This window comes from Nicotiana sylvestris, chromosome 8 (assembly GCF_000393655.2).
Source record: "Nicotiana sylvestris chromosome 8, ASM39365v2, whole genome shotgun sequence".
NCBI lineage: Eukaryota > Viridiplantae > Streptophyta > Magnoliopsida > Solanales > Solanaceae > Nicotiana > Nicotiana sylvestris.
The window spans coordinates 10,366,910-10,438,998 of NC_091064.1; the positions used below are offsets into that span (position 1 = coordinate 10,366,910).

General features: G+C 38.2%; 3 protein-coding genes, 1 long non-coding RNA gene and 2 other non-coding genes across 9 annotated transcripts; 2 read left to right on the top strand and 4 right to left on the bottom strand.

Moving 5' to 3' along the window:
• The first annotated feature begins 26,168 nt into the window (after positions 1 to 26,168).
• LOC138876690 (small nucleolar RNA R32/R81/Z41) lies at positions 26,169 to 26,260 on the top strand. Its single transcript, XR_011402031.1, has one exon. It is a non-coding gene; the product is annotated as a small nucleolar RNA R32/R81/Z41 (small nucleolar RNA).
• An 87-nt stretch (positions 26,261 to 26,347) lies between these two features.
• LOC138876689 (small nucleolar RNA snoR31/Z110/Z27) lies at positions 26,348 to 26,441 on the top strand. Its single transcript, XR_011402030.1, has one exon. It is a non-coding gene; the product is annotated as a small nucleolar RNA snoR31/Z110/Z27 (small nucleolar RNA).
• An 11,173-nt stretch (positions 26,442 to 37,614) lies between these two features.
• On the bottom strand, positions 37,615 to 40,375 carry LOC104247611 (transcription factor bHLH162-like). The gene is made up of 4 exons (XM_009803663.2): positions 40,164 to 40,375; positions 39,259 to 39,612; positions 38,562 to 38,698; positions 37,615 to 37,678 (listed from the first exon to the last, which is right to left on the bottom strand). The coding sequence occupies exons 1-4, from the start codon at positions 40,290 to 40,292 to the stop codon at positions 37,615 to 37,617; spliced, it is 684 nt and encodes a 227-aa protein (XP_009801965.2). The 5' UTR covers positions 40,293 to 40,375.
• Positions 40,376 to 42,301: 1,926 nt separating this feature from the next.
• On the bottom strand, positions 42,302 to 48,942 carry LOC104229467 (uncharacterized). 4 transcript variants are annotated; one of them, XM_070155682.1, is made up of 6 exons: positions 48,643 to 48,942; positions 43,967 to 44,541; positions 43,757 to 43,883; positions 43,194 to 43,472; positions 42,996 to 43,115; positions 42,302 to 42,912 (listed from the first exon to the last, which is right to left on the bottom strand). In XM_070155682.1, exons 2-5 carry the CDS (start codon positions 44,257 to 44,259, stop codon positions 43,032 to 43,034), a joined length of 783 nt encoding a protein of 260 aa, XP_070011783.1. In that variant the 5' UTR covers positions 44,260 to 44,541; positions 48,643 to 48,942; the 3' UTR covers positions 42,302 to 42,912; positions 42,996 to 43,031. The 4 variants fall into 4 exon arrangements, 3 of the variants coding, with proteins under 3 accessions (XP_070011783.1, XP_070011782.1, XP_070011781.1); XM_070155681.1 differs by having other exon boundaries at positions 43,967 to 45,480; positions 45,569 to 48,942; XR_011401903.1 differs by lacking the exons at positions 42,302 to 42,912; positions 42,996 to 43,115; positions 43,194 to 43,472; positions 43,757 to 43,883 and adding exons at positions 44,617 to 45,323; positions 45,414 to 45,480; positions 45,569 to 45,883 and having other exon boundaries at positions 44,269 to 44,541; positions 45,953 to 48,942.
• A 2,782-nt stretch (positions 48,943 to 51,724) lies between these two features.
• On the bottom strand, positions 51,725 to 54,095 carry LOC104210064 (uncharacterized). Its single transcript, XR_706776.1, has 2 exons — positions 53,877 to 54,095; positions 51,725 to 51,994 (listed from the first exon to the last, which is right to left on the bottom strand). It is a non-coding gene; the product is annotated as an uncharacterized lncRNA (long non-coding RNA).
• Positions 54,096 to 62,318: 8,223 nt separating this feature from the next.
• LOC138874676 (secreted RxLR effector protein 161-like) lies at positions 62,319 to 62,741 on the bottom strand. Its single transcript, XM_070153451.1, has one exon. The coding sequence runs from the start codon at positions 62,739 to 62,741 to the stop codon at positions 62,319 to 62,321; it is 423 nt and encodes a 140-aa protein (XP_070009552.1).
• Between the last annotated feature and the right edge of the window lie 9,348 nt (positions 62,742 to 72,089).

The window sequence follows — 72,089 nt, forward strand, 5'->3', positions numbered from 1 at the left end:
TGAGGCAAAATCCGCCTTAGTACTAACTGTCCGACTTCGAATTTCCTTGGACGCACTTTCTTGTTGTATGCTCTTGCCATTCTTCGTTGGTACAGTTGACCATGACACACTAATGCCAATCTCTTCTCGTCAATCAAATTCAACTGCTCAAGGCGACTTTTCACCCATTCGTCATCATCGATCTCAGCCTCCGCAACGATTCGCTGAGACGGAATTTCCACCTCTGCAGGTATTACTGCCTCGGTGCCATACACCAATGAATAAGGAGTCGCCCCCACCAAGGTACGAACGGTGGTGCGGTACCCTAACAATGCAAAAGGTAATTTCTCATGCCACTGTCTAGACCCTTCTACCATCTTCCGGAGTATTTTCTTTATATTCTTATTGGCTGCTTCAACCGCACCATTTGCCTTGGGGCGGTATGGAGTAGAATGCCTATGGGTAATCTTAAACTGCTCACATGTCTCCTTCATCAAATGACTATTAAGATTATCCCTATTATCCGTGATGATTACCTTCGGAATCCCAAACCGATATATGATATTTGAGTGCACAAAGTCGACCACAGCTTTCTTAGTCACAGACTTGAATGTCTTAGCTTCCACCCATTTAGTAAAATAGTCTATAGCCACCAGAATAAACTTGTGCCCATTTGACATTGCCGGATCAATTGGCCCAATAACATCCATGCCCCATGCAACAAAAGGCCATGGTGCGGACATCGTATGTAGTTCTGATAGTGGAGAGTGAATCAAATCTCTATGCACTTGGCACTGATGACACTTACGCACAAAACTGATACAATCCCGCTCCATCATGAGCCAATAATAACCTGCTCGGAGAATCTTTTTTGCTAGAACGTAACCACTCATATGCGGTCCACAAACTCCAGAATGTACCTCAGTCATGATAGATGTAGCCTGTCTCGCGTCCATGCATCTTAACAACCCGAGATCTGGAGTTCGTTTGTACAACACTCCTACACTAAAGAAAAACCCGCTTGCCAATCATCGAATCATTCTTTTCTGTTCCCTGGTGGCCTGTACCGGATATACTCCCATCCTGATGTACTCTTTGATATCATGGAACCAAGGCTCGCTGTCGATTTCCTCTTCTATCATATTACAATAAGCATGCTGATCACGGACTTGAATCTGCAACGGATCAACATAAGCCTTGTCTGGATGATGCAACATCGACGCCAAAGTAGCCAAAGCGTCGGCAACCTCATTGTGAATCCTTGGAATGTGCCTGAACTCTATAGCCTGAAATCGCTGATAAAGCTCATGCAGACATTGCCAGTACGGTATAAGTTTTAAATTCTGTGTTTCCCATTCTCCTTGAATTTGGTGTACTAGTAGGTCCGAGTCACCCATGACTAAGACTTCCCGTACACCCATATCTACAGCTAATCTCAATCCCAATATACACGCCTCATATTTTGCCATGTTGTTCGTACAGTAGAAACGAAGTCGAGCTATAACAGGGTAATGCTGACCTATTTCAGAAATAAGTACCGCTCATATTCCCACGCCTTTCATATTTGCAGCCCCATCAAAGAAAAGTTTCCATCTCGGCTTCTCAGCTTGTTCCAATTCATCAATGTGCATCACCTCTTCATCAGGGAAATAAGTTTTCAAAGGTTCATAATCTTCATCGACGAGGTTCTCAGCCAAATGATCGGCCAGTGCCTGTGCTTTCATCGCAGTCCGTGTCACATAGATAATGTCGAACTTGTAAGCAGGATCTGCCACTTTTCAAGCCTCCCTATGGGCATGGGCTTCTAAAAAATATACTTCAATGGGTCCAAGCGAGATATGAGGTAAGTGGTGTAGGATGAAAAATAATGTTTCAACTTCTGTGCCACCCAAGTTAGGGCGCAACATGTCCTCTCCAGATGAGTATACTTAATCTCGTAAGATGTGAATTTCTTGCTGAGATAGTAGATAGCCTGCTCCTTTCTACCCGTAACATCGTGCTGCCCCAGTACACAGCCGAATGAACTATCCAAAACTGTCAGATATAGAATCAAAGGCCTCTCTGGTTCTGGCGGTACCAACACGGGTGGGTTAGACAAATACCCCTTTATCTTATCAAAAGCCTCCTGACATTCATCAGTCCATTTGACCGCAGCGTCTTTCTTCAACAATTTGAAAATCGGTTCACAAGTTGCCGTGAACTGAGCAATGAACCTGCTGATATAGTTCAATCTTCCCAACAAACTCATCACCTCGATTTTGTTTCTTGGAGGTGGCAATTCCTGAATAGCTTTGATCTTCGATGGGTCTAATTCAATACCCCGCCGGCTGACTATAAACCCCAACAACTTCCCAGATGGCACCCCGAAAGCACACTTTGCAGGATTGAGCTTGAGATTGTACTTGCGAAGCCTTTGAAAGAACTTCCTCAAATCTCTGACATGGTCGGATTGCTGTCTAGATTTCACGATTACATCATCCACATACACCTCGATTTCTTTGTGTATCATATCATGGAATATGGTTGTCATGGCCCTCATATAAGTTGCCCCAGCATTTTTTAAACCAAACGGCATGACCCGATAACAATACGTTCCCCACGGCGTGATGAATGCCATTTTTTCCGCATCTTCCTCGTCCATTAGAATCTGATGATAACCCACGTAACAATCCACAAAAGAACCAATATCATGTTTGGCACAATTGTCAATCAGTATATGGATGTTGGGTAGTAGGAAATTGTCTTTTGGACTTGCCTTGTTAAGATCCCGATAATCGACACATACCCTAGTCTTGCCATCTTTCTTCGGCACAGGCACAACATTAGCTAACCAAGGGGGATACCGTGTAACCTGAATGACCTTCGCGTCAAATTGCTTGGTAATTTCCTCTTTGATCTTCACACTTATGTCCGTTTTGAATTTTCTCAGCTTCTGCTTGACATGAGGGAATGTCGGATCAGTGGGCAATTTGTGGACCACCAAATCGGTGCTTAGACCTGGAATATCATCATATGACCATGCAAAAACATCTTTGTACTCATTCAATACTCTAATTATCTCCTCCTTGAGTTGTGGCTCCAGATGAACATTTACTTTAGTTTCCCGCACATTGTCTTGATCCCCTAGATTAACTGCTTCAGTGTCATTTAGGTTAGGTTTGGGTTTTTCTTCAAAGTGACTTAATTCCTTACTAATTTCTTCATAAGCTTCATCGTTGTTGCAATCCACCCCATCATCACACTCAATTTCTTGTATTATTATTTCCGAGCTAGATTGATTTTTAAAACTGGGCCGAAGATTCCTCATGCATGTCATATCATTGATATCAGCATAAAAAGAACTGTACAAAAGAAAAGAAAAAATGGAAACAAAATTAGGAACGAAAAAAATTGCATTTCATTGAATGTAAAGATAACAGGGTTTTAACTCATCCAAACGGACGGAACATAGTAACTGAATTACAAACCCTGGAATAATCCAGGTGACAAAAGGAAAACAAAACCCACTACCACGACTCCCTCCGAATTGGAAGAGGAGTAGCTTCCCAATTGTTGATGTTAGCATGTGGTCCGATGTACTGTATATCTGCTCCGCTTGACCCTTCCCCGGCCTCAACCATGTTCACCTCAACAAATACCCTCTCGAACACCTTATCTAAATTCCCTTCTGCCCTAATCAGTGGACCTGACACCTTTGTCAATGACTGCTTCTTGCTATCCGGCCTGACGAAGGACCTGGATAAACGTGGAATCGGTTTGGGAAGAACCCAAGCTTTCTTTTTCAATTTACGAGCCCTTCTAACATCGCCGTTGTTGGTTTGAACCCCAATCTGAAGGTGTCCAGATTTTTGGGTAGAGAAACAGGTTGAACAATGCCCTGAAGTTTAGTCCCCAGACCTTTTCCTGGCACGAACCCATTACTCAGCATTTCTGACATTACCATGACGGTCGCAGCTGCCACCCTGGGACATGGAATGCTTTTACCCTCGGACACTCTGCTCACCGGGACCGTGTCGAAGACCTGATAAACCCATGGTCCCTTATCATCTTCAGTTTCTTTAAAGGGCACAATAGCATCATTCACGGCGCAGGTGGGATCTTCCCCATATAACACGATTTTTTGTATGTCCCACTCGAACTTGACCATTTGGTGCAGTGTGGAAGGCACTGCTTTGGCCGCGTGGATCCATGGTCGACCCAACAAAAGATTGTAGGACACTGCAGCATCCAACACATGAAATTCCATAGTGAACTCGACCAGGACGATAGTCAATTCGAGTACAATATCCCCCACCGTGTTTGTTCCCCCTCCGTCGAACCCTCGAACATAAATGCTGTTTTTTCGGATTCTATCCTCATCAATCTTCAACTTTTTCAATGTAGACAACGTACAAATATTAGCACTTGACCCGTTATCGATCAATGCCCGAGTAACCATTGAACCTTCACACTTGACCGTCAAGTAGAGAGATTTATTGTGCTCTGTGCCTTCCACATGCAATTCATCATCAGAAAATGCTACCATGTTTACTTCAAAGATCTTGTTGGCAATTGTCTCCAGATGGTTCACTTAAATTTTGTCGGGCACATGAGCCTCATTCAATATCTTCATCAAAGCTCGGCAATGCTCGTCAGAATGGATCAATAATGACAACAACGAGATTTGAGCCGGTGTTTTTCTCAATTGTTCAACAATGGAATAATCTTGCACTTTCATCTTTTTCAGAAATTCTTCTGCCTCTTCTTCCATCACAGCCTTTTTGACTAGCACTGGATTGTCTTTAGCACCCCTAGCCTTTCTCAACTCTTCGGGAGCGAAACAACGTCCCGACCGAGTTAGCCCTTGTGTTTCACAACTCTCTTCCTCAATTTCCTTTCCTTTGTATGTCACCACTACCTTGTCATATTTCCACGGTACAGCTTTGCTATCGACCACGGGTAATTGGACTACTAGTTTTATGACAACCGGTTCTATGTAGGCCCCTTTCACAATAACCATGGGTGCAGATGATGACCCCGATACCACTAACTTGACTGTCTCTGGCTTTTTTGCAGCAACAAATGGTCCTTTTCCCATTACCATCACTGCCTTATCTTTTATTGCTTTTAGTTGAACTACTGGCCTTGCGCTCACTGTCTTTTCTTTGACCTTAGCTTCCGTAGAACGGATCACCATGACCGTCTGCGAGGGTTTTTTAGGCTATGTCCCCTTATGTATCAGTTCGATCATATTGGCTTCATAATGCGCTGGTAACGGATTTTGATTGATGTTTGGGGCCTCTGGAGCCTGTACTTCAATACGGCGATTATCAATGAGTTCTTGTATCGTATTTTTCAACTTCCAACATTTTTCAGTATCGTGCCCCAGCATCCCTGAGCAATACTCGCAGCTAACAGAATGGTCCAGATTTTTGGGAAGGGGGTTTGGTGCTTTGGACTCAATTGGGGTCAACATTCCCAACTGTTTCAATCTATGGAAGAGAGCGGTGTAAGATTCTCCCAGCGGAGTAAATATTTTTCTGTTTGGGGCCTTCTCACTTCTAAAAGCTTGGTTTGGGCGGAAGCTGGTTCCTGGTCTGTTTGCCCTGGGAGGTGGATAGGCGTTTTGTGGGGGTGGATGTGTGTTTTGGGGATTCGATGCACGCCATTGCGAGTGCACCGGAGGCTGAGTGTAGGTCTGGGTGTGGTGGATAGAAAAGTGTGGTTCTGGTGGTGGATAGTAGTGTTGCGGTGGGCCATATGGGGTATATTGGTAATTTGGGTGGTGGGGTCTGGGTTGGTTGTAGTAGAGTGGAGGGTTATTGGGCCTGGACCAAGCACTAGCTTCAACCGTAGCAACTTCTTCCTTCTTCTTCTTTCCAAGCACACCACCAGTACCGCTTTGGATGTCCTGGGTGGTTGCTTTCAATGCCGAGTAGCTCAAGATCTTGTTAGGTTTCAATCCCTCTTCAATCATGGCTCCCATCTTTACCACTTCATTAAACGACTTTCCGACAGATGTCACTAGATGACCAAAATAGGTAGGCTCCAATGTTTGCAAGAAGTAATCTACCATCTCACTCTCCCTCATCGGAGGATCAACCCTTGCTGCTTGTTCCCTCCAGCGGAAACCAAATTCTCTAAAACTTTTCCCAGGCTTCTTTTCCAGCTTTAATAATGACAGACGATCAGGGACTATCTCAAGGTTATACTGAAAATGGCCAATGAATGCTTGTGCCAAATCATCCCATGTATACCAGCGGCCGGGGTCCCGTCTCGTGTACCATTCCAGCGCGGAACCGCTCAAGCTTTGATCGAAATAGGCTATCAATAATTCATCCTTCCCCCCAGCACCTCTCATTTTGCTACAAAATCCACGCAGGTGGGCTATTAGGTCACCGTGCCCCTCATACAAGTCGAACTTCGGCATTTTAAACCCCGCAGGAAATTGAACATCGGGGAAAGGGCACAAATCTTTGTACGCAACGCTGACTTGGTTTCCTAAACCATGCATGTTCCTGAAGGATTGCTCCAGGCTTTTGACTTTACGAATCACTTCCTCCTGTTCTGCATTCTTAACCGGTTTCTCCACTTCTCCAGGGATTTCAAAATGGGGAGAATAGGTATATGGCTCAGGCACTTTGAAAGTGGGTTCGGGAGGGTAATATTGGGTGTCGTGAGCTTGGAATAGCGGCTCGCTGGACGATCTATGTAATGGAGCTGGGGGAGGTGCCACAAAGACTGGAACCATGGGTGGGGGAGGGTTTTGTTTGGGAGGTAGAGCTGGGGGAGCGTATGAAGTGGTACCATAGCCCTGGGTGTGATAGGGGAAGGCTGAAGATGCGTGAGGAGTGGTGGGCTCCTATGTCTGGGCCAGAGGTGGTATGTAAGATGGATTAGCGGGGTATAGTGGTGCCGAATGTCCCTGAGACCATGCCCGATGCATTTCGGCCATTTGCGCTTTTAGTTTCCTCATCTCTTCTTTCATAGCACCCACATCTGTTACCTCAACTTCATTTGAAGGGTCTACGATGCTGATTTCCGAGTCCTGTCTTGTCATGTTTACTTTATCTTTCGACCGGGTGTTGTACGGGTGAGTTGCTAGAATTGCCAATCAACTAACCACCTGCCTAAACTCACACATTTAGCCAACCACTTTGTTAGCGATTAAGTCTTACAGATTTGACAACCGCACGTTGGCATGAATGCACTTATACAGTTAATCATTTCTATTATGCGTTTGCTCGATTGCATGCGTCATCCCGGCATTTCGTTCTTTGTTTCTTTTTACCTTTCTTTAATTTTCTCACTCTATCCCTTTTTTGTGCCCTTTTCTTTCTTCTTTTCTTTCTCTTTTGTTTCCCACTCTTTTCTTTTTTTCTCTTTCTCTTTTTTTCCGCTCTTTTTCTTTCCTTCTCTTTATTTTCGCTCCCTTTTTATCTCTCTCTCTCTTTCTTTGTTTCTCTTTTTTTTCTTTTTTTTTTTCGTTTTACGATTACGGTCGAATTCTATGGAGATTGCCTACGTATCGTGACCCCGCATGAATCAGACCAAGCGTAGTTCGTGAAAATAAATGCAAAAATAAAAGGTGGAAATAAGAATTTTTTTTTGAAATTTTCAATTTTCATTACTAAAACAAACTATTATAAACTAAACACTTTTCGGAATGAAACTAGCAGACGCAAATTAAAAGCAAACACAGACTCTAAGACTGCAAACATACTTGACCTGAAAAGACAACGGACAGACAAAAGACAGACTCAAAAGGTAGAAAACTACAGACGACTATGCATACTCTTGTGCTTCAAACTTAGGTGTCCGCGGGGCGTCGTTCGGCCACGCCGCGGGCCTAGGATCCAAATCCCTTTCAAGATTCTCTAATTCATTCATGGTTCGCTTCACATAGATCATTACTGCTGAGACAAAAGTAGTATAGGTCATGTCTTCACAAACCCGGCATCTCCTGAAAATGGCATGAGCAATGGCTCTAATCCTGTCTTTTGTTTGCTTCTTTTCTATAAGTAATCGTCTTATCTGATCACTGCATGTCTTTAAAGCTTGGGAGTCTTGTAGGTGTTGATCTTGCAGCTGCTGCACTTCTACCTCCATTTGGGCCAACAAGTCGTAACAATGTCCACTTTCAATTCCAAAATCTCTAGCCTGCCTAACCATTTTACCTTCAAGAGCGACCACTTTTCTCTTTAAATCGGCGACAATTTTCTCATGGTCCCTTTTCAACTGATTCAAGTACTAACGACGCTCCTCTGTTCTGGTAGCCCACTGTGTTTTAAGCTCTGCCATGATATTTTCGGATTTATCTAATTCATCCCGCCATTCCCTGACTTTGTTTTCCAATCTTTTTATCAATTGCTCATCGGATCGGCTCCTCGGTTGCCTATCAACGGTTATCTTCAGTTGTCGGATTTGGGCCCTAAGCGCTTCGTTTTCTCGAGCCAGTCTGTTCTTTTCACCTTAATCCGCGGCAACCTGTACACTGTTCTCAAATTTCAGACTCTCAACTTGCTGCTTCAGTTTACCAATCTCAACTCGATAGCCTGCTTCCTTTGCTAACCAGTCCCACTGCTCTTGGGACGACTTGGCGAAATCTTCGAGATGAGGTCGTTTAGCCGGTCTCCCACATGCCACATTACCTCTGAACCAATCATGATACCCTAGGGCAACTTCCTCTTTAACCCTATCAGACACACAAGTGTTCGCCATCAAACGTTGACACTCACTCCAGATTTGGCGAACCTCTTCCTCGGGGAACCGACCGTCAGGACTAATTTCGACCACTTGGATACTCAGATCTTCATCTCTCGGTACTATTTGTTACCTCCCGAGTTGCCTCAGAACCCGATATGGTGCATAGGGCTGGATGTTTTTGAGTCCCATCAACAGAAAATGTGGTCGGGCTGCTGGCATATATATGACTTCTTCGACAGGCAACCACCTAAGCACCCACTGTATCTGGCTGGCAGTGAGGTTCCGAAATAATGATGTCCAGGCCGTGACTCCTTCAGGTAGACTAGCCCCTTTGATTCTTGTGTAAAATTCTCCTATACAAGTTTTCTCGAACGAACCATAACTCAATAGCTGAGAGCGAGGGCATAAATGCTCAGTCATCCACATTTGTAACAACAGGTTACATCCCTCAAAAAATATTCCCCCAGCTTTTCACGCAGTGAGAGCCCGGAAGATATCAGCCACGATCATAGGTGCTAAAGTGCTTTTCCCCATGGTTTTCAAGGTACTGACGACCCCCGCTACTTTCAAATCAATATTACCATCTTTCCTTGGGAATATTATAAGGCCCAAAAAGGCTATCATAAAAGTCACCCGTCTGTGTTCCTCCCATTTTTGTCGGTTACTTCTACTGCATAGCTTAAAGTCTGGATTGTTGAACCCGCCCACGTGTCCATATCTATCATATATGAAGCGGAAACTGCAGAAACCCTTTGCAAAATCTGAATGATGAACTGTTCGGGGTATTTTCAAGGAATCCAAGAACCGGTGTATGGTAATGGCCCTGGGAGCAATTAAGTATTTGAACCTCAATGGAGCTTGATCACTTCCGATATACCCCGCTATTTCTTCCAATGTTGGGGTGAGCTCAAAGTCCGAGAAATGAAATACATTATGTGTCGAATCCCAATAAGCGACCAATGCCCTGATAATATCCCCCCGAGGCTGAATGTCTAATAAATCCAGAAGATCTTTCAAGTATTTTTTCACTTCGTCTTGCCCTTCTTTGCCTAAATCATTCCACCATAATTGCAACTCAAAAGGGATTTTGGTCATTATTGCAAAGGGTTTATTTAGCATTGTGCTCATCCTGCACATTTATTTAGGCGATTAAACAAAAGAAAAACTTTTATTCGACTGAAAATAAAAACTATCTATATTTTTTCGACTTAAAAAAAAATAAAACTATTTATATTTTTTTTCAGATTTTTTTTTAAAAAAAATGAAGGACTCGATTCTCAAACACGGCCTTTCGGTACTTCGGGAACATAGATTTTAAGGCTGCAAGAGTCAACCGGTCAATAATCAAAATTGACCAAGATGGCCGTTTTGCAAAGTCAGCCTTCCGGCGTTCCGTTTGGGAACATCTGGCTATTTTTGGCTATTTGTTTTTGCAAAGGAAGGTTGGACCCGATGAGGGTTGCCTACGTATCTCAAACCCTATGAGAATCAAACCTGCGTAGTTCGGGCGAATTAACCGAACTATTTTAAAACATGACTCTTTTCCATTTTTATTTTTGGTATTTCATAAGCGAATAAAAACTATTTTTAGAAACAAGACTCTCTTTTTTCTTTTTTCTTTTCAACAAATAAAACAGCCTATTTTTCCAAGCTAAAAATAACAGACTCTTTTTCTTTTTCCATTTTCCACAAACAAGAAAACAACCTATTTTCCAAACTAAAAATAAAAGACTCTTTTTTTCCTTTCCTTTCCTTTTTCAACAAATAATGAAACAACTTATGTTTTTCAAACTAAAACAAAAACTTTTCTTATCCTTTTCTTTTTCAACAACCAACTTTCCAAAAATAAAAGACTTTTTTTTCTATTTTTTTTCTTTGCTTTTTTTTAGTAAAACAAAATAAAACATTTTCCTCTTTTTTTTTCAAAATTTCGGCAGAGTTTCGCCAGTAATTGGTCATTGATAATCAATTAACTCCCTAACTGATATTTCTTTTTTTTTCCTCTTTTCTCTTTTTTTCTCAATTTTCCAACATTCCCGAGATTCAGAAACCGGTCAACATGCAGGTTCGAAACAAATATAGGTACAGAGCAAGTAGGATGCATTAGGATGGTCTTTTCATTTCAGGTTGCTAGTCCTAGACGGACCCAACCCCTGTGTTGAGTCCCCTAAGTCAAATGCAACGTGATGCAAATAACGTTCCTACTAGGGATCCGGCATGAAGTCACGTTACTCTATGTTCAAAACCTGGGTCGGTGTTCTAGACTGTGTACCCGAGCGGACAACTCGAGTCGAGGAGGGGGCAACTTACCGGGAACCAAAAGGCCATCCGGCTTCGTAACTTGTCCGGCCTCTTTCTTATTTCAAGGTATGACACTAACAGAATAGGGAGTCTCAACCAGTAAGCACATCCCCGGAGGTGAAGAGAGAAGGGTGTCGGCACAATTTATATACAGTTCAGATAATATCAAAGCGGTAACATTTAGCACATTCAACACAAAACATGTAGGAAAATCAGATACAATTAAATACAACAATTTATCTAAGCTCGAATTCTGAACCCTGAACCAGAGATTCTGGGTTCGATCCCCAGCAGAGTCGCCAGAGCTGTCACACCTCCTTTTTCACCTACACCCCCGAAAGGGCGTAAAGGAGTTTTTCCAATTAAAGGACAATCGGAACGGGATTTAATATATTAATTATTCAGAGTCGCCACTTGGGAGATTAATGGTGTCCCAAGTCACCGGTTGAATCCCGAACCGAGGAAATTTATGACTCTGTTAACAGTCCGCGAACCAGAAATCCGAGTAAGGAATTTTGTTAACCCGGGAGAAGGTGTTAGGCATTCCCGAGTTCCGTGGTTCTAGCACGGTCGCTTAACTGTTGTATTTGATTTTATCTGATTTTAATACATGCTAGCTTATGTGCTTTTTATTCGTAAACCACTTTTTATCATTATTTATTTTAAAAAAAATGCAACGTCGTGAAAACGCGTTTCGAACCACGTCGCAATCAATACACCCGTGGTTGTCAACATATTTCGACTTCGTCGAGATTTGGATTTGGGTCGCATCAATGCGCACCCAAGTTTAAGAAGGTAATTTAATTAAGATCGTGCCTAAAGATTCCAACGTAATATTATTTTGGGGAAGACCGTGTAGTTCGCTAAATGGTCATCCCAAATTCTAATCATTTTTTAATAACCAATTACTGAGGGCCCCATTTCCATTTCTAGATGTTGAGCGCCAGTCAAGCATCGAATCTGTCCAGACTTCAACGGAGTATCAATTACAATTGCAATCACACGTATAAACACACATTAATCCTTCGCAACCACAGTCTAATTTCAGTTGCAATATACACAGGAACAATTCCAAATTATTTGTATTCCACACTTATAATAGAGGAGACCGTGATTCAGTTTGAGGAAGATACTAAACTATCCCGATTTTAACGCAACACTCGGATTATTTCTACTTACCCTTAGATATTATTAAGGCGAATGAAATACGTATACTGAAATATTAAACAAGGCTCAAATGATTGCAATCTCACACCACTCTAACAGCTATCACAGGAGAGTTCCAAGACTTGGATTAATTGCCTATTTCAGACCACCTTTTGACATTTACAACTGAATTTAACAAGAACAAGGTTAATTCTAGCTCGCCCCCTCAAACTAACCAATTAACAAATCCTAGATCCCTAAACATCAACTGCTAAATACACAACGACTTGGACAGTCCCAATTATCAGCCCCTGTTATTACAAACCAGTTATTGGCTCGAATCAACACCAACTTAATCAATTATTAACAGTCAAACAATTTAAACAAACTAAACTATGGAAAAGCAATCATCAGACAACATTTTCAAAGGCAACAGAATTCCAGTAGCATTCTCATTTTCTCCACTTCAACTTGGAGTTACATAGATGCAAGTCAAGGAAATGTACCTGGGAATCAAAATTCAACAGGAAAGAGAAGAGGTTAGCACAACAGCAAGGAGCAACACTCAACCAGCCAGGAATCACCAGGAAATTTGAAATTAAATGATAACCGAGTAGTCAACACCAAACCACACCTTCAACAATCACAAACCACCACCGAATATGACTAAATCTCAATCTAATTAGACCTTAAACCAATCCCAAGCAATTTTCAGAACTTCATTTGTCAACTCATGAATGAAGAGCAGCGAATTAACAACTACATTCGAGATGTATCCTCGGTTTCAATAGAACAATTTCTGATACCCTTTTTTTGAGAGTTTTTTTTTTTGAAGTTTTGAGTTTTTATTTCAAATCCCAGATCTGAAACTTAGAGAACATACTTTGGGGGGGGGGGGAATTTTGGGCTCCAAAAAAAGAAGACCCTTCCCCAAGGCATTGAGATGTCAATTTATAGGCAACTAGGGGATAAAAATCAGATCTTTTGGGTTTTTATTTTAGTCCTTCATATATTAACTTATTACCCCAGCTAGTATCCTAAGTTGGCTGAAATCTACACTAAAGTACCATTCTAGAAGGCCCTAGGATGCTCTTCTACCCACCAAATACCTATACTACCCTTACCCTTACTTTGAAATTACTATTCCTAAAGAAACTACCCTTTTCTACCCCTAAAATGCCCTTCTACTAGTCTGGAATTTACAGCCCAAATGCTAATTGATCCCAATCCTTTTAACCCCAGCTAAAGTTTAACTAAAGTTAACTAAAACAAAAGATTTGCTCAGCAATAACCAACCAGGTCCAACTCTAAAGCAGAATATCAAGACTGAATCAACATACAACTTATCCTAATGCACATTCTAACAATCCATTAATCAAACGAGAGCAGTCGTCAACATTAAACTAACATCTAAACCCAGAATCATTAAACAATCAGAAAAAGAAAAAAACAGGGCGATCAAAACAGTGTATCAGCATGAACTAACATTAATACTAGCCATTTAAATTAATAACTATTATTATCTATGAACGACATTAAAATATGATCGATAAACAACCAATCCAACTAACCAAATAAGGGAATATGAGACTATTAAAAAACGACTCAAAGAGTTAAAGAAAAACTTACCAACGGAGCTAAACCCCCGACTAATCACTGCCATTTGAATCTCTCCAGATTTTTGACATGCAACATCCCTAACCATGTGTTCTTACAAGAGAACACATGGTTAAGGATATTACGGTCCGAAATCACAAAATTTTGGATTAGGGTTTTGGCCAGAAATTTTTAGATCTGAAATTCGAGCTGCTTCACAGAGATTTGAAGGAAGATGGTCATGGATTTGGGTTGAGAGAAGTCCGGGGATGGTGTGGTATGATTTTGGGCTGGTTTGGATGAATTTGTGACTCGGCCGGAAAACTTCAAACGGAGATTCGACGAACTCTGGCAATATTCGAGGGAAACCAATAGCGGGAATGGAAAGAGGGATTCATAGGGGATATATGGTGTTAATTTGGGTTTGAACAGTGTAGGTGACGTTCACCGCCGGCGAGGGATTTGGGGGCGGCGTGGATTAGGGTTCGTGAGGATGAAGGAGACGGTACAAATGGGGTGAGGGGGTATTTCGGACACTTATATACCAAACATCCTAGTTAGATCTGGACCGTTGGATTGATGAGATCCAACGGTCGTGATTGAGGGCTGGGGAAACGACGTCGTTTTGGACTGGATTGGGGCAGACCGGGTATTGAAGCATTGGGCCTGGATCCGGTTGGAACGGGTCTAAGGGCGTTTGGGCCTGAAAATTTTCAACGAATTGGCCCAAATTTGGGTCTTTATTAAGACCACTTTTCTACTCTTATTTTCTTTTCTCTTTTATTTTCTTTTCTCATTTTTAATTTTTTTTATAATTTTTCTAATTTTTATAAAGATGCAAAACTAACATAAAATCCTAATTATTTCAAAGCAAAGACTAATTAATTCCTAAAATTGTTTAAAAACTATTTCATGACAAATTCACAATAAAAATCATTAAAATGCAAAAGTGAACTAATTTTGTGATTTTTCATGTTTTGTTCTAAACAAATTAACTCTTAATTGATACTAAAATATAAAATTAAAACCTAAATGCAAAATGCATATTTTTGTATTTTATATAAATTAACATGCGCAAATAAAATGCAACAATTATCAGAAAATGACACCAAAATGCACAAAAATTGTAAAATAAAGAAAAATTATTTTGTTTGGGATTTTGGGAATAATCTGCTTAGGGAAAGAATTACGTGCTCACAATATGGAACTCCGAACGTTGAGACCTTGAGTGAAAGCTTGAACAACCCAATCGATGGTGACCGGTGGCAAATCTATTCGTTCTATTTGAAATCAAGATACAAATTCTTTGAGCATCTTGTTTTCCTTCTGCCTTACCTTGAAAAGATCCGACTTGTTGCGACCTTAATGGCCCTGGCGTGTGCCTTTACAAAAGAATCTGCAAGCATAGCAAACGAGTCAATAGAATTAGGCAGTAAATTGTGATACCATATCATAGCACCTTTCGATAGAGTCTCCCCGAATTTCTTCAGCAAGACGGATTCAATCTCATCATCTTCCAAGTAATTTCCTTTAATAGCACACATGTATGAGGTGACGTGTTCGTTTGGATCAGTTATCCCGTTATACTTAGGAATCTCTAGCATACGGAACTTCTTAGGGATTGGCTTCGGAGCCGCACATGAGGGGAAAGGTTTTTGTACAAACTTTTGGGAATCTACTCCTTTCAATATTGGTGGTGCCCCCGGGATTTGGTCGACCCCGGAGTTATAGGTTTTCACCTTCTTATCGTTTTCCTCGATCTTCTTTTCCCCTGTCTCGATTCGCTTTGTCAATTCTTCAAGCATCTTTATGATAGCAAGATTCGTCTCCGATTCCTTCTCATTTGATTTCCTCGAAGCCGATTCGACCCTGTGTACTACTTCCTGGGATGGCTCGAGTTTGACCGTGCTCGGTGTGTGTTTCTGATTTTGGAGCTGAGCTATTGCTGCATGTTGGGCCTGCAACATTTTGAAGATCATCCGCAGGCTGATACTGCCATCTTCACTGCCATGTGTGTTCTGAGTAGGTGATCGGGTACCCCTACAAACACTGCTTTTGGGATTGACGGCCAAATTTCCGTTGATGGCTACATGCGTACTGATGTCGATTAGACCTACAACCGAAATTCCATCGAGGCCAGCAGGGGATACAACATTTCCTGGTGCAATGTTCTTATTTTCGCCGTGGTGGCTGAGATCATTGTCAATGTGTTGAGGTGCTAACTGAGCGTTTGACATTTTTAATCATGTAACCAAAGATACTTCAAAGAACAAGTGTATAATAGTGTGTGTTACAAAAATTTGTACCAGGCAACCACTATTATCCTTAGCCCCACGGTGGGCGCCAAACTATTTACCCTAAAAACGGATAACAATTGAATTTATATTGTGGTTTTAAGGACACGTGATTTTACTTGGCACAAACTAAGAAAAATACAAATTGATATTGAAATTAACTGCAAATAGAAATAAAGAAAACTAAAGGAGATGTATGGCTTTGATCCTCGTGCTAGGTCGCCTTCGAATCAAACAAGTATTTCACTGAAAAATATAAACAAAGTAATAGAGTATTGAGAGCTTAAGAGAAAGGATAATATATTGCTTTATGTAACGTGAATATGATGTCTTTCACAAATGATCAGACCCCTTTTATATAGTAGGGGAGCCCTAACCTTAATACAATCCTAAATATAGTAAGAAATCCCATGATTAGCTGATTAATCGGTCTCCTCTTGATACGTGCAGAGATTTCCACCGTGATCCTCGTCCGATCACAGATATCTCGTCTTTCTGTCATTTGGATTGGCAGGCTTCCCTCGATCTTTCTCGATCTCTATCTCTCTCGGTATCGATCTTGGCTGATCTCGATTGGTCCCTGAGTCACGAGCTTGGAAACCTAACTTTGTGTCACGGACCGGTATGACATGGGGTCGAACCTTGGCCTGCCACGCCCCGGTCTCGATTAATCATACAAAAAAGGCAAGCCCAATTTTTACCGTATACAGTGTCACGCACTAACAATATAAAAAATAAACTCGCAATATTATTAGGATAAAATTGGATACACAGTAGAATTATTATATAAAAAAAGTAGGAGAAAAAATAAAATATGATTATTTAATAATAACGAAGGACAAGGCGAGAGAAAAAGCAAGGAAAATATGCTACACCACCAAATCTGTCGTTCTATAAAGTGGTATTTTTGTCATTATATGACGATGAATTTAACAATCAATACAATAAAATTTATGTAACAATCAAAACAAACATTGTATTTAAAGTACATACATTACAATATCATAGGTAATAACCATCCAAACAAGCTGTAAAGTTTCTTGACGATGCTTTTGCCCTTTGATTAATCCGTAACAATTATTTATGTCACTCTTCATCTGTCCATTTTGTAGTACTATTCAGGGAGTCAAAAATTTCTTTCTTTGATTACGAATTTTAAAAATACATTTCTTGTATTATAAAGGATTTGGATTTGTAGTTCATAGTTCTTTATGTAGTGTAACTTTCCTTTCATTGTTTTAATTGACGTTGAAAATTTAGAGAGAAAAAGACAAATATAAAAAAAGAAGGTATTTCAGAGTACCTTGCTCTTATTATTGTATAATAATTGTATTTAAGTTGTATGATATTGTAGTTATATTTAACTGGGTAGAACTGATGTATGAAAATTGTAAATAAATTGTAGATTAGATGTAAAAAGTGTATACTGTATAGTTAGTTGCAATTCAATATTACAAAATCAAATGCAATGTGACTAATTCAATATTACATTCCAAGCCACAACTCACTATAATTTCATTGAGGGTAAAATTTGATTATGTAATTTGAACAAATAACTTGTGACTGTAATTGTCAAAAATGTCAATAAGTTCAAAATGTCTCTGTGCCAATTCTCAGTACTTGTATTGATTATTGCCATTTGTCTAAGTAATAAGCCCTATTTTCAAGTTGGTTACGCGATAAACCTGCATGTTTTAGGTGTTAATGATGTTGTAATGACCCGACCGGTCGTTTTATAAATTTCAGCTCCGTTTTCCCCATTTCTGCTTCTTTATGTCTTGTTCAGTTGTATTATGTGTTATTGGGTTGGTTGTTTCGGGTTAGGAATAGTTTTGGAGAGGTATGAGACACTTAGTCTCTTTTGAGTAAGCTTAAGTTGAAAAAGTCAACCGGATGTTAACTTATATGTAAACGGTCTCGGATGTGAATTTTGATGGTTCGGATAGCCCCCTTAGGTAATTTTGGGCTTAAGAGCGTATTTAGAATGTGGTCTGGAGGTCCGTGGTAGATTTAGGTGTGAATTGGAGAAATTAGAAATTTGGCATTTTCTGGTCGGCAGTAGAAATTTTGACATCGGGGTCGGAATGGAATTCCAGAAATGGGAGTAGGTCTATTGTGTCATTTGGGACGTGTGTACAAAAGTTTAGGTCATTCGGATGAAGTTTGATATATTTTTGGATCGATTGCGAAATTTGAAAGTTTTCACGTTCTTAGACTTGAATCCGAGGTCGATTTGGTGTTTCGATGTTGTTTTGAGTGTTCCGAAGGTTGGAATAAGTTTGAACAGTTCTATATGACTTGTTGGTATATTTGGTGGAGGCCCCGAGGGCCACGATATGAATTCGGATGGCTAACGGAAGGATTTGGAATTTGGTTGAGCAACTGAACTTTGCTGCTTTTGTCATTTCCGCACCAGCGGATTGGGGACCGCAGGTGCGAGCCTCGCAGAAGCGAGATTGGGTCACATATGCAAAAAGTTGAGGAGCTGAAGAGAGCCTCCGGTGCGCACAAGGACTGCACCTGCGAAACCACAGGAGCGGGAAGCTGACCGTAGAAGCGAAAACTCCAGGGTTAAGTGAAAACCGCACATGCGATGGTTTTTCCGCAGGTGCGGCGTTGCAAAAGCGACTCTTAGACTACGGATGCGGAAACTACTGGGCAGAAGGTATAAAAAAGTTTTCTTCACGAATTTTGCCAAGTTTCTCCATTTTCGAAGACGAGAATTGAGCTTGGGCAGTGATTTCTCAAGAGGGCTTAAGGTTTATCAGTTGGGTAAGCCACTTAAGCTTTATTACTTGTGTTTATGACCATTTTTCCATTGTTTAATCACGATATTAGTGGAAATTAGGGAAGAAAGTTGGGAGATTAGGGATTGAAATTGGAGAGCTTTGAGTGGGGACTTGAGGGGCCATTTGAGGTCTGATTTCGATGCTTTTGGTATGAATGGACTCGTGGGAGGATAAGGATTCTAGTGATGTGATTTTTATCGAATTTCGAGACGTGGCCCGAGGGTCGGGTTTGGCCAATTTCGGGATTTTTGAGTTAATTTGATAATTTTCGTATGGGTTTCATTCCTTTAGTGTATATTGATGATAATATACTAATTTTGGTTAGATTCGGGGCATTTGGAGGCTGAATCGAGAGGCAAGGGCGTCGCAGGCTAGAGTTTGGCTTGGCTTGAGATAAGTAACGCTTCCAAACTTGGTTCTGAGGGTTCAAAACCCCAAACTATGTGTTGTATGATTACTATTGAGGTAACGCAAATTCCAAGTGACGGGCGTGTGGGCGTGCACCGTGAGAATTGCGGCCTGGATCATTCCATGGCACCGCTTAGTAACTCTTTCTTGTTGATATTCGTGTTTCTATCATGTGATTAAGTAAATGTGGTGTAAAAACATGCTAGATATCTTATTAGGGCTTCATGCCGATATTGTTGAGACCCGAGTGGTTGTTTCTTGCTGTTATCTCACTAAATTCATTGATATTCTGTACTCAGTATTGCTCATGCATATCATTTCATGTCTCAGTCTCAGTTATTATTATTTGGCACATCATATCATTGTTTCGGGCTAGTTTCATGACATTGTGAGCACGTGCGTGTGAGACTGGAGAGTGATGATTAAGTAAGGCCGAAAGCCTGATTGTAAGTGACAGTTATGGGATCGGGTTGAACACCACAGCGGTTATATTGATGATTATGATAGCGCTTGGGCTGTAGGAACCCATCTGGAGTCTATAACACACCTGCATTGAGCGCAGTTGATTATATTCAGGGATGGATCTTCCCTTGGTGTGGAGATGGATTTCCTCCATGAGGCTGGTTGGCCTGTTCCTCGGTACTGGAGACCAATGGTCTGTGATGTGTATATCTTCTAGGATGGATCTTCCCTGGGCCTTGTGAGACATATACAATACTGAGTAGTTGTGAGGTTGTTATCATTGTTATTATCTGGAGATGGATCTTCTCCACAGGCTGGATTGGCTTTCCTCAATACTGAGTGACTGCTGTCAAAGATGTATATATTCCATGATGGATCTTCCCTGGGCCGTATGAGCCATATACAGTACTAAGTAGACAAGCATTTGAGATTGTGATCACATGAGGCACTCAACATGGTGCATTCCATACAGCATGTGCACTGACATATAGATGTGGCAGAGTCTCATTTCTTTACCATGTTCATATCTGCTCTATTCCCTGTTTTGAATTGTCTATTTAGCTGAAAGCATGCCTATGTTTCTGTTTGTTATTTCTATTATCTTTGAGGAGGTTGATTTCGTCACTACCTCTCAGTCCATAGTTTGGACTTGTTACTTACTAAGTTGGTGTACTCACGTTACCCCCTACACCTTGTGTGTAGATTCAGGTATATGGGGCTACGATAGCGGTTGCTGATCATTTCAGTCGCGGGCTTTCATTGGAGATAGCAAGGTAGCTGCCTAGCGATCGCAGTCCCGCCTTTCTCCTTCCTTATCTTCCTCTTAGTGCATTTGTTGGTTATTCTCAGACTATGTTAGTCTTGTTTTATTTCGAACAGTTGGAGTATTTTGCTCATGACAATTGTAGGTCTCACGGGTCATGAGCAGATTTAGTAGAGTCTCGTGGATCGGTATGGAAACATCTGTACTTATCTTCGGGAGGCTGCAGAACCTTTAGTAAAAATTTCACACTCTTAAATTCTTGTCGTGCGAATATGTTGATTCTGGTACTAAACTTCTATTATTTTATTCTCTCACAGATGGTGAAGACACATGCTACTGGTCAGGACGGACGACCACCAGTACCACCAGTTAGGGCTACTAGAAGCCGAGGCCGTAGTAGGGGCAGGGTTGTAGCCCGCACCGCAGCTAGAGCAGCACCTGCAGATCCACCAGCCACCCTAGTTCATGATCAAGCTCCAGCGGGGGATGCTCCAGTAGTGCCATCTCAGGCACCGACTGTGCCTATTATTATTCCGGGTCTTCAGGAGACCTTGGCTCAGATTCTGACCGTGTACCCAGTCTTGCTCAGGCGATCGCAGTTTCTACTACAGCAGCTACTTCTCAGGCCGGGGGAGGCACTTAGACACCTACCGCCTGTACACCCGAGCACATTGCTCAAAGACTTCAGACACCAGAGGCACCATATGCCCGGCCGGTTGAACCTGCTCAATACTATGTGGTTTCATGCATGATGATAAGCAGCGACGATTAGAGAGGTTTGGTAGACTTCAGTCTCCGACTTTCAGTGGTAGAGAGGGCGAGTATGCCCAGGGTTTCTTGGACAAGTGTCGGAAAATTCTCCGTACAGTAGGTATTCTGGAGACTAGTGGGGTCTCATTCATTATATTTCAGTTCTCTAGAGCTGCCTTTACTTGGTGGGAGGCTTATGAGAGGCGTAGGCCTGTTGGTGCAGCACCCCTTACCTGGCAACAGTTCTCCACTCTCTTCTTGAAGCGTGTTCGGAATGTGGTTTGGAGGTCTGTGGTAGATTTAGGTGTGAATTGGAAAAATTGAAAATTTGGCATTTTCCGGTCAGCAGTGGCAATTTTGATATCGGGGTCGGAATGAAATTCTGAAAATAGGAGTAGGTCCGTTGTATCATTTGGGATGTGTATGCAAAATTTTAGGTCATTCGGATAAGGTTTGATATGGTTTTGGATTGGTTGCGAAATTTGAAAGCTTCTAAGTTCTTAGGCTTGAATCCGAGGTCGATTTGGTGTTTCGATATTGTTTTGAGTGTTTTGAAGGTTGGAATAAGTTTGAATAATGTTATATGACTTGTTGGCATCTTTGGTTGAGGCCCCAAGGGCCTCGGGATGAATCTGGATGGATAACACAAGGATTTGGAATTTGATTGAGCATCTGAACTTTGCTGCTTCTGTCATTTTTGCACCTGCGGATTGGGGACCACAGGTGCGAGCCTCACAAAAGCGAGATTAGGCCGCATATGCTGAGAGTTGAGGAGCTGAAGAGAACCGCAAGTGCACACAAGGACCACACCTACGAGACCGTAGCAGCGGGAAGTTGACCGTAGAAGCGGAAACTCCGGGGTTAAGTGAAAACCACACCTACGATGGTTTTTCCACAGATGCGGCTTCGCAGAAGCGACTCTGAGACCGCAGATGCGAAAACCAGTGGACAGAAGGTATAAAAAGGTCTTCTTCTCGAATTTTGCTAAGTTTCTCCATTTTTTAAGACGGGAATTGAGCTTGGGCAGTGATTTCTCAAGAGGGATCAAGGGTTATCAGTTGGGTAAGCCACTTAAGCTTTATTACTAGTGTTTATGAACATTTTCTCATTGTTTAATCATGATATTAGTGGAAAATAGGGAAGAAAGTTGGAAGATTAGGGCTTGAAATTAGAGAGCTTTGAATGGGGATTTGAGGGGCCATTTGAGATCCGATTTCGATGCTTTTGGTATGAATGGACTCGTGGGAGGATAAGAATTCTAGTGGTGTAATTTTTATCGAATTTCGAGATGTGGGCCCAGGGGTCGGGGTTAGGGTTGGCCAATTTCGGGATTTTTAAGTTAATTTGATAATTTTCGTATGGGTTTCATTCTTTTAGCGTATATTGATGATAACATACTGATTTTGGTTAGATTCGGAGAATTTGGAGGCCGAATCGAGAGGCAAGGGCATCGCGGGCTAGAGTTTGGCTTGCCTTGAGGTAAGTAATACTTTTAAACTTGGTTCTGAGGGTTCGAATACCCGAACTATGTGTTCTATAATTACTATTAAGGTGACGCAAATGCCAAGTAATGGGCGTGTGGGCGTGCACCGTGAGAATTGCGGCCTGGATCATTCCATGGCACCACTTAGTAACTCTTTCTTGTTGATATCCGTGTTTCTATCATGTGATTAAGTAAATATGCCGTAAAAACATGCTAGATATCATGTTAGGGCTTCACGCCAATACTGTTGAGACCTGAGTGGTCGTTTCTTGATGTCATCTCATTACATTCATTGATATTCTGTACTCAGTCTTGCTCATGCATATCATATCATGTCTTAGTATCAGTTATTATTATTTGGAACATCATATCATTATTTCGGGCTAGTTTTATGTCATTGTGAGCCCGTGTATTTGAGACTGGAGAGTGATGACTGAGTGAGGCCGAGAGCCTAATTGTGAGTGACAGTTATGGGATCGGGCTGCACGCCGCAACAGTTATGTTGATGATTATGATAATGCTTGGGTTGTAGGAGCCCCTCCGGAGTTTGTAACACACCCCTAGTAAGCGCAGTTGATTATATTCAGGGATGGATCTTCCCTTGGTATGGAGATGGATCTTCTCCATGAGGCTGGTTGGCCCGTTCCTCTGTACTGGAGACCGATGGTCTGTGATGTGTATATCTTCCGGGATGGATCTTCCCTGGGCCTTGTGATCCATATACAGTACTGAGTGGTTGTTATCATTGTTATTATCTGGAGATGGATCTTCTCCACAGGTTGGGTTGGCCTTCCTCAGTACTGAGTGACTGCTATCAGAGATGTATATATTCCGGGATGGATCTTCTTTGGGCCGTATGAGCCATATACAGTACTGAGTGGATGAGCATTTGAGATTGTGGGCACATGAGACACTCAGCATGGTGCATTCCATACAACATGTGCACTGACATATAGATATGGCAGAGTCTCATTTCTTTACTATGTTTATATCTGCTCTATTCCCTGTTTTGAACTGTCTATGGTTGGCTTGGTTGGACTAAAAAAATGAAGTATCCAGGCTCCGTTTAGAAAAAACCCAATTGGATTGGTAAGATATCTATGATTGCTATTCATATTTTTTCTTTGTAAAGAGATCATTTAGCAGAAAGCATGCCTACGTTTCTGTACGTTATTTCTATTATCTTTGAGGAGGTTGAGTTCGTTATTACCTCTCAGTCCATAGTTTAGACTTGTTACTTACTGAGTTGGTGTACTCACGTTACTGTCTGCACCTTGTGTGCAGATCCAGGTATCTCGGGCCACGGTAGCGGTTGCTGATCATTTCAGTCATGGGCTTTCATTGGAGATAGCGGGGTAGCTGCCCGGCGATCGCAGTCCCGCCTTTCTCCTTCCTTATCTTCCTCTTAGTGCATTTGTTGGCTATTCTCAGACTATGTTAGTCTTATTTTATTTTGAATAGTTGTAGTATTTTGCTCATGACTTAGTGACATCCAAGGTCGGGCTGGTATTTTCCGCTTTGTTTGATTTTTACTTTATATTTTTATCGGATTTCAGTTGAAAATATGATTTTACTTAAGTTTTAAATGAAATATGGATTATTTGGAAATGAGTTGGCTAGCCTAGTTTCACAATAGGCGCCATCACGACCGGGGCGGTTTTGGGGTCATGACCGATGTAATTTTGATTTCCTCCGCGTTACGAAAAATAATGCATATTTAAGAAAATCAATTGTGTTAAGCTGGTAGCATAATTAGATAAATACTATTCGTTGAAAGACATTTGCTAAAGAATAATTCATGATGCTTAATTGTGTGAATATTAGAGTTAAATGCCAAGAGGTGTTATTATGTCAAATATCACCAGTTTCTCAAATTATACATGGGGGAGACAACTAGATTTTATCATCATACAACTATTTTTAAATTCATACAACATTCAAATTAAAAATATATATAACTACAACAGAATACAATTTTACTATACCTTTAATATATCTTCTTCTTCTTCTTCTTCTTCTTCTTCTTCTTCTTCTTCTTCTTCTTCTTCTTCTTCTTAGAACCAAGTCTAATCTTCACCAAGAACCCTCAAAATTGAGATATAAACTCCAAACAATATTCTTAATTGTTTGCAACAATACCCAATCCAAACAAATAATGATTTTTGAAAACCCAAATTCAAATTCAAAACTTCATGGTAGATTAATGTTCGAATCTTCAATTCCTACGATCTGGAGGTTACTTCAATAGGTTGATTGGCAGAAGACAATTTTTAGGCTTACCTTATTGAAAGAGAAAAACGGTGAGACAGAAAGATGAAGAAAGAAAGAAAAATTGATGAGAGATGCGGCAATGAGGAAAGAGGAGAGGAGAGAAAAAAGGAAAAGGATATAACTAAATCCCATAATTCAAGGCACTAATAATGGGTTGTATATAATTTGTAAGTAATCCTTGTTTAGGGTGGATAATATACAAAACTAAGATAATTTTGGTAAATAAGTTTCAAATATTGTATAGGAAGGAAAAAATCTCTTTTATCAACATAAAATTTTATTTATTAAAGGCTTAGTGTATTTAAAATGAAGAATTAACCGAAATAGCCGCTCACCTAATCTTTTAAATTAAAAATAGCTGCCAGATGTATAATATATGTATTATTCATGTATAACACGATTAAGAACGATTCATGTTTATTAAAGGGATATTTATACAAATAGCTGTCGGGTTTACTGATTACTTTTTCTAAAAGGTATACATAGATTATACATAAATTATATATATTATACATCCGCTAGCTATTTTTAGATCAGGAGATTGGGTGGCGATTATCTAGGTTAATTCTTCTATATTAAATTGGAGGCTTAATGGCAAAAACTACATTGTATAGCCACTCCCAAAAATAATAGCCAATATATTTTTTTTTCTATATTAATACATAATATACATATAATATACATAATTAGTATATATTTTTATATATTTGGCTATCGAATGTAATTATTTTTTACTGTTCGGCTAAATTTCTAACTTGTCCTATGAAATATGAATACTACATTCTTTTCGAACTGAAGGGAAAGGAGAGTGAATAATGTTAATATTTTTCCAAATGTCTAATGTATACTATATTAGATTATGCATATATCTCCACCGGCTATTTTTAGTTTAAGCGGTTGAGTGAGTGGTTATTTGGATTAATTCTTCATGGCTAAAAATTATAATTATTTTCGATCGACCGGCCTAATGTATTAAAACTAGTATTACTAGCAGCACTTTATATTGGGCTTTAGACTTACTAGGAGTAATTGGGCTAGTTGATGTACAGAATTGTACTGGAACTGTCAAATTAAATGGGCTTCGATTTAGTTAAATCTTTATAGTTAGGGCTCCATATTCCATTCTCCGCCTCTATAAATTCATAAAAATCTAGAGTGTTACAGTATTCTCAGCTCTACTCTCTTTGCCGCTGATATATTCCCGTTGTAAGTATTTTTTTTTCTCTATTTATGTCTATAGAGAATGAAAGTGATGAACTAAGGATGAGTGATGATAATTTTTCAAATGATCCATAAATATATCCTTATTCGCTACGTTCTTTCTGATTCATTCTCTATTTGGATTATTGTTTTTTTCCGCTTTTTTTTTTTTTTAAATTAAAAGTTTTGTTTTTTGCCTTTTATTATTTGATGCATCGTCAGTATTATATGATGAAATCAGAAAATCTTAGGACACCTTCTGACACAGTACGCCAAATGCTGTGTATGAGAATGATTTTTTAGTTTCTGATATTTGACGATGATTTTACTTAACTATCTAGCTATTTTTTGTTTACCCAAAAATTTTACAAAATCTTTTTCTAGATATTATTGTTTCAAAATAATCGGAGTTATTAGACTTATTTTGCTAATTTTTTATGGGATTTCTTTTTGTAATAGAAAGATTTTTATTTTGCTAATTAATTGAATTATTTGGATTTAGATATTTAATTTGTTCATATTGTATAATCCCTAGTATGGATAAATACTTGGTAGGGAGCGCTTTTTCGAGTAGGGCCGAATCCGGATATAGTCGGGTTCTAATGCCTATACTGAACACCAGATTGGAAACCAAGAAAAAAATGTGCAATTTTTTTGAGGGAATTGTGCTTTAACATAAACATAAGTTATGTATTCCACTTTATTTTCTATTTGCTTTGACATCCAGCGGTAAAAACTTAAAAGTGTTGCATAAAATTATGTTTGTAACTTCCTTTTATTTTGCAAGCTACTGCCTCGATCTTTTTCTGGAAAATTCCCGTGGACCCGTAACCACTATTCTTCGAGTGCACATTGGCTAAAATTTTCACTATGGAATAGCTCCTAAACTATACATTAGATGTAAATCACATTAGGCACGTTGAGCTTTGTTAAGCATCGTTTGGTACGATGAGCTCTAACTCAGTAGGTATCTACTTTAGAACCCGTATCAACCGTAACAAGAAAATATAGAAAATTATCGTTTTCCTCAGTGGAAGAAAAAGGTATAAAATAGTCAATTATCTTCAGATTTAGGCTTAAAGTGATCCTGTATCTCTCTTATGGAGCTTTAATGGTGCACTTACATACCAAACTTGTGTAGATTAACGTAGTAAGACTCAATTTGTTACCCTTATTGACCAAAACTCTCGTTAATATTGGTGTTGTATGTAATTGCATATGATTAGTACTACTCTTTAATCAAAATGCTAATACAACAACGACGATCCAGTATAATCCCACAAGTGGGGTCTGGGGATGGTAATATGTACGCAGACCTTACCTCTACCTCGAAGGGTAGAGAGACTGTTTCCAGGAGACCTCCAGCTCAAAAAGGTAATAGGAGCCGATATATTAGTACCATAAAAATGCATAATAAAATAACAACAATATAAGAGATATGAAATACGAAATAGATGGCTGGTATAGTAAAACTAGCAGCTGCATCAATAGACGCCCAATGACATTTTGTCTAACTCCTAACTAGCTAGTCTCACTCTATTGTGCTGTAGAAATATTCACAACTTTCCCCTAACCTACAACCTTAATGCTCGACCTCCATAATTTCCTGTCAAGGGCCATGTCTTCAGTAATCCTAAATCGCGCCATGTCCTGTCTGATCATCTCTCCTCAATACTTCTTAGGTCGCCCTTTACCTCTCCGCGTGCCCACTACAGCCAGTCACTCACACCTCCTCATCGGTGCATCAGTGCTCCTCCTCTGAATGTGCCCGAACCATCTGAGTCTCACTTCCCGCATCTTGTCCTCCATGGGGGTCACGCCCACCTTCTCTCGAATATCTTCATTCCTAATCTTATTCATCCTTGTATGCCCGCACATCCACCTCAACATCCTCATCTCTGCTACTTTCATCTTCTGGATGTGTGAGTTCTTTACCGGCCAACATTCAGTTCCATATAACATGGCAGACCTAACCACTGCTCTATAAAACTTACCTTTTAGTAACGGTGACACTTTCTTGTCACACAAGACTCCCGACGCTAACCTCCACTTCATCTACCCCACCCCTATACGGTGTGTGATATTCTCGTCAATCTCTCTGATCCCCTGAATAACCGATCCAAGGTACTTGAAACTACCCCTCTTGGGAATGACTTGAGAGTCAAGCCTCACCTCAACTCCCGCTTCCGTCGGCTCAACTCCAAATTTGCACTCGAGGTATTCCGTCTTCGTCCTGCTCAACTTGAAACCTTTAGATTCAAGAGCATGTCTCCAAATCTCTAGCCTCTTGTTGACGCCGCCTCGTGTCTCGTCAATTAGAATAATGTCATCAGCGAATAGCATGCACCATGGCACCTCCCCTTGAATATGATGAGTCAGTGCATCCATCACCAGGACAAATAGGAATGGGCTGAGCGCAGGCCCTTGGTGCAACCCCGTAATAACTGGAAAGTGTTCAGAGTCGCCTCCTACTGTCCTAACCCGAGTCTTAGCTCCATCATACATGTCTTTAATCACCCTAATATAGTCAACCGGAACCCCTTTATCCTCTAAGCAGCTCCATAAGACCTCCCTAGGAGCCCTATCGTACGCTTTCTCCAGATCAATAAACACCATGTGGAGATCCTTCTTCCTAGCCCTATACTGTTCCACCATCCTCCTAATAAGGTGGATAACTTCTGTGGTAGATCGCCCCGGCATGAACCCGAACTGGTTATCTGAAATAGACACCGTCCTTCGCACTCTCATTTCTACCACTCTCTCCCAAACTTTCATGGTATGACTTAGTAATTTGATGCCCCTATAGTTGTTACAGCTCTGTACATCACCTTTGTTCTTATACAACGGGACCATTGTACTCCACCTCCACTCTTCAGGCATCCTATTAGTCTTGAATATAACACTAAACAATGCAGTAAGCCATTCCAAGCCTGCTCTACCCACACACCTCCACAGTTCAACCGGAATTTCGTCTGGCCCGGTAGCTCTGCCCCTTCTCATCTTACGCATTGCCTCCATGACTTCATCGATCTCAATGTCCCTACAATTACTTAATTCATGGTGACTGTCGGCATTCCTCGATTCCCCAAGTATAATATCCTGATCCCCTTGTTCACTTAGAAGTTTATGAAAGTAGGTCTGCCACCTTCTCTTAATCTGGTCATCTCCCATCAAAACTTTGCCGTCATCATCTTTTATGCACCTCACTTTAATCAAAATGCTAATAAGTATACAAATTAGAGCTTGGCACCATATATGTTTGAGCATTTCATCAAGCAATTCGTAGACCATGCCGAGGAATAGCAAACATGAAGATTTAGGATTAGTAGGTGTGTGTAAACCTTTATGTTTATTGAAATTCTTGTTTATAAATTCTTATACGAAATATATGTATTAAGAAATTCTTGTTGTCGTTATTTTTGTAAAAATTGCACGGGGCGTCTAATTGGTCACTCTTATTTAACTTGTACCCACTTTTTAATTTTTTTAAAACTTGCATTCACTTTTTAAATAACTTTGGGTTTTCTTCTCTTTCTTCTTCTTATTTTTCGGGTAATAGTGATTTTATATGGCGTTTGCGAATATATTTTCAGAATTTATAATGTTTTATAGTGGTGAGTTATTGTGGCACTTTATTTTTGTTACTATTGTTTAGGATTTCATTTTTTACCTTTTGCAAAATGTGTTTGTTAGATTTATTGTTGGTTCGACAAATTGATGATTGGGGTTTGTTCTTGATATATTTGGAGGTTATGTTTCAATTTTGAGCTCATTTGGAGTGGATTTATGTATTATATCGTATATTTGATTAGTAAAATTCGAATAACAAATTTTTATTTCTGGGCAATTTGAATTTCGCACTTTAGACCTATTTGTACTTCAGATCTTTTGGACTTCACTGCATCTGAAGTACATTTTTTCATTTCATACTTATTGGTCTTAAGTGTAGAAAAATATTTATTTCACTTCAGACCTTTTGGCCTTAAATGTATCTTAAGTGTAATTTTTCATTTCAGACTTATTGACTTTAAGTGCATGAAACTATTGGTTGCACTTAAAATCTATTTGGCCTTAAGTGTGCAATTTTTTTTTTACTTCACACTAATTTTTTTAACTTCAAATCCGATGAGTCTGAAGTTGATGGTAAAGTGGGTAAGCTTGTATTTTTTTTGTAAAGTAGGTATAGGTTTAATTATGACACGAGTTTTAGTTTCCTACTTTTTATTTGGCCCATGGGCCGACCTAGCCTAGCCTCGTTCAAGCCTCACGAGTTGTGGGCTTGCCTGGGTCGGTAAGAAAAGGCATCATTTTAATGGGCTCCAAAGAGTTTAGTCTAGTCTTATTAAATCACCGGTTGGGCTGTGCCAATCAAAGCCCATATTGATGCCTCTAATTTCTTTTGTTTGTGAAATTCTATTTTGATTTTTATAGAAAAGTAAATTTATGAGTGCAGCGTCAATATATAATGAAAATTAGAAAATCTCAGGATACCCCAAATAATTGTGTAGGAGAAACAGATTACATTTCTGATACAGTGATACTTGAGGATGATTTTTATGATAAATTTTTTATCTCACTTATCTATATATTTATTTTAAATTGGCAAAATATATCGAGAGCCTTTTAAAGTTATCTAAATTTTCCACTTAGATGCTCGATCTTAAGTTCGTTCTATTTGAACTATCCAACGATATCTCAAATGTGTCATTTAAACACAAATTGATAGTTAAGTCAAAACACAAAATATATGTTTAATTCACACGCCAGAATGACAAATAATACGGAGAGACACGAATTTAACTTGAACAAATAGAATAGGTTTTGACAAAAAGAAAAACAAGAACTCCACCCCACCCCCTTCATCATATTCCCGACGATCTCGTTCCCCTCGTCTTCTTCTGCCAAAGTAAAAGAACAAAGGTACCCCATGTTGTCTTCTCTGCAAAATCACCACTACCACCATTCTTTTCCTCCTAATCTCCACACTAACCATTTACAACGTTAAGAATAAGCACAAAATATAGAAATTAACTAATAATTTCTTTGCCATCGAGGATTAACCTCAGATTGCCGGAAAATAAATCTACCAACAACGAACATTAATGGTTTATTTCCAATGGCCAAATCTCTCTTGGATAGGATTAGTAATGAAGATTTTAGTGATGCCACAAGGTAAAAGCACTAATCCGGCAAGCTCGCCGATACCGGAACCTACGTGTTTCAGATCTGAAGAAGTTGTTCAAAAAGGTTTCTGCGAATACTAACCTCGTGTTTGAAGAGAGAAGGGTCGGAATTGTGTGGAAGCACGAATGACCTGAATCATATTTAGAGAGTGGAGAGAACGAAAAAGAATAAACATGTAAAAAATTTCGGCAATCTTCTTATTCGGGCAATGAAAACTTAAGCAAACCATGACGTGCGAAATAATAGACGAAAAAAGAAAGAGAAAAGTTTTAAAAAGAAAAATAAAACTTTCACGCTCTGAAAAATAATATAATACATGTACTATGCCACACCACTACATTTTGTCTAAATGACATAGTAAATGCTTAGTTAAAATGTTCAAATGGAACATACTTGAGTTGGAGTGTCTTTAACTGAAAAGTGTGGACAATATTTTGCCTTTTAAATTTATCCAAAAATCTAAATCTTTTTTTTTTCAGGTTTTATATTTAACGATTAGAGCTTTTTTTAATACTTATTTTTCTATTTTTAGATTAAGTTTGATTTTTCACTAGTATTATTAAAAATACAAACAAAAAAAAGTTGGGTTCTCTCAACGATGATTTATTGGACTAAGAGAATAAACTTTATCTTCTCGATAATGGATGATTCCTTAGACAAACCCAATAAATTTCCTGTAATTTAATCCAAATGCTAGTGAAATTAATTTTCTTGAATGTTAACTGAGATGCTAGCTTCGAGGAAGATTGGCAGAGGTGAAACTTGTCTACTCTAATTAATATTTAAGTATAACTGATTTTAGATCAAAATCAATAAACAAGTGAATTTACGAGTACACTTTTTTAAAGATTTTTTTACATTATCATAAAAGAGTAAAACAACTTAATATTATAAAAAAATTCAATTTATTTTCCAGATATCAAACCAACGACTATAGCACTCGAGAAACTCTTTACAACAAAAAGCTCCGAGATCACAAAAGAGATGAAAAAAGGTATCAAATTCTGTGACTCTGTTCCAAGTTTTATAATGCATTGTAAAAACCTTAGCCCCAATAAAAATCCCGAAAGGTAATGAAGCAGAGAAAGGTATTGGTCAGCTCAATACCTCCACCCACCTTCACCATCAACATTACTTACACAAACTCCATCATAAATTCCGGCGGGGAGCTGCCTTCACGCATCCCCCAAAACCCCCTAATATTTCCAATGAAATCAAGCGTGGGGAACAAACAGCCCAGATCCCCTCATTCAAAGAAAAACTGTTGGCCCTCGATACCATGGCAGACATGAACCAAATTATTGAAGATACACCACGAACCAAATTAAGCCTTTCTCAACTAGAGGCGTTACGCGTGGCACGGGCGCACATGTCATCATATCCTTTTACTATCTAATTTTCCTCCCCTTAGTCATATCCTAAAGCGTTCTAGCAACCTTAAGATGTATCCTATGCGTGCACTACCCATCCCTTTACTTATATAGTTCGAAGGTATTTAGGACTTCCAGTTAAGATGGATCTAGACTCTCCTACAGTAATTAAAAGGATAAAACTCTAGGCGACATACAAAACATATAGGACTGGACAAAAGATAAAACAATTAAAAGGCTCACATTTTACCTCCACAAATAGAGCAAGTAAGTGCACGTCTCAAACAACAGATTTCAGATATTTAAGAAAAGCCCTAGAATAGGATATCTAGGTGAGCATGACAAACAGAGAATATGCAATGTTGAGTTTAGGCAAAAGTGTTAAAGTCCTAATCAGTTTGCCTACTGATTTCTTAGAACCTGTTGAATCTGAGCAGTTACAAGCAAAGCATAGTTTCATAGTTTTATTAGACCTTGATTACCTATAAGCTTGCCTAGGCGTGGATCTGTAATACCCTACAAACATGTTATCTAAATGCAATCAGAATTCTTGAATCAATTAAAAAAATTGAATTTATTAAGTCCTATAAGCATGTTGGTCTAGGTGCTGAACATTACAGAGCTGGTTTACATACATTTAATCCTAGACATGATATTTAGGTGTTGGGATTGCTTTTAAACAGGATAGTTACTTATTTATGCGACGTAGACAAGGTTTTAAAGCTAATGCAATAACAGTCCTAAAGTAGGATCTCTAATGCACATGATGAAGGGACGTTTTGTTAAGCAGGATTAGGGTAGTAATTTAATAACAGAATTTCTATGTGATCATAACTATGCAGAAGCAGAATTTTGCAACAAATGAGGTGATGAGCGTATAACATATTTTCTAGTATGCCAAATAATCCTAAAGCATGGTTTCTAAAGCAAGTAAACATAATAAATGTGACGACCCGGCCCGTCGTCTCATGAGTTACCGCTCCGTTTTTCCCATTTTCAGCTTCCTTATGTTTCATTATCCATATCTTGTGTAATCGAGTTGATTTGAAGTGATTTTAATAAGAAATAAGACATTTAGTCTCTTTTAAGAAGACTTAAGTTGGAGAAATCAACCGGATGTTGACTTATGTGTTAGAGGGTTCGGATGTGAGTTCCGATGGTTCGGTTAGCTTCGGGAGGTGATTTGTGACTTAGGAGGGTGATCAAACATGGTTTTGGAGGTATGGTGTAGAATTATGCTTGAATTGGCGAAGTTAGTATTTTGGCGAATTCCGGTTGATAGGTGAGATTTTGATCCAAAGGTCGGAATGGAATTCCGAGAGTTTCTGTAGTTTCGTTATGTCATTTTGGACTTGTCTGCAAAATTTGAGGTCATTCGAACGTAGTTTGATTGGGTTTTTGATCAAAAATGGAATTTGGAAGTTTTTTAGATTCATAGGCTTGAATTCGATGTGATTTGATGATTTTTGGTGTTAGTCGAGGTGTTTTGATGATTGGAACGAGATTGAATAATGTTTAGGATGCGTTAGTACTTTTGGTTGAGGTCCCGGGGACCTCGGGTATGTTTCGGGTGAGTTTTAAGCGAGTACGGATACCCCGAAACTTAGAAAAATGGAGGGAGCAGCAGTTGTGGCGCGGACCGCGCTCCTTTTCGCGCTGGGCGCGCTGACCAGCGCTGACCGCGTCAAAATGGCCGCGGCCGCGGTCACTGAAGACTGCAAGTTGCTGGTTCTACTTCGAAGCTCATATCGTTTGATCCACAAGGAATTTTGAGTTGATTCAAAAACGAACGTTGTAGCTCTTCGTGTCTAGTTTTCAGAAAGGTAAAGATATTGCAATTTGGACATCTGTAGCGAAAATTATGGCCAAAATACTGAAGCCTGTCACTGCAGTCAAAAAGCTGCGCGGCCGCAGTCATTTTTGCGCGGACCCCGCTGATTTTGCGCGGACCGCGGTCATTTGTATGCGGTCAGCGGTATCGGAATCCGAAGGGTACTATATAAATATGAGGTTTTGAGTTTTATTTAATGTTTTGACCTAGAGAGCTCGGATTTTGGTGATTTTTCGAAGGTTTTTCAAGGAACTCATCGGGGTAAGTGATTTTAACTTAGATTTGGCTAGAATACATGAATCTATCACTGAATTCATCATTTAATTCGTGATTTGAGATGGAATTTGGGAAGAAAAATTGTGAAACCTTTCAAAAGTGTAAAATGATGATTTGAAGGACCAAATGGTATCGGAATTGGATAATTTTGGTATGGTTAGACTCGTGAAGGCATGAAGATTCTAAAAATGTAAATTTTACCCGATTCCAAGACGTGAGCCCGGGGCTCGGGTTTTGCTAATTTCGAGATTCTTGATATTTTTCGATTTTTTTCGATTGGGTATTGTCCCCTTAGCATATTGTGATGTATTCGCTCTGATTTTGGTTAGATTCGACATGCGTGGAGGCCGATTGGAGGGGCAAAGGCGTCGCGAGCTAGAGATTTCACCGGTTCGAGGTGAGTAATGATTGTAAATGATGTCCTGAGGGTTTGAAACCCCGGATTGCACATCGTAATGCTATATTGAGGCAAGATACGTGCTGGATGATGAGCGTGGTGTCTTTTACTACTGGGGGTTGTGACTTGGTCCATCCCGATTGATGATTTTACCGAATATTTGACTGAAATTTATTTGTTATCATCATGATTTGGGCTGATTGCCATATTTGGGCTTCGTGCCAGCTAATTGAACCCTTCGGAGATTTTTTTTATCATTCTTTCCTCACTGTTTGACTTATTACTTGAACTCAGTCCTGTTTATATCTACTGTGTTACAAAATCAGCTACTTTTACTCAGACTTGAAACTTAAATGATATTTCTAAATGATGTTTTGGCTGAGAACTACTGTTTTACTAATGCCCGAGGGGCTTGTGATGAGTTTCAGACTGAGTGAGGCCGAGGGCCATATGTGAGGATATATTGAGAGACATGAGGCCGAGGGCCTAAGATACTTTATATGATGATGTGAGGATATGCTGAGTGATGATGCCACGAGGTGGCTTGATATAGCGCTTGGGCCGTAAGGGGCCCCTCCGGAGTCTGCACACCCACAGTGAGCGCGGGTACCCATGTGATGTGAAACAGTGGTAACAATGACACTGTATGATGCAATTGGGTCAGGTAACAATAGTTGACCATTATGCTGAGTGATTGTGAGATAGTCTGATGGGGCTGATACTGTACTGAGAGTGAGCCAGAGGGGCTAATACTATGCCGAGCGATTGATACTGTGCCCGAGGGGCGGATTTTTTTTACTTGTTATTTACCTGTTAAATCGCTTGTTTTACTTGTTTTCAAAAGGAATACCATTTGATTTCTTCACTGACTTGCTGCTTTAAGTGATTTTTACTGCTCGATATGGAATTGCTTTGTGCCTTTATGTGTTTCATACTTTCAGCCATTATTTGTAATTATTACTCACTGAGTCGGAGTACTCACATTACTCTCTGCACCATGTGTGCAGATTCAGGCATCGCAGAGTCCATTCCTGAGCGCTGATTCCTTCCAGGCTAGGCAGTGATTTGGAGTTACGAGGTAGCTGTTGACGTCCGCATCCCCTTGTCTCTCTTATCCTCTATCATTTATGTTTCCTTCAGACTGTTGTATCGGATTTCGTACTTTGTAGACCTATAGCAGATTCTGTAGTAGCTCATGACTTGTGACACCCCGGTTTGGGCTGTGTTGGGATGGTTTCTACCGCTATTTTCGTTAAATTACGCAATTTATGAAGATTATAATATATGTTATTACTGTTTATGAAACTTAACTGTTTACAAAAGGTGTTTTGTTTGGTCTGGCTGGCCTTGTCTTCGCGAGAGGCGCCATCACGATCGGGTTTGGAAATTGGGTCGTGACAATAAACCTAAAACATGATTTTTAATGCAAGTAAACATAATAAACCTAAAACATGATTTTTAATGGAAGTAAACATAATAAACTTAAAGCATAATTTTTAACATAATGAACCTAAAGGCATGATTTATACCCGATTTCCCTCACAAAAATCATATAAGAATCCCTTTCCCTTTTACTAGTTGCCCCAATATCTGTTTACAAGGATTATTATTGCAGACCATAAATGAATTACATAATAAAATAAAGCTATACTATAGGTAGACTGAAATAGGCCCAAAGTGAACCTGGAAATATGAGACCTTCAAACAGTCCCAGATGTTATAGTCTCATGATGTCCAATAAGAGTATACTGGTGTGTCAAAGTTCCCAAGGGCCTCAGGAACCCCGAGCAATGCTCACACCAAGATCCTTTTAAATAGAAGAGTCGTTATGTGTAGTGTGGAAGGGCCAGCCCCAGTGTGCCAGAATTCGGATGAATCTCATGGATTCCTAGGCAGTACACACACTGGAGGGGCAAAACTTAAGTAATCTAGGAGTAGAAGTGAGAGTTCTTGACATAGTTGATCTTTGAAAACAATATAGAGGAAAAATCTTTAGGAGTGAAAATACTTTAAGAGTAGTAATAGTTTGGAGAAACATATTAGGAGTGAGAAACATGTTGAAAACCTATTGAGGGAAAGAAAGGTTCAACAAACAACATAGTCCCAAAACATCACATTGCCCAGTTTCAACTTCACTTTGTCAATCAGTTCTAGATGTACAAACAGTTACACAAAAAGGGAGCAAGGGTTGAGAACACAAGGCACTTGAAGCAGGAGTACATGAGAAGAAGGGTGAAGGCAGTCATATTAGTTAATAGAGACACAGAGCAAGCAGGAATATTGATTACAATCATACTTAGTGATAAGCATGCTATTTAAGAACACACAAGACTGAAGCACTACAATAAATATGTTGGCTAAACACAGTAAGATATAAGTCTGAACACATAGGCAATCATGCTAAAGGATACAAGAAGAACCACAAAGATTCAATCACACAAAGTAGCCATACTAGTTGGGGTTACAGGACAAGGAAGACACAAAAGTAACATGCTGTTTAAGACCATATTGAATACTTAAGCAGAATAGACATGCTTGATTAAAACACTGAACAAGAGAGGGTGAAACTTAAGCATACTGATCACACTAGCAAACATGAAAGAATAATTAAGTGCCTAAGCAATTAAACTAGTGCAGAAAATGGTGACCCAAAAACAGGGTATAGATGCAAATGTCCCTCTTTAAATTATATATAGGTTTAGCCCATAGGTAATAAATTAATACTATTATACCCAATCTATCAAAGACCCAACCCAAATAAGTAAATCCATCACCTTTCCAATCTTAAAGATTTTCATTCTATTAAAACTTCCATAGCATATATGATAGTATACCTAGAGGATTTCACATAGAGTTAGTACTTTGCACTCTGTTTGAATTTTATAATCCATAGTATGCAAGCTTGGTCTTTTTTTTTATTATAAACACAGTATTTCCAAGAAGTCCGAAGTTTGGGAGAAAAACAACAAATTTGTCGGTCCTATTATTACATAGAAGGAGCCCAATATAATATTGTTCAAACCGAAAACCGATTCGAAATAAACCGAACCGAAATTAGAAAACCGAACTGAACCGAACTTATTTCAATTCGGTTTTGATTACTACTTTTACAAAATCAAAAACCAAATAATTGAACCAAATTTCTTCAAATCAAATCGAATCGACTTAACGCCCATGCACCCCTAGTTAAGACAGAGCTAAGATATTAAATTAGGAGAGAAATTTTACATGATTTCAATCGTTTGCCTCTTGAATGAGAAGCTACTTCAGCTTTACAAAGAGCTAGGAGTTTCTTAAATTTTTTTGCATATAATTATATTGCAAGGTTGGATTTTGACTTGCTATTGGTAATAACTCTAATGCGTCAAATCCTAACAGTTCAGATTCAAATATGTATTCCCATAAATGTAGATGGGATTCCATATAATTCTTCCGAGATGATCCATAAAGCAATTCCTTCAACTTATCAAACAGAGTTGTAGCTCTAAATTCCATTGTTGAATTCTTGTCCATCTACACACAGACACACACCAAAAAAAAAAAAAAAAAAAAAAGACGACAGAGTGTTACTCTTTGAGGTCATTTTTAGTACTGATTATTTCTTGATTTAGACAACACTCACAAAACAAAGTGGCATTGTATGTTTGGTAGGACAGAAATCATTTTCCCGAAAACATTTTCGGAAAATGACTTATTTTTAGGAAAAAAATATTTTCCCGTGTTAGATTGGAGAATGGAATATATTCTTTGGAAAAAAATATTTATTAAAGAATGATACTAACTTTAGCAAACCGGAGAGTGTCTTGATAAAAAGATTGAGTATTAAAGATCGATACTAACATCTAACTATTGGTTAAAGCACTAATATGAAGTTCAAATTTTGAGAAAATTGTGAAGAAAAATGATTCCCCCTAAAAAGTGGAGAAGTTATTTGCCCCATTTTGATGAAAAGAAATATTTTCTAACAACCAAATACCAGAAAATGACTTATTTCCTGGAGAACATTTTTCATATTTTGTTTTTAGTTTTTTTTGGGCCATATCAAGTAGTTATTGCTTCATGGTTATACTGACCTTAGTTTCAAGAGAAATCTGCAGCATAGAATTTCCATTGAGTGAAAAGTTGGAATATACAACTTCAACACCTTCCTCATGTAATAATTGAATGACGTTATAAAATGTAGCTAAATTATCAAGGCCAGTGATCAAAACGACGAACATAGTTGGACTCATTTCGTGAAATTCAATATGAGGGATCAATGATTTGGTGCTTGAGCTGGGCTCAGAATTAGTTGCATTGAACGATTGAGGCCTCTTTCTGCTAATCCTTAATTCTTCCATGTATTTCTTCTTCTTCTTCAATTTGGTTTCTAAGCTTTTTATGTAGTTTGTTGCTGTATCTAATTGATCAGGCAGTGTCAATGTTTCCTGCAGCATTCAACGCAAATGATGTATTAGCATTCTAATACATTTGAGTAGAACCTAATTTGTGAATGCAAAGTACAATTGCAGATACTCCATCCGTTCCAATTTATGCGAACCTATTTCCTTTTTGGTCCATTCCAAAAATAATGACCTCTTTTTAAATTTGGAAACAATTTAGCTTAAACTTCCAATTTTATCCTTAATGAAAATCTTTTATAACCACACAAATATTCTGGACCCCTTTTGACTTGTTTAGGGCTACAAATTTTAAAAATCTTCATTTTTTCTAAAATCCGTGCCCAGTCAAACAAGTTCACATAAATTGGAACGGAGAGAGTAATATTTTTTGGTAGTGGTTTCAAGCTTAAATGAAATTTTTGTTAGAAAATGTTCAACTATATATATATAGTTTAAGCCGAAAGCATTGAATGCAACTACACTTAGAACTGGGGATGGGGTAAAAGTATGCTCGGGGTTCGGGGAAAGGCCGGATCACAATGGTTTATTGTATGTGTATTTTTGTAATAGATTGTTTCCACAGTTCGAATCAGTACCTTAGAGGCATGATTAGGGAGCAGGGAATAAAGCTGATTGTAGAGGTTCTTCATATTGTTCCTTCTATTCTTCTCCACATATTTTCTTTCCAATTTTGGAGCTGAATTAGATCTCAGGCCACTTTCCATTTTTTCTGATGACCAGTAGTACTATTTTTAGAAACTTTTCAGTTTTCTGCAGGTTCTTGATGATGAAGCGTTTTACCTAATTTAGGAAGTGGCAAAAGTGCAAATGAGGTATTAGTTCTCAGCTAAATGGATTTCAGTGGATAATAATTTATTATAGAACGCATTTTATAGATTTCAAAATGGTCAACAAGAAAATGAAAACAGAGTTAGTGACGTAATTAATCTGTCATACGTAGTACTTGTCACTTTTCAATCTTTTCTCTCTCTCTATATATCAATTAATGTGAGAATCAATAATTTTCACTTTAAACACGTGCAAATATCAATCAAACAATAGAGATTGCAAAATCAACTAACAAATTAGAGCTGCGTTAAATCAGTTGATATCCTGGCAGCTGGAAATTAAAAGTCCAATTTGGCGTAGACAAAAGGATAGATTATTCAGCGCGTCGACTTTTTTTCTTGTTCTTATGAATAATCTGACTCGGTACGTGGAGCAACACTAAAATTATTTCGGTATGACCTATATAGGTCAGGGGTTCTTACCGTGGAAGTAGCCATTAATGCATACATTAAGATCACTGGCGTATTTAGAGTATAGTATATTGGTTTCTAGGAACCAGTGGCGGAGCCACATTGAAGCAAGGGGTGTCAAGTGATACCCCTTCGCTGGAAAATTACACTATTTTGCTAGATAACCTTTTTTATTTTATGTATATTTACTATATGTTGACCCCCCTTCACTTTTCGATATATCTAATTATTTATATTATGACACCCCTTGATGAAAATTCTGGATCCGCCACTGCCGGGAACCCAATAACTTTTGCGTAAACCCTGTATTTTTATTAAAAAGTTACAAATATCTATACATATCTAAGTTAAAACCCAGTTATTATTGTATATTAATTTGAGATTTTGCGACAGAAACTCATAAACTTCAAATTCTGAATCCGCCTTTGAGATAATAAATTGTCTATATCACCCCTTGGAATGTGACTCTTCCCCAACCCTAGCATAAATGCGAGATGCATTGTGCACTGACTGCCCTTTTATACTTTGTTAAAATCAATATAGGAGTAACGAATTACACACTTTGGGCTACATTAAATGTATTTTTAAAAATAATTATTTATATTAACATATATGCGACAAACATATAATCATTGTAAACAATACAAAGTAAATCACTACTAGAAATCCGTTAATTTGCGACCAGGAAAAGCGACCAAAGTTGGTCGCTTATTGGCCAAAAAGTGACCAAAAAGCGACCAAACAGGCCTGGTCGATATTAAGCTGGTCCCTTTACCTTAGGGACCAAAGTTGGTCGCCAATTAGCGACCAACTTTGGTCTCTAAGGTAAAAGGACCAAATATTCCGGTAAAGAAAAAAACAACCAACTTTGGTCGCCTTATTATTTTAGTAATATAAATTTGGCGACCAAAGTTGGGCTCCACAGGTAAATTACGTTTTTTTTATTTATTATTAATAAAAAAAAAGCGACCAACTTTGGTCTAGAAAGAAAATATTATTTTTTAAAATCTGGATATTAGAGACCAAAGTTGGTCGCTTTAGTATTAATTTTTCTATTTTTTTTAGATAAGCGACCAAAGTTGGTCGCAAAATGCAAAAATTAATTATTTTTTAATTGTAGGCGACCAACGTTGGTCGCTATATTTCCAGAAATTATTTTTTTAAATGAAATAGCGACCAACTTTGGTCGCTTTTTGAGAAATCTGGGTTCAATGGCGACCAAGGTTGGTCGCCATTTACCAGAATTTTGTTTTTTTTTCCAGTGAAAAGCGACCAACTAGCGACCAAAGTTAGTCGCTTTTCTTGGTATATTTTTGGCAGAAAATGCCTGTATTGGCAGCTACACCACCTGTCAGCTTACCAAAAATCCTAAATAGGCATTTTATGCCAACAACAACAACAATAAGCAACAACAACAACAACAACATTAAAACTAACAAACTATAAAGTTTAATAGAAGTAACACATTAAGCTAACCAAACTAAGTTAATTGTTATTACAAGTCCATTCGAAAATCGATTGTATTTGTCTAGTTGAAAGTGTATAAAAGTCAAGGATTGTTTTGTACATCATTATCATCACCGTCTGATGAACTTTCACCAAGACGGTATCCAGAAGGGTGTACTTGTCTAGGATGGGAAGAACAATCACAGGGAGGACGGGAGGAATGAGCACGGGGAAGGCGAGCCTCTGGCGATGAGTCACGAGACTAGGGAATCGAAAAACTGCCAGAAGCTAGGAGAGATTTGATCTGCTCTTGCATGCCAATGTACTGAGCATCTCTAATCTTTTCTCTCTCTTTGGCGGCTTCTAGCCCGGATGTGAGCTTTATCGCAGTCTCTCGCATAGAGGAGAGGCTCTCCCCATCAAGTTGCTCGACTTGCGAGGAAGTCCCTATTCCTTGCATTCCACACTTACAGCGATGAAATTTCTTAGTAGGAAACCCGTATACCTTCCCCCATTTTGGACCCCCAGCAGCCTGCATCCAGATTCTTTCAGCATCCTCGTCCGAAGGTTGGATTGGGTCGCCCGACTCACTAGGTGGCTGACTGCGTATGAATTCCTCCACTTCAGCTGTGAAGCGACCCTATAAGAAAAATTACATTGAATTAGTATTTCAAAATTCATATAAAAGTAAATCAAAATACTTAATGAAAAGTGAAAACTTACATGTACAGTCGAGGCTCGGCCCTCGACACACCTTTCTTAATCTGTCTCTTTCTTCTTCTTTACAATATGAGTCTCCTTGAATAGCTCATCTTGGTTCATCGGACGCCCCAACTTCTTCTCCTGAAAAACTCATAAATTTTAGTTAATAAACAGAATAGATATACTTTGAAAATTAAAATAAATTAAGCAATTACGAACCATTCTTCTCTTTATTGTCCCTAGGCTGATCGCACCTCCAGTGTGCAAGGATCCTCCCTTCTCAGATGCACGAGCTTTCTTTCCTTTTTCGCTCTTCTCTAAGAACTCTGCGGTAAGCCATTGCCTTTGCAGATCCTCCCATAAATTCTGAAGCAACCATTCAGGCTTCTGGTTCAACTTTCTAGCTTTGGAGAAACAATGCGATAACCGCTTGCGAGCTTTGAGATGAAAATTTGCAGCTACATCCGCGCTATAGCGGTGTTCCCATACACACTTGCTCTGTATTTCAAAAGTTAAGTATTATACGGAAATATCATAAATTCTATATTCGATATATTATACTTAGCTTTTGTTAGCTAATAATTATTTAAAAGTTAAGTGCATTAACTGCTTATAATATAGTATATAGTATATTAGTGCATTAGCTAATATATATATATATATATATATATATATATATATATTTATATATATATATATATATAAGCTATATTCTATAATACATATTTAGATGGAAATATCATAAATATAAATAATTGTACTGCTTAAAAGAACATTTATACCTTAAAGTCATTGAAAATTTGCTCCTTCAGCGCGAATGAGAAATCACTCCAAAACGCATAAGGGCCGTCATAAAGCTTTCTGGTGGCTTTGGTGATAATCCTTGTAGTAATATTACTAGGGATGAACCTGCAATTTAATAAAAAAAATACATTAATATCTTAGTAAAACTGTACAAAACAATAAATGTAAAAATAATAAATAACTCTTACACATCACCCTTAGGGACTATGATGATCCTTCCATACTGATCATAATGCACCTCCTCGTCATCATCAGCATCACCATCTGAAACATGTATATCAGAGGCATGTGTGGAAGGTGTAGGGGGGTCAGAGCTAGTATCTCGCAGTCGAAGGCCTGAAATAGGTGGAGTTTCAGATGAAGATGGCTGCGAGCCCTGTGACTGCGACATAGTTGTATGGCCCGCAAGTGGACGTGACACTGATAGTTGTGACCTGAGTGGCTGTGACACTGATGCCTGTGATCCATGTGGATGTGACATGGATCGATGTGATCCATGCGATGCAGATGGCTGCGATTCACGTGGTCGTGTGGCAGCTGGACTGTATGTCGGGCGTACAGTCCTATGGCCCTATGACGAAAGACCTGGTGTGTGCACGAAGGTGTAGGGCTGGTGATGCTGTGGCAGCTCAGAATAGCCATGGGGTGGAGGCAAAGTCATGGGCATAGGCATAGGCATCTCTGAAGAGGCAGGAAAAGATGGAGGATTATCTTCTACCCTCCTCTTTGGTTTCTTAGCCTTTTCTCAACCCTTGCCTGTCATCTGCATAATAATACATATTTAGATTGAAACATATAAAGAAACTAGCTATAAATGAGAGTTATTAACGAAACCAACTTTTTAAAGCTCATCGACGTATAGTTCCTCGTCCGAGAATTCTTCTTCCTCACTAGTTTGAGCTTCATCAGTTGATTCTTCTTCCTCGTTTTCTATAATTCTTACTTCATTTATATCAACTTCTTCCAATATGTGTTCAGGATGTTCCAAATCATTTTCTAAAACTTCGTCCACTATTTGGTCAACACTGGAGATACCGTTTTGATATGTAACATCTAACATATTCTCGACTTCCACCCTACCCACAGGCTTAGTTTTTATTACAACCCACCAATCGGACTTATTCCGCCGCAATGGATAAGGAGCATAATACACTTGCCTCATATTATATGCAATTATTAAAGGATCATACTCCCTCGTATGATTAACCTCAATTATGTTGTATTGATTGTGTACTCTTGTACCTCTTGTTGGATGTGGGTCAAACACTTGCATCTAAAGAGTATCAATTTCTTATATGGCCAACCTATATATTCTAGTTCTATTATTTCTTTGAGTACACCATAATAATCAATATCTCCATCTTGGTTGCCATCACCACCTTGAACCCACACCCCACTGTTGTTGTTATTTTTATGTTTAGAGCAATCCTCTGTATGAAACTTATAACCATTCACAGTGTACTTAGACATTGTTGTGACCTCAACCCCAGGTCCCCAAGATATATCTTTCAAAAATTGATTTACACCATTATTTGGATCATTTACCTACATATTGTTAAAAAAATTCATAAGTTAGCATAACTTCCAAACATTGTTTACCTACATAGTGTTAGAATATTTTAAGGAGAAACTTACAAATTGTTTGAACCACGTATCAAATCTCGTATATACACCATCATGGCCAAATTGACCCATGAAGTGACTGTGACACATCAAATATTTTTAGTAGTTGCATTGAGATGTAATCACAGTAATTTTTATATTTTGATAACCACTAAATCAATACTTACTTGAAAAATGGTACAACTTCGGGACAATTTAGCAACACGTGAAGTGTAGCTGACTTGAACTCTATATCACTCAAACTTCTCTTTCTAACATCCTTAGAACATCTGCCTGGTTGATTGAATATGGACATAGACGGATATAATGGATCATTCCTAAGGTCAACCGTGTGTCTGTTGGGCCTATTCCTAGCACATGGCACATTACTCTCAAAATAATAAGAACAAAAATGAGCAGTTTCCTTTGCAAGATAAGCTTCGCATATCGATCCTTCAATCCTATTCCTCTGCTTAACAAATGTTTTGCATTTGCCAATTATCCTACATAATTTCAGGTTAGCCAAGAACATTCAAATAAAATAGAAAATTACATCAAATACATAATATTACCTCTCAAAGGGATACATCCATCTGCATTGAACAGGCCCTCCAAGTCGTGCCTCGTGTACAAGGTGGATTAGAAGGTGTTCCATCACATCAAAAAACCCACATGAAAATATATTTTCCATCTTAGAAGAAGTTACACGAATGTTCTGATCCATCCAGTGTAGGTTTTCTTCCCTTAATGTGGAAGAACACAAGTTTTTAAAAAATAAACTAATCTTTGTGATGAGTTTCCAGATTCTTTCAGGCAAATCACAAAATGCAATAGGCACTAAAGTCTCCATGAAAACATGACAGTCATGACTTTTCAAATGGCTCAACTTCCCTACCTCCATATCAACTTTTTTCCCAAAATTCGACGCATAACCCTCAGGCATCATCAATTTCGTTACCCAATCACAAATCTGTCGTCTTTCCTCCAAAGTGAATGTGTAACTTGCTTGGGCTTGAATATCTTACCATTGTTTGCTGTCTGCAAGTGTAATTCAGGCCGCCTGCAATATTCTTGTAAGTCCATTCTAGCCTTCGGGTTATCCTTTGTCTTACCTTTAACATCCATCACTGTGTTGAACAAATTGTCAAAATAATTCTTCTCAATATGCATGACATCAAAGTTGTGATGGAGAAGATTATCCTTCCAATAAGGCAACTCCCAAAATATACTCTGTTTGGTCCAATTATGAGTAACACTGTATCCGGGGAATCTATAAGGTGGAGCTTCAGTAAATTTACTGAAGTTCTGGACCCTCTCCCAAATTTCCTCACTTGAAAGTATCGGAGGTGGATAATCATATTCCATTTATTATTTTTGAATGCATTTTTCATCCTTCTAAACTCATGACCCTCAGGCAAGAATTGACGATGACAATCAAACCATGATTGCTTTCGGCCATGTTTCAAAGTGAACGCTTTACTATTTTCCATGCAGTAAGGACAAGCTAGCTTCCCAGCAGTCATCCACCCAGACAACATTCCATACGCAGGAAAATCGTTAATTGTCCACATTAAATTAGTACGCAAATTGAAATTCTGCTTGGTTGATATGTCATATGTTTCAACACCATCGTACCACAATTGTTTTAGCTCATCAATAAAAGGTTGAAAATATACATCTATCAAACTTTTCGGATTACGTGGACCGGGGATAATACAATTTAAGAATATATATGGACTAGTCATGAACAACTCGGGTGGTAGATTATAAGGTGTAAGAAAGACAGGCCAACATGAATACGGTGTCGCAGATACAGAAAAAGGCGTGAAGCCATACGCACACAAACCTAACCGAATGTTCCTTGGTTCACTAGCAAAATCTGGATATGTCCTATCAAAGTGCTTCCAAGCTTCTCCATATGAAGGATGACACATAACACCAGGTGGTCTCCTATTTTCAAAGTGTCATCTCATATGAGGAGCAGAACTCATCGACGCATATAACCTCTTTAGCCTAGGTATAAGAGGTAAATAATACATCATCTTGATAGCGACCATCCTCCTGCTGGAAAGCCTCTTGAAACGAGGCTTTTCGCAAAATTTACAATTGCTTAAATTTGCATCATCTTTATAATATAACATGCAACCATCTTCACAACAATCAATTCTCATTGACAAAAGTCCTAACTTAGAAACTAATCTCTTTGCCTTATAGAAATCATCAGGCAATTCGATATCGGAGTTAACTAGTTCACGCATAAGGTCAATGACAGAGTCCATGGATCCTTGAGAAATATTCCAATCAGATTTGATACTTAGTAATCTAACTGCAACAGACAACTCAGAGTGCGGACTTCCTTTACGTAGTGGATGACTAGCTTCCTCTAACTGTTCATAAAAATGTTTTGCTTCATCATTAGAAGTTTGTTCAACATTTTCATTGGGCTCACCCCCTAAGTGCATTCCAAAAGCATCCGCAACCATATCATGAATTCCGGAATCACGATTTATATTCTCCACCGACCTACTACTTTCACCAACAACCATGTTATGAAATATCCCATGGCTACCATCGATCTCTCCATGATTAGTCCACACAAAGTAATTCGCTATAAACCCCTTACTATAAAGATGAACCTTAACTTCCTCCGGTTTTCCAAACTTCATACAGTCGCACCTAACACAAGGGCACCTAATTACTCCTTCATTTATGTATGGCGGAAGTGACATTGCATGTCTAATAAAGTCATCAACCCCTTCTACAAAATCCTCCCGCAATCCCTGCCGATTAGGATAATTCATATTGTACATCCAAGTACGATGTTCCATCTATATAAATAAAGCAAGAACAAATTAAATTAGTTAATTAATATCCTAATCTTTTTTTAGTTAACTAAAAGTCCAATTCATATCCTAAAAGTCCAATATGACCTTAAGTTCATAATTAATACATTAATAAACTCCTCCCTTTAATTCTTTTTTCTTATCTTATAAATGTATAATGCATAGTTTAAAGCATGAATTTAGGTACTCTTATTTAGGTATTGCTCCTCTTCTAAGATAATGAATTGTTTCTTTTCACAATTGAACTCAATATAAATTAATACAAGAACTAAAAGATTATAATTTCTACCTTAAGTTCATAAATCTAATGTAGTTCAAACCAAAAACCCTAATACTAAATAGACAAAAACTCTAAAAAATTACATAAAATTATATAGCAAAAATTAAAAATTAAAAAGCTAATAAGGTAGATTACTAACCTTGGTAGATTAAAAGGAGGATTAAAAAGCAGTGGTGGCAAGGGGTGGGGGACAACAACTCCGACGACAGTGGCGGCGGCGGACAACGGCTCCGGCGACAGGTTTAGCAGCGGCTCCGGCATGGTGGCGCGCGGTCACAGTGGCGGCAAGGGGTGGGGGGATTGATTTGTGTAAGGGAAATAGAGAAGGGGGGAGAATATGTTGAGAGAGAGTTTGAGAAAATTTTGGGGAGAAAATAAGAGATTGGGAGGGGAAACCCGATTTTTACTCCTGGATTTAAAAATAGCGACCAACCCAAAATAGCGACCAAAGTTGGTCGCTATTTTACAGAAAAAAATGAATTTACTTTTTTTTCTATTTTGATATTAAATATATATATATATAATATAGCTTATATAAATATATAATATATATACTTACACTATACTATGCACTAAGTATGAGTGCATTAGCTAATATTATATCGAATATAGCTTATATATATATATAATATATATACTTACACTATACTAAGTATAAGTGCATTAGCTAATATTATATCGAATATAGCTTATATAATATATATATATATATATATATATATATATATATATATATATATATATATATATATATATATATACTTACACTATACTATGCACTAAGTATCAGTGCATTAGCTAATATTATATCGAATATAGCTTATATATATATAATATATATATACTTACACTATACTAAGTATAAGTGCATTAGCTAATATTATATCGAATATAGCTTATATATATATATATATATATATATATATATATATATATATATATACTTACACTATACTATGCATTAAGTATCAGTGCATTAGCTAATATTATATCGAATATAGCTTATATATAATATATATACTTACGTTATACTATGCACTAAGTATGAGTGCATTAGCTAATATTATATCGAATATAGCTTATATATATAATATATATACTTACACTATACTATGCACTAAGTATCAGTGCATTAGCTAATATTATATCGAATATAACTTATATATATATAATATATATACTTACACTATACTATGCACTATGTATAAGTGCATTAGCTAATGCACTGATACTTAGTGCATAGTATAGTATAAGTATAAGTGTGTGTATATATATATATATAGACACACACGCACGCTTCGTAGTACTATTCATCCCTTGTATTACAAAAGTATTACCGGCTTATATTTATATTATTTATATAGTAAATACAAAAGTGATTTTTAATTTTGACCATTGTTGACCTGAATAGAGACCAACTTTGGTCGCTAATTATACATGAATTTAATTTAGCGACCAAAGTTGGTCGCTAAATTTAAATCAGATTTATTTATATTTTATATAATATTTAAATTAATAATATAATTGTTAAACGTTAGAACTGGGCTCCAGATTAGCGACCAAAGTTGGTCTCTATTCCATTAAGCGACCAACTTTGGTCGCTAAGTTTGAATTATATTTATTTATATTTTATAAATTTTTTAAAATAAAAATATATTTATTAAAATTTTATAACTGGGTCCCATTTTATAACAGACAATTCTCGTACACTATTTAGTCCAAATGCAACATTATTTGTCTTTTCCTTAGTGTTTTTTCTATTTTGTGGGAGTGAGTGTGAATCCCACTCTGGTTTGGCACCATTGAATTTCGTTAAGAATTAGACATTTTTTTGTCTTACTACTCATGAATATCGGCCGAGAGTAATAGGAATTAGTCCACATAGACACGGTCACAGCAAAAATGTACGAATTGAAATGGATTTTTCATGAAAAAGAAAGGTACAAGACTACTTTTTGGACAAAGAACATTGCATTCTGCTTATGAACAGAATAATACTGCAGCTTTCTCATCCTTCCTCAGATATTTTTGTGTGTTGCATTCGTCGGCCAAAGTTCCTTTGGGGCAGTGACGAAACTAAAAAAATTTCTAAAAAGTAAAAATAAATTCACGATATAAGGGTATTTCATATATATTATATATCACTAAAATTTAATATTTTACCTATATATACCGTATGATTATTCGATAAAGGCCTCGAGTAAATTTAGCTTCGCCTCTATTTTGCAGGTCAGAAATTAATTTAAACTTGAGAAGTTTGAATATATATTGGCAGTAGGGGTGGCAAAATGATTAAAAGAAAATAGTTAACCATCCATATTATCCACTAAAAAATGGGTTGGATAATTAACTTTTTAAAAACGGATCAAATATGGATAAGAACCATATTATCCATTTAGAACATGGATAGCTAATGGATAATCAATGGGTCTAACATTTACATTTGTAAAGCCTGGGGTTCTTCAAGTTAGAGAGACTATGAAATTCTCCCAAGTGATCATATGCAAGAAGTCATGGATAATATGGTTACCAATATTATCCGCCGGTTAACCCATTTTTTATCCGTATTAAATATGGGTCGAGTCAGATAATTGATCTGTTTTTTTATTACCGTTTTGACCCAAACCATATCTGACCCGACCCACCCGTTTGACGCTCCTAATTGACAGAGATGAATCTAGGATTTGAAGGTAGCGGGTGCCGCAATTTTCTTTAATGCACTTATTGTAATGATTAATATAGAGTTTGTTCGGAATGTTTATTTGGTTTGGTTTTTTAGTTTATTCGAGTTAACTTCAGGCATTTTTTATTTGCAAATACCAAAATTACGTCTCAAAATAAAAAAAAAATGTAATTAGTATTTCAAATAAGAATAACACCTTTATTATTAATAACTCAAGTAAAACCAATATTTTCACCAAGAAATTACTTCTTTTTTATACTAAAAATAAATTTACATAAATAAGATAATATCTTCAATGAGGAAATTACATAAATTAGAATAAATAATAAAAAAAGCATCTTCAATAGATAAATTATACCTATAAATACATATAGAATTAGATAAAATATAAGTTCCACAAATCAAAATCATAAATCTCATGTTTTTTCAAAGCGATGCTTAAGAAATTTTCATCATAATTTATTAGTAAAGTGATTTAAATTGATTTCTAGGTAAGCCTACCAGTTAATAACAACTTAATAGGAATAATCAACAAAACTACTAAAATAAGGCTGAGTAACTGATATAAACTTCTGAAATAGAGTCTCAACAAATACATTCCCAAAACCGGTGGAACCGAGTCGTAAGCTCTAAGAGTAAGCTAAAGTGTCTAGTACATCACTGTCTGACTGAAAAGAAATACAACGGTAGTAAAAAATAAAAGAAGGTGACTTCAAGGCCTGTGGATGCCGAGCAGACATACCTTGAAGTCTCCGTAAGACAGCTACAAATGATATCTAACGACCGACATGAGCAGACGTACCTGGATCTGCACAAAAATTATGCAGAAGCGCAGTATAAGTACACCACAACGGTACCCAGTAAATATCAAACCTAACCTCAGTAGAGTAGTGACGAGGCCAGATCAAGACACCTACTAGGATATAAATCAAAATCATAAGTCTCATGTTTTTTTAAGCGATGCTTATGAAATTTTCATCATAATTTAATAATAAAGAAATTTAAATTGACTTAACAACCACAAAATAGCATAGAGTTTTATGATATAATAAAAAAAAGAAATTATGAAAATGGAATTTGATATCAATACAAAATTCTCATGAGGCCTTTGAAAGAAGAAAACTTACAGATTTGAAATTAAAAGGAATGTTTATTTTATAGAATTTTAAAGTTTGGAGCCTCTTTTTTAAGTGTTCTTGCTAGAGACCACAAAAAATAATAGAATACAGGAAAGAAAAATATAAAAATAATAAAATAACAAATAGAAAATTGGGAGTAGCCAAAAAGGAAAATGATTGGAACAAAAGGAAATAAAATACAAAAAAAAAGGTCACACAAGCTTCAAGATAAATTTAAACTTGGATTTTGCACACAAGATAAGTTCAGGGGTGTTACCCAGGAAGCGGACGGGGATGTGAGGCTTGATACGCAAGTCATTCCCAGGAGGGACAACTTTAAGTCCATGATTCAGACTGATGAGGAGATTGACGAGGATGTCACACATCGCATCGGAGCAGGGTGGATGAAGTGGAGACTCGCTTCCGGTATCTTGTGCGATAAGAATGTACTGTTGAAACATAAAGGTAAGTTCTACAAGGTAGTGGTTAGACCGGCTATGTTGTATGGGGCAGAGTGTTGGCCAGTCAAGAAATCTCATGTCCAACAGATAAAAGTAGTTGAAATGAGGATGTTGATATAGATGTGTGGGCATACTAGGTTAGATAAAATTAGGAATGAAGTTATTCGAGACAAGATGAGAGTGGCCACTGTGGAGGAAAAGATGCGAGAGGCGAGGCTGAGATGGTTCGGCATGTTAAAAGAAGAAGCGCAGATGTCCTAGTCAGGAGGTGTGAGAGGTTGGACTTTGGGGGTAAGAGGAAGGGTAGAGGTAGGCCAAAGAAGTCTTGGGGAGAGGTGATCAGGTGGGACATGGTGTAGCTTGAGCTAACTGAGGACATGACCCGTGATAGGAGGGTATGAAGGTTGAGAATTAGGGTAGAAGGTTAGTAGGTAGTCGAGTGTTTCTCATTGTCTTCCATAGTGAAGTAGTATTATTGTTAGTATGGTATCACTTTTATCCTTAGTTTGCTAGTACCACATATCTTGTAATGTTATTACTTGCCATCAGTACTCTCTTAGTTTGCTATCACTACATATTTTGCACTATTATTACTTATTATCAGTACTTTTTTCATCTTCTCTTTGTTGTCTTGGATTTAGTTTTCTAATTATCCTATATTGTTATTACTTGCTATCAGTATTTTTTCTATCTTTTCTCTAACCGAGGGTCTATCAGAAACAGTTTCTCTACCCTTCTGGGATAGGGGTAAGGTTGCGTACATCCTACCCTTTCCAGATCCCACTTGTAGGAATACACTGGGTGATTATTGTTATTGTTGCACACAAAAAAAAACTTTCAAAAAATCTACCACACATGACACATTTATCTAGTTTATAACTGCGGGCGGCAGGAATAAGCATTTAACCAGTTAACCTAGTATTAAAGAATTTCAACACCATATATGATAAATTTTACCAACTTACCAGCATTTAACAGTTAACCTAGATAAATTTTGTCCGCTTTCAGTGGATCCACCCATGTGTAATGGAGCCAGGAATTTATATAAAGAATTCAAAAAATACTAATTTAGCTTTTAAAAAGATGGGAAATAAACAACTTAAAAGGATACCTGAGAGCTGGAGATAAGTTTCATGAACTTTCTCCTCCTTCACAATGATAGTCCGAAAGATTTTGAAACGTATAAGGATAGAAGGTTTCTCAAATTTCAGCAGATGCGAAAAACCATTAGATGATTTTCTTTTCTCACTTGTGAAAGTTTTTGTAGACAGAATTATCTTACGCATACGCGCGCTGATAAGAGGTAACAAATATTTAGTGGGTTGTTAGATGATTCTTTTTCCACTCATGTAGGTTTTTATGGACACAATTATCTTAAGCGTGCCCAGATGGGAGACACAATTATTTTAAGCGTGCCCAGATGGGAGATAACAAGTATTTGTTTGGCTAGTCAAGATACATGCAAGCTAATTTGCAAATCATTGTTATGCATGATAAAATGAAATATTCTCTTCAATAAGCAGGGGTGCGGGAGTAATTGAAGTTCCATTTGACGGGATAGTAAACTGTTTTCTATTGCCTGGTGTAGATACCGGATTTTTGACCCTCCCCGAGAATTTTCATATTTTTAGCGTGAATATGTGAAATCGGGTCTAATATAGTTATTTTAACTATTTTTACTTAATTTTCATCGCAAAAGAAAATTACAAAATATATATATATATATATTTTAGTTTATGTATTTCTCATAAACTTGAAAAATACAAAAAAATAGTACCTTATTTTGTTCTTTACATAATTTCGAAAATTACCAAAAAAATGTAGTTCTAATAATGTTTTGTAGTCATTTTAATTGTTGAAAAAAATAAAAAATATTACTTTATATTTTATCTTTATATAAAAAACGAAAATTACAAAAAAAAAGTTTTATTAATATTTTGTAGCTATTTTAAATCTTGAAAAATATTTAAAAAAAAAGATATAGTTTTGTTTAAATATTAGTCTTATTTTTGGTAGTTATTTTGCTTACATAGGACTAGTTAAGCAACGTCGTGTTCTTATTCTCGGGTCCGGGCAAAGAAATAATATTCGGGTTCAAACTACCCGGTTTTAGGCTTAATTTTCGGACCTAGCCCATAATAAACCGAGTCCATGACACATGGGAAATCCCACCACGCGTGGGGGACACAAGTCTCGAACCCCACCACGCGTGGGGCTCATTTTTCTGGACAAATGGGCATTAATACACGGACAAAAGAAGTTGGAAAGGGACGGATTTTTAAATTTTGGAGGAAGGGCTTGGACATTTTTCTGGAAAAAAAAACGAACGGACAGATTTTTTGAGAGGGAAACGGACACTATTGATTCATCTTCTCCAAAAGGAGATGAAGAAAAACCCTAGGAGCCTCCCTCAAAAGAAAAGGTGAAACCACCATTTCCTCACCTTCCCGACAGCCCAAAACCTCCATCAACAAACACCACCTCCATCTACACTACCCAAACCGTCCGCAACCCCCCCAGCTCCGTCGTCGTCGACCCCTGTCCACCAAGCCTCCAGTTCAACCTCACACCCAAACCAACCCAGCAGAAGCCTCAACCGTCGACCACTGCCCAATACCACCACCCAAACACCAACACCAAACAGACCACCAAACAGGCCCGTCGTCAACCGCCCAACCCAGCTCCTTCCATCGCGTCGTCACTGCCCCCTCGCCGGAACTCGAGCAGCTGTTGCTGCGTTGTCAAGCTCTCCATCATGTCCGGCGACCATAACCCAAAACCAACCACTCTCTCGCGTCCGAGCTCCAGCCATTAATCACTGCCCAAACGACCCTCCATAACCTGTTTCCTCCTCATATCCGAACGACCCCTTCTGCTTATCTTCACGTACCTGCTGCTTCGAGAAAATCCAGCAGCAGCCGATATCTCGTGCGTTGATAGTTTTGGCCGAGCTCTCTGCTTCCATTGAGGTCGTCGTCGTTCGTTGAGGTCCGGTGTGTCGAGTTGGTTCCGAGATTCCGTCGTTGTTCTTCGTTCAAAGAGGTCCGGCTTGAGTCCCGTCGGGGTCGTGTTTGTCGTTCTGAGGTTGTCGAGGTTCAAAGGTTATTGTTCTTCATCCTTTGTTTCATTTCATTCGTTTTGCATATTATGGTTCAAGGCAAATGAGAGTATTCGATATTGATGAATGTCAACAATGCAATTTTTTGTTGTTGTTGTTGTGTTTAAAATGTTTATTCTATGTTTAGTCACTGCATGCTTAAAGTAAATGTGAGCATATGAACGGTTTGTGTGTCGTCTTTGTTAAATTGCTTTGTTTTTTTTTTACCATGGATATTATTACCTGTTAGAATCGTTGTTTTGTTTAACCTCGGATGACTTCATTGGTAGAAAATCGTAGTTGTCTTAAGTTTGCCCTTAAATAAAAAACGAGACGAGCTTCGCCACATAAAAAATGTACAGATTGCGGAGCCCTCACAAAATATATGCATTAAATACTTAGATTCCGGGACGGGCTGTTTAGCAAATTTCACGGCCCTACCCAAAATAATAATGCGCTAGTTGCTTTAGGCGCGCCCTTTAATGATTTATTCTCCCTAACTCGGGTGCACATTTATGTGACCCAAATCCAAATCTCAGCGGAGTTGAAATGTGTCTCTAAATCGCGGGTACATTGATTGTAACGTGGTTCGAGATGCATGTCCACAACATTGCAAAATTCCTTTAAAAAATAAGAACGAGATGAGCCTCGCCGAATAAAAATACAAATTGCGGGGCCCTCAGTAAATACTTGTCTTAAATTACTTAGAATTTAGGAGGGTCGTTTAGCGAATTTCACGGCCTTCCCAAAATAATAACACGATAGTCTCTTTAGGTGCGTGTTTAATAATCTACTTTCTTAAACTTGGGTGTGCATTTCATGCGACCCAAATCCAAATCCCAAAACGTCAAATAAAATATGTTCCGGATTGTGGGTGCATTTCATGTGACGCAGTCCAAAGACATGTTTTTTTAGCGATGTTCACATTCTTAATAATAATAATTATGAAAGCGGTAAAAAGTTAAAATTTGCACATAAGTTCATATTTGTATAAAATCAGATAATCAAGCCGAATATAACAGTTGAGCGACCGTGCTAGAACCACGGAACTCGGGAATGCCTAACACCTTCTCCCGGGTTAACAGAATTCCTTATCCGGATTTCTGGTACGCAGACTGTAATATGGAGTCATTCTTTTCCTCGATTCGGGATTAAAATTGGTGACTTGGGACACCCTAAATCTCCCAAGCGGCGACTCTGAAATAAATAAATAAATCCCGTTTCGATTGTCCTTTAATTGAAAAAAACTCCCTTGCACCCTCGCGGATATGTAAAAAGGAGGTGTGACACCTGGAATAAAATTTCTCAATATATTGTATGATAGAAAGATGCCTAACAAAGTGAAAGGTAAATTCTATAGGACAGTTATAAGACCGGCTATGTATTTTTATTAAAAAATTTACTAAATATCTATACATATCTAACTTTGAATCCAATTATTATTGTATATTAATTTGAGATTGCAATAGAAACACATAAACTTCAAATCATGGATCACCCTTTGAGATAATAAACTGTCTACATCACACACTTTGGAATTAGTCCATTAATTTGAGATTGCATACTTAATTAGCTATCAATGTATAACAACTACTATTCAATTTCGGCCGACAGTAATAGGAATTAGTCCATTGAACATTGACACGGTCACAGCAAAAATGTACGAATTGAAATGGATTTTTCATGAAAAAGAAAGGTACAAGACTACTTTTTTGACAAAGAACATAACATGAGAAGTTCCTTAGGAAAGTTCACAAAGTAAACATTAGAATTTAATTGCTGTGGATTCAGTCTAATCATGTTTGGCACTTGTCTAGGTTAACAAGTGCTCGCCGCATCGCCTACAATCATAGCATTCTGTTAATGAACAGAATTTTGCAGCTTTCTCATCCTTCCTCGATATTTCTTTGTGTTGTATTTGTCGAGTTGATCTAGAAGGTCACACTATTAATGATAATTGTTTACGAAAGTCATTTCTTTTATTTTGTATTACCCTCGCAGGATTTCAACTTTACTAACCGAGCTAATTTTAGACTATAACCTATTCTAATCTAGGAATTAACCTCTTAAACCCTTACATACTTGCAATAACTCTATTGCAAGCCTCTTTGTAATAACTCTATTATAAAGCTCACCACTTTGACTAACTCTAGCCAAACACAAACACAAGGTTTATGGTTTTACAGACGATGTCCTACAAAATGCTTCTAACTACATAGAGTAGGAATTACAAATAACAACACGCATAAAGATACAACAATACTAAGGACATATAGTAGACTCAGTGCTGGGATCTGGTCCTTTGTTCTGTTGCTACTTTGTTCTTCAAGCTTTTGAGTCAATGAAGGCGGGAACATACTTGAGAGAGACTTAATGATTTAGGGTTTGCAAGTGTATGTTTTTCCTTGCCTCGTGTTGGTAATATATAAGTGAGGTCATTGGAATGATGTATGCAATTATCAGGTACAAGGCATACTCCATAAAGTGATTGTTGCATTGTTGCGTGTGCAGAGAAATAGTACAGCGACTTTAACAGCTATAGGGAGTTGACTTGTACTGTCACCGGAGGAACTGATAGTCATCTGTTCCCTCTGTTGTTTCTTTGACCGATCATGTTAGAACTTGTGTCAGACTTGTGACTTGTTGTTCTTGAGCACTTTGAGGATGTGTAATAAGTTCTCTATCTGGTTCTCATATGAAGTTTGTTAAATCATCAAAATACGAAAGGTACGTAACTTATTAATTTCTCCCTTTTTGATGATGATAAACTTATAATTGAAGTTACCCCTGAGAACCAGATCTCCATACAATTTGCCTGCAAAATAACTTTATTCCCCCTGAGAGCCTGAGAACATGCTCCCTTTTTTGCCTCTCCCCCTCAATTTTCTTTCCCCTTTTGGCATCATAAAATGAATATATGCAAGTAAATGCAAAAAGAAGTCCAGCAAAGTTAACTCATGCCACATGTGTGCACATAACATAGTTAAAACCAGAGCACAAGAGTATAACATACATAGCAAAAGACTAAGATGCTCATTAATTAATTAGAGAAGAAAATAGAGGCAGTAACGCCATTGTTACAAAACATCCACATAAAAAGAAACTTAAAGTACCAGTCATAACAACAACAACAAGCCAAAAGAGACACTGGGGTTAAGACAAACATCGTTTAAACTAGACAATAAGAAGGGAACTGTTTAAGGGGCACTAGAAGAGGGAGGAAAGGATGAGGAGGCAAGGGCTTTGAGAAGAATATCCGCTCGAGCATTTGCAGACCGCTGCTCGCTTATCAGGTACTCTTTCAGGTCCTCGACCTGTTTCCTCAGGTCTGTATTTTCAGCAGTCAAACGAGCAACCTCTGCACTTTGTGCACTGCTAGAACCAGCTTCCTCCTTGGCTTGACTGAGCTGCCCCTCAAGAATGGCATTCCTGGCCTTCAGCCTCTTTATTTCCTCGTTAGAAGCATTCTGAGCATTAAGTAACTGAGAAATAGTAGAATTGCTGCCAACACCCCCCCCCCTTTTTGTCAATACACTCACATTTCTCCAAGGTTGATTTTGAGAAAGTTTGCTTTTGAGTTCCGAATGCTACTCTTCCCAAAGGGACTTTGAAGAATTCAAACACTCTAGTGAGCAAGAACCCATAAGGCAAATCATGGTTTCAGTCCTTGAAGCCTGCCACTTTTTTTATATGTTCAATCATGATACTAGGCAGATTGATGGCGGTGTATGCATCCAGAGCTTCCATGAGGAACATGTCTTCTTTTGAAGCAATGGAACACCTTTTTGTGCGTGGAAACAGGACCTTGTTCACCAATTCAAACAAAAGTTGATATTCTAGAAGAAGGGCCTTCTTGTGCACCCGTTCCTCTTGCTGAATAGCCTAAGCTTTTAGAATGACCTTTCTAAGGTCAGGGGAACAGGTCCCTTCAACAGATGAGAGCTCTTCAGTGGGCACACCCAAGATACTTCCTAGAACAGCCCGTCCATCACAAAGTCTACTCCATTAACCTTCAAGCAGATGTTGTCGTCTTCCACAGTAAACAGATCTGCCTAGAAACTGTGAACCTCCTATTCATAAATCTTGGGACTCTAAATGGTAAACAAATGAGTCCATTTCTGAAATTCGCAGATTGAAAACAACTGTCTCAAGCCTGACATTTCAAGAATGTCAGCGTCAAATGCTCTGCCCCATAGCACCCTTTTCTTCTTAAGGTTTTCCCTTCTCTCAACTTCAGACACATCCACTTTGGCTTTCTTGGAGGAACCATGTTCCTCTTTGTCACGTGTGTTCCTCTTTAGAGACTTCTTCAAACTTTTCTCTTTCTTTTTAGACTTACTTTTCTCACCAGACTCCTCTCCTTCAACACTCTTCTCTTTATCAAACTCCACCTCTTTCAAAGACGATCCTCTCTTGGGCTTTGTAGGCATAGATTTCTTAGAGGATTTACGAATTAAGGAAGCAGGTTCCTCATTCACCCCTTCATCTTCAACATTCACAATGTTTGCCAGAGGCACATCCTCTTCATTCACTAGCTTTCCCCCTTTCACCAGCCTCTTTCTTTTTCCTCCTTGTTTCTCTTCAGAGCACTCTCAAGAGCTTCTTTCTTTTGTTGTCTAGTAGTGGGTCTTTTAAGAATGGGCTCTTTGAGAACTGCCCTACAACGTCCAGCAACAATGAAGCTTACCACAGTCATATCATTGTAGTCTTCCTTTCTGTTATCATTCTTCTCTTCAGACGAGGGTCTCATCTCAGGAATAACAAAATCCAATGGCACTACATCAAAGTGAGGAGAAAGAGCAGGGTCAGTACTGACCATGGGATATTTTGAGGAGCACGGAGTTTCATCCCAAGTAGGAGTAGAGTGATCTTCTTGGGCAGAGGGAGCAGGTCCCTCTATTGTTTCCCCTATAGTACTGACTGGCACCAAGTTTTCAAGAGACTTCAGTTCCCCAACTCTAACTCCACTTCCTTCTCCTTCCCCCTAAGACCCAGTGGTCACATCACCACATTCATACTCCCTAACTAACCCTACATCGGTAGCAATAAGTAGCATATTCTCTATAGTTTCTCTCTCACTCAGACCCAACAGTGTAGAATCAGTAGATGCAGGAGGAGCATTACCTGTCGGAAAGGCAACATTCAGATCAAACGTTAGAGCAGGCACTTCTAATGCTTTACCACTGCCAACAACATCTTGTTGGGCTACAGAGACTTCCCTAACTTGCTAACTTGAGAACTCGGGTCCCTCTTATCTGTCCAACATTTCATCGTCTGTTATTTCTTTCGGCAAAGTAGAAGGAGAGGTTGTAGCAACAAATATTTTGGGGGTTTGATTTTTGCGACTGCGATGAGAATTAAAACTCGATGGGGTTGGAGAAGAAACAGTGGGTGGTTGTGGTCTGAGTTGGGGGTTTTCACTGGGTGACGGTTGAGACTCAACCTCACACTGCAGTGCTTCGTGAAATGAAGACGATGTGGGAGTGACACTAGTAATATTTGAAACCTCTAGAGTTTGGGAAGACATAGTGAATTTTTGGAAGTAAAGACACGAAAAAGAGAAGGTTTTTGAGAAAAAGGAAGTTTGATGGCTTTTTGTGGACAGTTGTGATAAACACATCTTTTGGGGTTATTTAGAGGGGATGAGGGACCGGTTACAAAAGGGTGCAACGGACTAGGTAAACGGATCAGTTTGTAATGGGTATGACGTTTGGGCTTTAAAAGGATGTGAGAGATAGATATAGAGAGGCAGACACATTTAATGACATGGCACTTTTATAGTCGTTTAAAATGTGCATCAGTGTAAAAAGAACTCGTGGTGGTGCTTCAGGATTCCAATGTACTGCGTCCAAGATCAGAACGAGCTTGTCGGCGGACCACTGTCGTCCCATTCTTGAGTGAGCTGGAGCGCAGCCATCTTATCCACTGAACTAGCTAGAAGCTCCGGGAAACGCGGCGGCATAGGAATACTAACCTAAGTCAAGGGAACCAGGTTCCCTGACCGAGTTTTGTAAATATGAGTCTCGTCCCTTTACCAAAATGTAATATTATTAGCTGCTTGCTTGATTGCTCTATAGTTGCCATGTGTGTTTACTTGTAATGGTATAAAAATGAGTTAGAAGTTGCCAGAAAATACTTTTTAGCAGTTTACCTGTTTATTTTTTCATAGCCAATCATTGAGGGACCTAGTGCTTAGTTTGATTTTATCAGCCCCAACGCCAGTCAATTCTTTTCAAAGTACTCTCTACTCAATGCTTTGGTGAAGATATCAGCTATCTGGTCCTCTATTTTTTAAAACTTCATGTAGATGAGACCTTTTTCAACATTATTCCTGAGAAAATAATGTCGCACATTAATGTATTTGTCCTCTTATGCTGGATTAGATTCTTTGCCATGTTGAGAGCACCTATGTTGTCATACAGTAATGACACACAATCAAAAAAACACCAAAATCTTTTAGTTGTTCCACAGCAGTTGAGCACAACAGAAGGCAGCTGCCACGTATTCAACTTCTGCAGTAGAAAGAGCCACAGAGTTTTGCTTCTTTATACGCCATGAAATGAAGCATGATCCCAGAAAATGTGCCATGATAGATGTGCTCTTTCTATCCACCAAGTAACCAGCATAATACACATCATCATACCCAATTAAGTCGAAATTTTCTCCTGAAGGATAGTAGAGGACCAGGTCCTGTGTTTCTTTGAGATACCTTAGAATCCTCTTGGTAGCTTTCAGATGAGATTCCTTTGGACTTGATTGGAATCTAGCACATAATCCCACATTGAACATAATATCATGTCTGCTGGCTGTAAGATAAAAGAGTGAACCAATGATACCTCTATACATGGTTTCATTCATAAGAGAATTGGGTTCATCCATGTCCAGACGAGTGGCGGTGACTAGGGGTGCTTATCGGGTGGATAATTATGCTTAATGGTTCGACTTATCAGTTATCGAATTATAAATATAGTAATCTGCTAGCCATCCAATAAATAATGGGCGGATTGGTATCAGATTAATGATTATCGGGCGGTTTATCGGCTAAATCAAATAGAAAATTTTTGAACAATCCTAGTCATCTAGAGGAGTTTTTCATAATAGTATTTTTCAACTTCCCGTAATAGTGGATCACTTTGTAATTGCGGGTGGGGATACCAAAGGTCCTTGGCTCTTGACTGATATCTTGGTCAATGTATGTAACTCTAATGATGATATTATCATTGGAGTTGTACGTGAGGTGCTAACGGTATGTTTATTCTGCACTGATTTGCCTTTCCTTTAGATGGTATTTTCTTTGCATGCTCTGACCTGAGGATGTGTATGTGATTAATATTAACATGCAGAAGGGTAATTTTTCTTTGGAAAAGGTTGATGATACTCTTGATCTGAAAATATTACACATGGTAATTTTGGCAAAGTTAGCGAATGCATAGTGACGATCAATTCTAGTTAGTTTGTATGTTGTAGTAGATAGCAATAGTTTGCATTTGAAATATATTTCTTGTTATGTTAATCATGAATCTGAGGCTAGTATTTATGACTTACCTTCAGATTGATGTGCTAATCATTACGTGTAATCTTTGCATCAGATTTATTATCCTTTTTTACTTTGCTCTATCATGTAATAAAAAGGACAATATTAACGCATCTCACATTTTCCCTGATAGATAAAAAAGAACCTAATCAATTAAAATTCATAGAGGTCATGACTTTCTCTAGAAGAAATCAACTACGTAATAAAGATACACATATTGTCATTCATAAGGAGGTAAAAGTGTAAATATAAAAAGTTTTAGCGGGCTAACAATTTATCCGATTAGAAAATTGAGTAATCCGCCCCCAAACTGTTAGGCCGTTAATTATATCAATCTGTTTACCATCCATTACCTTGATAACCAGATACTAATAATAAGCTATCAGTTCGATTAACGGTTAGGATTCGATTTTGAACAGCCCTGGCGGTGACAATAGGAGTATCAATAGTTTTTTGAACTTTCCATCTCAAATCTCTTCAGTAGCTCTTTAATGTATTTATGTTGACTTATCATCGTTCCCTTAGAGGTTTGCTTAACTTGCAGACCTAAGAAAAAGTTCAGTTTCCCCATCATGCTCATCTCAAACTCGCTCCCCATAAGCTTAGCAAACTCCTCACATAAGGAATCATTTGTTGTACCAAATTTGATGTCGTCAACATAAACTTGCACAATCAGCAGATTCCTTTCTCGTTTCTTCAAAAGGAAAGTGTTGCCAATTTTCTCTCTTGTAAAGTCATTTTCCAGAAGGAACCTGGACAACCTTTCATACCATGTACGAGGGCCCTGCTTTAAATCATATAGTGCCTTGTCAAGCTTGAATACATGTTCAGGATGCTCATGACATTCAAAACCAGGCAGTTGTTTGAAAAGACTTCTTCCTTTAAGTACCTATTTAGAAATGTACTCTTGACATCCATTTGGAATAATTGAATTTCATATGAGATACAAAGGCAATGAGAATTCTGATGACTTCCATTTGTGCAACTTGAGCAAAAGTCTCGTCATAGTCAATACCTTTTTCTTGATTATAGCCTTGAACCACTAACCTGACCTTGTTCTTTGTAGTATTCCCAAACTCATCAAGCTTGTTTTTGAACACCCCACCTGGTTCCTATAACAGTTCTATTTGAAGGTCAAGAAACCAGGTGCCATACACTATTCCTCTCAAATTGATGGAGTTCATCTTGCATAGCAGTAATCCAGTCAGCATCTTTCGATGCTTCCTTTTTTACCTCAATTTGATAAAGGAAAGCTGAGAAGGCAAACATGTTTCTTGTCCTTGTTCTGGTTTGAATCCCTGTATCAAGAGGAGTGATCACATTTTGGAGAGGATGTGAACTTTTGTTCTTCTAGTTGGACACTTGAATCTCATTGTAAGAAGACCCAGGTTCCTATGAATAGGATCCATCGTTAACTTCAATGGAACAGTGTGTGCCACTTCTCCGCTCACCATCAAGATTTCCTTGCACGGCATCAACAACTCTGTTTTCAGTTTCAGTTATTGTAATGGAGGAACCAGGTTCCTCTGTATCAACTGGAGGTTCTGCTGCATCTTCTTTATTATATTCTCTAACCTGACTCATGAGATCAACCTTTCCATTTGCCATATCAATAACTTCTCTCCATCTTGATCATTCTTATCATGTGAATCTTTCCCATATAAGTGGTGTGATTCATCAAAGATTACATGTATGCTTTCTTCAATATATTGAGTCCTTTTGTTGTAGACCTTGTATGCTTTGCTTTGTGAGAAATATCCAAGAAATCTTCATTCATCACTTTTGGCATCAAATTTTTCCAGAGATTCCTTATCATTATTGAGAATAAAACATTAGCAACCAAACATTCTCAGGTGAGTCAACTTGGGTTTCCTCCCGTTCAGCAATTTATACGGGGTCTTGTTTAAGAGGGACTTTATCATGCACCTGTTTATCCAATAGCAAGAAGTGTTGACCGCCTCTGCCTAAAAGCATTTTGGTACACCACTGTCAATTAGCATCGTCCTTGCCATATCTTCAAGAGTCCTATTTTTTTCTCCACAACATCATTTTATTGGGGTGTTTTGGGAGCTGAAAAATTATGACTTATACCATTTTCAACATAGAATTTGTCGAATTTTGCATTGTCGAACTCTATGCCATGATCAGATTTTATGCTTACAACATTATGACTCATCTTCACTTGAATCTGTTTCACAAGGGCAGCAAAGACTGGAAAAGTTTCATCCTTGGTTCTGAAGAACAAGGTCCATGTGAATCTGGAGTAGTCATCAACTATGACAAAAATATACTTCTTTCCTCCTTTACTGGGTACCCTCATAGGTCCACATATATCCATATGAAGATGATCAAGTGGCCTCGAGGTTCTTACTTCTATCCCACCTCCTTTTTCTACCCGCAAGGGGGTATAAGGGAGTTTTCCAATTAAAGTGACAATAACAGAAACAAAATTATTTATTCAAATTCAGAGTCGCCACTTGGGATAATTTATGGTATCCCAAGTCACTGGATTAAAATCTCGCATCGAGGAAGTTTGACTCTTATTTATGGTCTATGAACACAGAAATCCGGGTAAGGAATTCTGTTAACCCGGGAGAAGGTGTTAGGCATTTCCGAATTTCGTAGTTTTAGCACGGTCACTCAACTATTATTATTGGCCTAATTATTTGATTAATTACATGTTTTATACCTATTGTGAATTTTTAGATTTTGACCGCTTTTAATTATTTATGGGATTATTCTGGAACAAGTTACAATTGTCGTACACTTGTTTGTTTGGTCACATTGCGAATCATATCACGGGAACCGTACCCACGATTTATAGTATGTTTAAATTATTAACATTATTAGTTGTTGTGCCGGGTCACATAAATGTACCCCTGGATTCGGAAATTATGTATCACAACTACGTCACGGGAACTGTACTCGTAGTTATGATAATTTTATTATAGCGCGGCTAAAGCAAAACTACGAAGGATTATGTTTAAACTAAGTTTGGAGTTATAAAAGGCCACAAATTGTAAGTTTGCATTGGAAGAGAAACCAGGCCCTTAGTTATTTTTTTTTTTTAAAAAACTGGGCCAACAGTAAGCCCACCAGGTTATTGATCAGGGAAATGCGATATTGAAGCTTCTTGGGCTCAAAACATGAGCCCAGAAGTAACTAATCCTCAAAGACCTTGCTAGGTCTAAAACGAACATGGCTTTCTTGTTTTGGGCTGACATTAGGCCCAGCAGTCTAACAGATGAAATAAACCTCCACATTGAATTTATTTTTTGCTATATTAACAGAAAATTTTAAAACTAATGCTGAAGACTCTTGGGCTCAGCATTGAGCCCCAAGGCAAGAGAGACCCAGATCTGATCGCCTTAGGCCATGTGTCAAGCATGTCGTCTCATATAGGCCAAACACCAGGTCCAATTATCTCAACCAAAGGGCTTTATGTGCTTGGGCCTCAGTTGAACCTCATTTCATTTGTGCACAAAATACACTACCTAATTACTGAGAATGTTGAATACATAATCATTCACTATAAACTGATTTATCAACATGCTGATAATATCCACAAAAGATTCAAGTCCTAAACTTACTCATGCATTACCCTTAGATCTAAACATGCCATTAATCTAACAATATTGTCATTCGAGGTGATTCAGCTGATAATTCAAACACATATCCCTTCGATACATAACAATATACACTCGCAAAGTGCGGCTAAAACATGCCAAAGCTTACCAGGGTATTCTTCGCATTTGCGAAGATTGCTTGATTACTCATTCTTCGCAATTGCGAGAAACGTCTCGCAATTTCCATCACTGATATCTTCGCAATTCCCAGGTATATGTCGCATTTGCGACAACTGAGGCCCCATCCCAGATTTTCTTCTTTTTAGCTTCGTTTTCACTCGTTTCACTTGGTTTCTTCAAGATCACTTCTAAATCACATAGAACCTATAATATAGAAATAAATGGCATTAAACACATGATTTTATCACTCAAACATAGCAAAAATGTAGGCTTAAAGACAAGATAAGTTGATAAAATACCAACTTATCAAACCCTCAAACTTAAATTATTGCTTGTCCTCAAGCAATGAAAGCGACAAAATCTCTTCCCAAGTATTTAACTCAACATTGCATCTTTATCATGCCGAGCCAAAAAGGTCTACTATAAGCACAAACACTTTTCATGAACTTCATTACATTTCAAATGCTCAAGAACTATGCAAATCAAAGTAGTAAATCAAGTCATGATACTAAAGCTTCAAAATTTGCCTCTCTATCACAATTATCTTTCATTGGTTATTCCTTCCAATTAAAAATGGGATTAAATTCACAACTCAAATCTCATGTGCCCTCACAATTAATAGAGAATCCCATACTTATAAATGTTAATTCAAAACAAAAATGGGATATCAAATGGAAAGAATTAACTCTTTCTCTCACAAAGATATTCAAATGCATACAAGTTGTACCATAGGCTTGCCCTTCATGTATTTCTCCACTAATATAGACAACATCAATTAGGACTTAAAAAGTTGTAGTTTAGGCTTTTGATTAAGGTAGGGTACAATTTTGGTTAGAGTGACTCAAAGCCTCCCCAAGCACTACAAAATTTACAATCAAAGTCCACTTCCTTCAAAAACATTCTCCTTCCTTTCTTCACTTTTCATTCCACACCGAATCTTCCCTTTATTCACAACTTCTTATTATTTAATTTAGTTTTTTCTTCCTTTATTTTCAAAATCAAGGAAGGTTTCACTTTTTATCATTTTTTGTTCTACCTTCCACCTTTTAAACAACTTACATACCACAACTTTTCCAACCTTTACCCCCAAACTCAGGCTTTTAGCCTATGTTTACACTTTTAAAGTACTTAGGGAGGTATGGTGTCAAAAGTTAGATCAATAAAGGACAAAGGATTAAAGCTTGTAACATGGTTGCCAATGAACAAGGTTAAAGGCTCAAAATGGGTTGACTAGAGAAAATATTCAAGGGTAGGAAATTGAAGACACAATGGCGGTCCAAGAAAGACCTAATATCATTTTTCAAACCAAGTTAGTGTATGATTTCGCCTTGAAGTACTTTCCGAGCAAGTTCTAGACTACAAGTAATGTAAAAGAACTCACAATAAGTCTCACCACACGTGACACATGAACACTCAAGTGGAATACAAATCCAAAGTCCAATTAAACCAATGACTCAAAGAGGTTACATATAGCATAAGAAGCTATTTAGTGAATCAAAGAGCCACAATTTGAGTTTAAAAGTCATGACATTTGTACTTCAATTATTTTACTTTTTCAACAACCAAAAATTCATATGCCAAGGTTTAAATCATGTTGGTACCAAGAAAGTCACAACTTGGTCAATGGGCACAAACCCCAACTCAAACCATTCTCTTCCTAAATTAACATAAGCTATATCTAAACTACAAAACTAATTCTCTTAAGAAAGTTGTCTATCTATCCATCATCGAGAAAAGTCGACAAAAATTTACTTACAATTACCCAGTTCTAGAAGAAAATTGGCATCCTTGAAAAAAGAACCGTGGTATAAAGAAAACCAAGGATATCGCCCTTAACATAAAACATACTATATATAAAAGAATTAAGAAGCTAATACACATCAAGTAACTAAAATATAATATATATATATAAAAACAAGAAGTTAAGAAGCTAATAAACATAATAATATCACACATCACATGAAAATACAATAACAACAAAATGAAAACAACCAAAGTACCAATCTGCCATATCCACGGTTATCCACAATTAAATAAGAACAACAATTTTACAAGAAGCCACCCCCAACTAAAGATCATGCTTTGTCCCCAATGCAACTAAATATGATAGAGTAAAATAGTGGAAAGTGCTCCCTGAATACTACATCAGGTGCTCTCCTTGTTGTCTGACTCAGAGGCATCCTCCTCTCCTTCTTCCTCGGACCAAGCAACAGGAGCATCATCATCATCTACCGGCCTGGTCGATGGCATTGGATCTCGAGGCTTTAGGACTTTCCACAGCCCCTTCACACCCTTCCACGTGCGAGTAAAGAATTTGTCTCTTTTCTTCTCCCTTTTCTTCATTTGGGTGTGTGCCTTTTCTAGAGTGTCATGAGAACTACTCAACTTACCATGCGCCTTGGCCAAATCAGTGTATGCCTTCTCCAGTGTCTTGAGGTGATCCCCCTGCTTCCTCTGATCATCAAGATATTTTTGAAAATCTTTCTTTGAAATGTATGCATGTCCCTTAGATGTTTCCCCAGGTCCCTATGGAAGGCCAGCTACTAGCTCGCGAATTACCCGCATCTCCTCACTAAGCATAGCAAATGGTCCTTCTGCAAAAGATGATGGCTGACTACTCTGATCAACCTGAGAAGAAGACACCATCTTTCTCTTTTTGCTCTTCACAGCGCCGACCTCTCCTCTTTTCTTCAACGGATTTAGAGGCTTTCCCGGCTCTATCCAATTGTCTCCCGGAACCTCTTCTAGCCCAGCAAGTTGGCACAGCTCAGTAATAAGTGATGGGAATATCAATGATGGACTATTCTTGATCTGATACTCCCTCAGTTCATTGATGAAGATTTTACCAACATTTAGCTAAATACCATCAAAGATGCAGGCTATCATCTAAGCTCTTGTAACTGGTACATTCCATATATTTGACACAGGGGAGATACGACTACATATAATGGCCAGCCATATCTTTGCTTCAGAAGTGAACTCTTTGGATGTGATCCCTCTCTTCTCAGCTGCCCATGGAACATCTGAACCCGGACATAATTTAGACACCAACCACTCCCCTAAGGCACAGTCTTTTGCATGGAATGGGGCCATGTCGTGGTCTAGCAGGTGATATAATTGATTCACAGCTCCAGCCCCAAAGTGCAACATTTTGCCTCGAATTCTCATCTTGGGCTTCCTTAGCCTGATAGCTGGGAGGTTGGCATAAAATTCCCTCACTCATTGCTCATTTGCTCGGCAAGGTTGAGGGGCAAAATAGTACCATCCCATGGCTATCAACCTTTGATAGAACTCGGGAAGACATTCATGGATGTTGTCTAGCAGTATACCACTTGCCGGGAGCACCTTTTTCGAGATTAGGTCAGTAAAGTACCGTTCTTGGCATTCTAATGACAAGAACCGGTGTTGGTCATAGTTCTGCTCAGCTTCCAAGGGGTTGTCACTTACGGATCCTTTAGAGTTAGAACTCATTTTCCAATTGTAGTACCTGTCAACAAATGATACGAGTGAAAATATAGTATGGCTATGAAAAATAGTGCAAAATGAATCAAATATGCCATAGGTATGATCGGACAGTCGAAACCCATCTTTAGAAAAAAATTCAGGATTTTGAAAATTTCAATTGACTGCTCTCTGATATCGCAAATTCCAAGAAATCTCCGCAATTGCGAAGTTATTAGAAGCTGCAATTGCAAAATATTTCTCGCAAATACGAAGAACACATACTTCTGATAAAATCGCAATTGAGATGAAATTTTCACAATTGCGAAGGTTGCTGGAATTTGGATTTTTTGCAATTGCGACCACCTCTCCGCAAATGTGAAGAGGCCATCGCAATTGCGATTTCGTCGTCCCCAGCCTCACCTTTTTCAGAGAACAGTTTTAAGCCCTAAAATTTTGGAATCCAAGCCATTCTTAATGGACCCAATCATCTTTTAAACATAAATCATGCATTAAACTTCATAGACAACCATTAATCACCAAAAATATCGATGTTTCGGCCAAGAATTTCATTCGTGCCTTTCATCGACCACATAAGAAGCACAAAAAATTTACTTCTACTTGACAAGCCTTGGGTACTCAAACTTCACCAAATGTTTTAGCAAAGCATAACACACACACTCTCAACCATCCTCACCCAGAAATCAACATAAGTTTTTCAACAAATTTTAAACAAATTCGGGCAGAGAATGTTACCCATTTGAAAACTAGGGTTTTAGAGGAGAAGAAGAAGAAGAAGAAGTGATTAATCTTACATACCTTATTTCCTGCAATTAGGAGTGAGAGATAATGGATTTTTACAGTGGTGAGAGTGAGGGAGACAAAGGTTTGAGAGCCTTAGAACTTTTCTTCACTTTTGTTCAAAATGAGTGAACGACCCTGTTTTATCTCTCTGATGTCGCAATTGCGATACAACCTTCGCAATTGCAAAGGTTAATGAACCCTGTAGTGTTCGTAATTGCGACAAAAGTCTAGGAAATGCGATGGACCATATTCGCAAATGCAAACCACTTTTCACAAATGCGAAGCCTGCCCCTGCAATTTTCATTAGCTACTGTTTTTCATGCTCTCTGTCACCCCAACCTACTCAAATAAACTCCAAAAACTATGAAACTTGGCAGATTAGTTAGAAACAATATAATAAGCTATTTAAAAAAAAATTCAAAAATGACTAAAAACTTTGAAAAACGATGGGTTGCCTCCCACCAAACGTCGCATTTAACGTCGTGGCACGATGCAACTCAATTTTACTACTTTTCTCACCACGTGGACAATATGAATTGGACACCCAACTTGGAATCAAGCTTGTGACCAAGAGCGGTGGGGGTGGTAAGTAGATGATCAAGCCAAGACTTAATTTCTTCATTTTTGCACTTCTTGGATTTAATATGAGGAATGTCATTTTGCTTTTTTGTTACCTCAAATTGTGAAATGTATGGCCTTTGT

Bases quoted from the DNA above. Each gene is read 5' to 3' on its own strand.
- LOC104229467 (XM_070155680.1), bottom strand. From the start codon at position 46,326: ATGATGCCTGAGGGTTATGCGTCGAATTTTGGGAAAAAAGTTGATATG. The intron at 45,884-45,952 runs GTAATATTATGT...GAAATTATGTAG, and splicing joins TGGATGTATCCCTTTGAGAG to GATAATTGGCAAATGCAAAA. The intron at 45,324-45,413 runs GTAAGTTTCTCC...AACAATATGTAG, and splicing joins ATACGTGGTTCAAACAATTT to GTAAATGATCCAAATAATGG.
- LOC104247611 (XM_009803663.2), bottom strand. From the start codon at position 40,292: ATGGAAAGTGGCCTGAGATCTAATTCAGCTCCAAAATTGGAAAGAAAA. The intron at 38,699-39,258 runs GTCAGTATAACC...GTCTGTGTGTAG, and splicing joins AGATTTCTCTTGAAACTAAG to ATGGACAAGAATTCAACAAT. The intron at 37,679-38,561 runs GTTAGGATTTGA...GGTCTTAAACAG, and splicing joins TACATATTTGAATCTGAACT to CATGTTACTTTTGTGTCTTC.
- LOC138874676 (XM_070153451.1), bottom strand. From the start codon at position 62,741: ATGGATGAACCCAATTCTCTTATGAATGAAACCATGTATAGAGGTATC.